Below are 60,991 nucleotides of genomic sequence, written 5' to 3'. Positions count from 1 at the left end.
AGTAACACGTGATGCCGAATGTCACATGATCACAACTGAGCCAATGGTTCTTGACGCATGCTTTGATATACAAGTGCTTTGGATTACAAGCACGTTTCTGGAACAAATAATGCTCACACACCAAGGTCTTACTGTATTTGGCTCTAAGCCCATAAAAAAGGAGTTACACATCCCTATTGAATATTTATGGTTGGTCTCACTGTTTTTGCAGGAACGGCATTCATGCTCTGGAACGCCTTTCCTCCAAATATGTAGCTGGTGATGGTCTATTGCATTGACCTCACAGATTGCAGAAAGGAAATGATTCAATAATTGAATTACTGTCCTTCTTCTATGTATGCTTCCCTGTCGATAACAACCTTCTCCTAAGTGACTGAGTTTTCCACGTAACTTCTTGTAAGAACCTTTCAGTATTGGGGTGCACTACAACCTGACCTGTTTGTATTTCTTGTGTTTTCATCTGATGGACATTTGTAAGGCGTGAAGCACGTAGGGCAATTTTCAATTTTCAACAGGGTGAGACTGTTCTGTGCAACGTGGGATGCCCAGCAAACCTGGCTCTTGCCCCCTAAATGTCGTTAGAGGCTCCCACTTGTAGAAATGGAGGAAACTACCCCCCCAAGAACTACTGATTTAAACCTGCTTTGTCTCCATCATGACCTCCTCACCCCAGACTCAATTGTTGGTGTTTGGGCCCAAGTACAGTGGCAGATATTCACTCTCAATAGATTTTTGTGTTCTTATAACCAGCCCATTGGTCTTGCAGGTCAAAGACTTTGGACATCCTGGTTCTGACGTCCAATGTCTTCTTTCCTCCCCAACCACACTGTAATGGACCACCTTCCCGTCTTGAAGTGATCAATGGACCTGTTGAACAGAACGGGGCTGGGCACCAAAGCCAGTGACATTTCACCCTAGACCTTTCCTCAGCTCAGCAGTGAGCTTATATTTGACATCTTCTGGCTCCTGGTTATTTTTCGACCTCATAGAACGCAGCCCACGTTTCATCAGCTTGTTGTTTGAATGCTTATGTGTTAGACCCCCTTGGGGTGGAAAGTGCGCAATTCAGAACAGGGAAGTGACTTGCCCAGGGTCACTTGGCAAATAAGAATAAAAGCCAGGGTACAGCGGGCTGCCCCAGGGCTGACCCGCTTCAGGTCCTGGGGGATTGAAATTCCTCTGGTGGCGAATCAGCAGCCCAGAGTGGACCATGCACTGCTCTGATCTGGCCTAAAAAGGGGTGGAATCCAGGGGCCTGTCCCAGCCAAGCACCCAGTGTCTTACAAGCCTATTTCGAAATCTGGCTTGTCTCTGGAGAATGGGCAGGGAGCCAGTGCTCTGTGGAGAGGGTAGGGTGAGCAGCCCATCAGATTAGAGATACCAGCAGCTGCCTGCTCAAGCATCTGGGACAGAGGGGTGGACAGAGCCTCCAAATGGGTGACCTGTGCTTCAGATACACGCATGTAATCTCTAGGCCTCTGTTTCCCTGTCTATAAAGCGGGGCCACTCCTTCCTCCCTTGCTTACCTCCCAGAGGTATTATAAGGAGCCAACAAAGAAAACTAGACTGTTTAGGCCTTCTAGAACATTCCAAAGACATTATTTTTTACTCGCGGCGAGATGGGAGCCCTTGAAGGAGTTTGAGCAGAGGAGACAAACCATCCGATTTAGGTTCCAATAGGATGTTAACAGGATGCTGTGTGGGGTAATAGATCGCCCTGGAGAGATGGTCTGAAGCAGAAGGTCGAGTGAAGGGCTACTGCAATAATCCAGGCAAGAGAGGGTGGGGGCCGTGGGGCAGGTGGTAAGAAACAGTCAGGTTCTGGGCATATCTTGATGGGAGAGCCCGTAGGATCTGCTGACAGATCGAGCACGAGAGACAGACACCGAAGATGATTCCAGGGGTTCTGACCAAAGGAAGGAGGCAGTCGCCAGTGTCTGGGATGGGACGGCTGGTTTGGTGGGCGAGAAAGGGAGCTCAGTCCAGGACATGTGAGGTTTGAGTTGCCTCCAACAGCTGAGCGGGAATGTCGATCATCACGAGACACGTAAGCCCTGCTGTCTTTTGCCACGGGACACATGACTGCAACAACATGCACTTGACCTTCTGATGGTAGCTTGGTCCCACTAAATGGTAGCTGCTTTCTCCCCGAGATGCTCTGGCTAGACCTGGGAGCACCAAGGCGAGCTCTATAACCAGAGGCGGCCTATATTTAAGCTCAGGTCACCCCAAACATGACCCCATCGTGCGTAAACATACACTCCGTTGTTCTTTAGAGACACACAGTTTATTTAAGTGGCTCAGAGTGTGATGGGCTGGGTCCAACCATCGACTGTGCTGGAAGCAACCCCCTGAGACCAGACGGTTCGGGCATCCAAGAAATCAAAGGCCTCCAAATGGGCAATGCCTCTCTTGTGTCACACAGCAATGCAGGTCTGAGCCAAGGCTGGGACCCAGCCCGGGGCGTGGCTCCCACCCCCTGCTCTGTCTCTTCTGAGTGCACACACCCTGGGGATCTCTGGACATAAAGCAGTCCATCCTCCCAGTCAAAGAAAAATTCCCTCTTCCCACTCCATGTTCTCCTTTCCCCGAGAGTCTCCTCTCCTCCTTCCTCGCTCCCTGGACACTGTCCCCGTCTGTCCTGCTGCCCATCTTCTTGGGATTACTCAGGCCTCCGGGGACCAGACGTTCAGAGAAGGGTCTGAACGTGCGGTGGCCCACACATCCACGGAGCTAAGCACAAACTTATTACAGAGCGTTGACTGGGTGCCATACGCTGCTACGAGCCAACAAACAATCACTTAGCCAACCCTCCCAGCTACCCCAAGAGGTACACAGACTCTATTATTAGTTCCATTTTACAGATAAGTAGACCGGGGCCCAGAAAAGTTAAAAGACAGAGCCGGGATTCAAAAAGGCGGTCACCATGGGGCGCCTGGGTGGCTCAGTCGGTTAGGCGTCTGACTCTTGGGTTTCGGCTCGGGTCACCATCTCGTGGTTCATGAGTTTGAGCCCCGCGTCGGGCTCCTCGCAGACAGTGCCGAGCCTGCTTGGAATTCTCTCTCTCCCTCTCTTTCCCTCTCTCTCTGCCCTTCCCCCGCTCACTCTCTCTGTCTCTCTCGGAATGAAGAAGTAAAACTAAAAAAAAAAAAAAAAAAAAAAAAAAAACCCGCATCACCACCACCAACATCGGGGTGGGGGGGTGGGGGTGGCCTCCAGGGAATGTATGCCCAGGCTAAAAATCAGGGAAGGCCAAAGTGGGACCAGGTCAGAGTCAGAGCAGGAGACTGGGACCAGGCCAGGGTCACCCATTAGTATCTCCCACCTCCAGCTGTGGCCTGGCTGTGCCAGGGGCTGGGGCAAGCCCTGCAGGCCAAGAAAGGGCTTCCCCCAGGGAAGCCTCCTCCTTCTGCCGACTCAGCCTGCCCCGCCCTGCTAGAGACCTCAGTGGCACAGCTGTTCTCCTCAGAGCTAAGGTTGGGCTAGTCAGGATGTTCAGCCCTAAGAGCGTGAGGCCCCCCAGGCCTGCCCCAAGCTCCAGCCCTCTCTCCTGAGACGAGATCTTCGTTCTGTCCCTGAACACGTGTTTTGGCCCTTTATTTCCCCCAGGAGCAAGAGACAGGCAGAGGAACCTCAGAATGCCTGCAGGGACTTTTAAGCTGTTCACTTAACAGCTGGGGAGACCGAGGCAGTGAGCGAGGAAGGGAGTTACCCAAGGTCCGTCAGCTAGTGAGGGGACGGCACGACTCTTAGGTCCAGCTCTCTCCACAACGCTGCAGGGGCTCGGGAGAAGGTGGGGCAGGCTGGGGGCGAGCCGGTGTCAGTGGTTCCCCAGCCCCTGCTGGATGCCCCTGTGATGTCAGAGCCCACACTTCCCTGATAAAGAGATGGTTAAGAAAGGGCCTCTCCAGACTGAAGCCATTTCTTAAAAACAGAAAAAAAACACAATGAAATGAAACCAAAACCAGACAAAGTCACAAGGAATTGTACCCACCCCCACCTTGGACTCTGTCTTCATTCATTCATTCATTCATGCACCGCACATTTGACGACCTACTGTGTTCCAGGCTCTATGCTGGCTGTTTGGGATTCAGTTATAAGCATACCTGTCCCGATTCTCATGGAGACAAGTCCAGAGGCAGTTACAAAAATGTATAAATACGGCCAGCTCTGTGGTGGTCCAGGAACAGGAGATGGGCGTACCCAGAAGAGGTGCTAAACCCAACCTGGGGAAGAGCATGATCAGGGAGGGCTTCCAGGAGGAGGTGATGTCGGAGGTGGGCTTTGAATGGTATGTAGGAGTTAGCCCAGATCTTCCACTGGCCACCCAAGTCCTGATGCTGATGTTTCTGAGCTCCCTGAGGACCTGCTGTGACCTAGACTAGGGTCAGGAGATGCTGCAGGGGTGCTGGGGACGGCGCCAAGGACAATCAGCAAAGACAGGGAAGCTGAAGGCCTGGCACTTTCTCTGGAACTTTCTAGAACAGACCCCTGAGCTCTTGGCACATGCGTATTCGGGGGCAGGGCAGCTGCCTTCCTGAGTCTGTATTTCCCATCTGAGGCTTCCAACAGGTGGGAGGATGTTCAGAGTTAGAATCTAACTCATCACTGCTGGTGATAGCGATGAGCACGCGTCCTTCACTGAGCCCACCCCCCTTCTCTGCCCTGTGGGCCTGGCACCTCTTAAATACCGTTTCTGATTCTTGCCACACTGTGTCACAGCGATGGCCAGAGAGGTCGATGAAGTCACCCAGGGCTGCACGGCCGGTCAGAAGCTGAGTGGAGGTTGGGCCGAGGTGTGTCTGACTCCTACTTCAGCCAGCTGGGCAAGGGCTCCTGAGTGGGATGGACTGTCTAGGTGGCGCCTCTGAAGCAGACCCTGAGAGAGGGTTTGTGCAAATGTGGTTCATCGGGGCGTGTCTCCAGGAGCACCAGAAACCCAGTGGGGGAGCGGGACAAGGCAGGGCAGGCGGTCAAGCAAAGGTGTGCCAGGTAAGTCCCCCTGCCGGGCAGATGGTGCAAAGAGCTGGGGTCTCTATTACCTCGTCCGGGCAGGCCCCGAGTGGGCAGGGGGCATCAAAGCCCAGGCACTTCCAGCGCCCCCTGGCCACAGGCAAAGGGGCTCCCGATGGCCTGAGGCCGCCCACGACAGAGACGCAGGTGCAGGCTGCTGGGAGTGTGTGCACATCCAGAGTTGGTGTGTGGAAAATGGGAAAGAGAGCTAAGGGTCTGGGCCGAGTAAAGCCCACGAGCTTCTGCTACCCATGCTTAGAGGAGCTGAGCACCATCCATGTCCCCGGGCCAGTGCCTGTGGCCGCCTTGTCATCTGCAAAATGCTTCCGCACTGTCCCGCCTCCACACGTTTGCTCCTGCTGTGCATAGCCACTCCACCCGTAGTCACCAAGACCCGCAACGCACACGCCGTGTGCTAGGCTCTCGGGACAGGGAGGTGACCGAAACAGCTTTGCATGGTCCCTGCCCGCCTCGAGCTTAGAGCCTGGCTGGGGACACGGGTGCCAGATTAGCCAGATGGTCACTGCAAAGAGATGTGGGCTCTGAAGGGAAAGAATGCGATTCTTGGAGAGCAAAGAAACTTGAGCTAAGTCAGGGGTATCAGGTAGGGCTTCCCTGAGGAAGTGACATCTGAGCCGAGACCTGGAGGAGTGAGAGGTACAGCACAGGTAGAGGGAACAGATGCCCGATGCTTCTCTGACCGGGGCTTCTCAGCCTGGGACGTCCTGGGTGAGGCGGGTCCTTTTCGGGACACTTGAACAAGCAGATCCTCCGGGCCGAGCCTCGGTTTCCTCACGTGTACAATGAAGTTTGGACTTCCACCTGACTGCTGCCTCACAATATCCACCAACAAGTGGCAACGGCAGCCATCTAAGGGCTCTCAGTGACCTCTGTCCCTGTGACCCACAGATGCCTCCTTTGTGTCCTCCCGTGGTCAGATAACGAGTGACCTCCGGGCTTATCAGCCTGACCTCCGATTACCCCCACAGATGATGTTGCATACGTGTTGCAAAAAACTGCCTACTTCCCCAGAAGACGACCTGTCCAGACCCGCTTGGCCCAGACCGCTGTTCTTGCCTGCCTGGGAAATGTCAGCCCCCAGGGGAAACTGACCTGGGGTCAGTGCTTTGAGGGCCCTTGCAGAAAACAGCTCCATTTCTGGAGAAAGTCTGCCTTCGGTGGCAGCAAAGCTGGGTCCTGGGCTCACAGAGCCACGAGTGCCTCGGCGTATGTTCTTGGGCCATCCATGACTGCATAGTTATCACATCGTATCCTGGGGGGGGGGGGGGGGTCTTTGAGCTTCCAATGGGTGTCCATTATTGACAAATATTTACTGACTTTCTACTACGTGCCGGGCACTCTCCTGGGCGCTAAGAGAGATCGTAGCCGACAAAAAACAAGCAGAGCAAAACCAAATCAAGAACCCTGTCCTCGCGGAGCTTCCGTTCAACAAAGGGGGTGAACGAGGGACAAACAGACAAACGTACCACAGTGCCAGCGGTGACAAGCGCTTTGCGGAAAAATCCAGGCTAGGAGCCAGCAAACAAGACAGGGGTGTCAAGGTAGTAATCTTCTCTGAAGAAGTGATGTTTGAGGATAGACCTGAAGGAGGTAAGAGAGGGGACTACGTGGAGAAAAGATACACCAGGCGATGCAGGATTTTTTACCTTAATACCCGGGGTTCGTTGTCCCACCGCTTCCAAGAATGAAGAGGTGGGACACAAAATGAGCAGCGGGGGGAAGTTGATCAGAAGATCAGAAAGTAAGAATAGCAGGAGAGCTCTCTTTACAGAGAGGTGGCTTTCAAATGTGAATGCCCCCTGGCATTCAAGGGTCAAGGGTCAAGGACAAGGGTCCTTGTTTTATAAGGTTCTGGTCAGCACCACCACCCCCCCCCTCCTTTCCCTTCCCCCTTGTTCCTTCTCAGGCCCTGTCCTTACTGGCTGGATCACTGGGTGCTGGGTGGTCCATTCCTGATTGGCTCTGCTCCATTGCGTGAGGCGTCAGACTGGTCATACGGTCCCTTGTATGACACAAGTTTTATGGTTTACCTTTTTTAGTTAGGTATTTGGATTGTCAAACTCCTGAGAGGAAACTGAGGGGGAGTAGGTGATGTCTGTCACATTCCGAAGAGGGCCCTTGCACCCTATGGGGTTTGCTGTGGTCAACCGCTAACAGCATTGTTCCAAAACATGTATTTTTCCCCACCCAGGGCCCTCAGGTCCTAACCTTTGCCTCTCTGCCTATTTATCCTACCTTTCCTTATCATACAAGCAGGAAAAAGGGGGGGGGCGGGGAAGACAGTGCAAAGGTCCTGAGGCAGCCACGTGCTTAATGTGTGAGGAATGCCAAAAGACCTGTGTGGCTTGACTGGAGTCCAGTGAGGGAGAGGGAGAGTGTGTTAAACATCGGAGTTGCATTCAGGAGTGTGTTTTGTCAGTGTGTGTGTGTGTGTGTGTGTCTGTGTGTATGTGAGAGAGAGAGAGAGAGAGTCAGAGACAGAGAGACAGAGAGAAACCTAGAGACTGTCTCCTCTCTTTCTTCTTCCTCCCCCTCCCCCTCTTGGCCTCATCAAGATTAAGAGGGGAAAAACACAGATGATTAAATGATTTAAATGTGCAAGTAAAATAACTCCTCAGTGAGCACATTATGCAAATCTATGCGATTAACATCACAAATGAGGTGAAGCCACCCAGGCCAAGGAACTAATTTCTCTGGGGGTTCCAGCTCCATTCTTGCCCCTCCCTGCATGCCAGAAACTTCTCTGGGTAGAAGGGAAGAGAAGTGAAGTCTTGCCACGTGCCTGGGCACAGTGTGGTTTTACCTTCATCACTTCTTCAGCGCATCTAGCACCTGTCAGAAGCAGCGAATTATTGCCATATTTCACAGAAGAGGAAATCGAGGCCTGGAGAGAAGGAGGTTAGAACCCAGGCCTCCTGGGGACAAACTTAGAGGTTTTTGTTTTTTTTTTTTGCCGAGAGGTTTCCAATGTGTCTCTGGGGAGGTTTGCACTTCTAGAAGGGGCTGCGGTTTCCCCGGGCCTTTAAGGAAGGCAAACTTTCTGGAAAGGGCCAGGAAATAAATGTTCTAGGCTTTGTGGGCCATCCTGGACTGTGCCCTCGTAGCATAAGCAGCCACGGGAGTTCTGTAAGAGAGCCGGTGTGGTTGTGTTACAATAAACCCGCTTACGAAAACAGGCGGTGGCCCAACCTGAAGGCTGTCCTGGGCCGAGTGCTCTAAGGCATCTGGTTTAATCAGAGCTTCCCCTGCTGCAGAGCGTTTAGCCGCCCAAGGCTGTGTGACCCCAGACCAGTCGCTGGTCCCTCTGAATCTGTTTCTTCACCCGAGCAGTGAGGGGATGTTCTAGGGGAGGCTGGGTAACGAGAGGGGAGAAGAGCAGCCATGGTGGGGAGACCTGAGAACCTCGGGTGGGAAACCCTCAGCAAGGCACGCTGTTCCAGTACTTTCTCTGCATCACAGACCACTCAACGCTCCATGGGGTAAAATGACCATTCCAGGACGCTCCTAGGTCCCGTGGGTCAGGAATTCAGACCCAGCCCGATTAGGGACAGTTTGTTCGGATCCATGATGTCAGCTGGGAACACTTGCATGATGATTCAATGGCGAGGGTCTGGAACTATCCAGAAGCGTCCTCACTTGCAGATCTGGCGACCAACGCTGGCTGTCAGCTGGGGGCTCGGGGAGGCTCTGGCCAGAACACCTCCATGGGACCCTTCCCAGTGGGGTCTCTCTGTGGGCTAGTGTGGGTTTCCTTGCAGCATCGTGGCTGGGTTCCAAGCGAGCAAAGTAGATGAGCGGTTTTAGGACTTAGCTTTGAGAGCCACATGGCGTCACTTTGGCCGGGCTCTTTTGGTCAGTCACAAAGGGGAGGGAATATAGACACCCCGCCCTCTCCCCCCCCACACTCTATGAAAGGAAAGTCAGGGTCACATCGTAAGAATAATGGAGGACATGGGAGATGTCATGCCCATCTTTGGGAAACACAGTCTGTCCCACATATACATGGTGGGAGAGCCCCCGAGAGGCGTCTGGGCCCGGGATCTCCTTTGCCGGTTCCAGGCAGCACCAGCGCTGTCGCTGGGAGCCCATTCTGCTCAGACCCCTCCCTCAGACCCAGTCAAGACTTTTCTGGTCCAACTCAGCCCATGCTCAATCCCAGGTCTCCACGCAGAGCTGATCCTGGGACCCTTCCTGCAGAGGGAAGAGTGGTGAAGTCTTTTTCTTACAAACAGTGAAGGAAACACAAGCAAACCCCACCCCACACACACACACATCAGCCCTGTGACCCCAGGATTTGCAGGAGGGCTGGCCAAACAGACGGGGAAATGTTGAGACAAAACCAACTGGGAAACGCCTCCTCAAGCCAGAGGATGCAATTGCGCGAGGGCTGGAGGGCGGAGCTGGGGTCCTGGCCTGGCCCAAAGTGGGGAGACTCTCAGAGAGCCGGTTGTCAAAATGGGGCCTCTGAAGGAGGCCAGGAGCACACGAGGGTCACCTGGCTGTGAGCAGATGTCTGAGTGGAAAGAGCCATTGAGATTGGGGTTGCTGAGGTTCTGGGGGCAGATGTGAGAGGCGGGCCAGCCCCCTAGTTAGGTTAACGACAGGTCCCTAGAATCACATCCAGCTGATTCCGGACTTCTACTCTCCCCAGCAGAGCGAGAAGAGCCTGGGGCTCAGAGGAGGGGAAGGGCTCACAGTAAACCAGTGGCCAGGCTGGGACTTGAACCCAGGGTTCTGCCTTCTTCTGCTGAGGTGGCCCGGCAGAGTCCTCTTAGGGTTCAAAGTCTCTTGTAAATGGATCCAAATGTTAATAACAATGTGACCTCCCATTCGTGGAGCCCCTACGCTGAGCGCTGAGCGTTACATGCCTTTCCTCACCCAGCCCTACGGTAGGGCGGAAGGGTGGGGGTTGTTACTGACACAGCAAACAGGTGGTTGAGCAGGGATGAGACCCTGAGCCTGGCACTCACTCACTCTGAGAGAGGGAAGCGTCGTGCTCTGAGAGGGCTGGGCATGCTGGCATATTCCCAGTCCTTGGTCAAGCGTGTTGGCACTTCCTGCCCTGGATCCCTGGCAACTAGAACTCCCAAGAACCCCAGCCAGATGTGGCTATGTCAACAGGAGTTCCTCGGGGTGGGGGTGGGGGGGGTGTGGAAACAGGTGGTCCCTACAGACATCCCACTCCCAGCCATTGTATCCCTGCCTCCCGGCAACCAGAGTCAGGATGATTGTCCCCATTTTAACAGATAGGCAAACTGAGGCCCAAAGGAAAAATCAGATCATTCCTCTTCTGGAGGAGTTGAGTTGGGGGGGGGGGGAGGGAGGGCGGGGAGCACAAGCCACAGCTGGATCCCAGCTAATATCTTGCCCACACTGCTGTTTCCCCAGGGTGACTAGGATGTGTAGGAATGATGGAATAACAGGAATGAGCCAGAAGCTCCTTCCCTGCAGACATCAACTGATCAGATAGTCCCCATGACTCATCCCCACATCCCCATTGCCCCGAGGCTGCTCTAGCTTCAGCCTCCTTACCCCAGCCTCCTTCCACAGCAGTGAGGAAGGCACCAGACCTTCCCCTTTCCTGGGGAAGCGTTGTCCTCCAATGAAAGGCACCAGATGGGTAGGGTGACCATGTAATTTACTGTCCAAAACAGAATGCTTTGGGGAGCTATTAATAATTATGTGGGGACAGGAGGCATTAACCTAGGCTTTCTAAGGCAAACAGGGAAGTCTGATCACTCTACTGCTGGGCTAATTGCTCAGCTCAAAGTGCTGAAAGCCCAAATGTCTGACACCAAGGCTCCGGCCACAAACTAGGGCAAAAGAGTTCTTTGGAAGATATATTTTTGAGAACCCCTCAAGTCCTAGGACATGCCTAGGGGGATTCAAATCTATGTGCAGAGCTTCAGAAACATATACTCTGAAATGAGACTGTCTGGGTTCACCTCCTGATTCTACTTCTTGAGGGCTGTGTGAGCTCAGGTCTCTTACCTAACCTCTCTGACCCTCAGTTTTCTCATCCATAAAACCGACCTACCCGCAAAGGACTGCTGTGAAGGTGAGCTGAGATAATGCAGGGGAATCATCACAACAGTTTTGGCACAGATTAAAGGCTCAGAGAATAAGAGGCCATTGTTATTTTGTATTAATTTTATTGTTATTAATGAATGATTCCAGGCACTGAAAGGGGCAGACCTCTGAGGTCTCAGATAGGGCCCTGTCCTCCCGTATGCACACTCTGGTGGGAATGAAGTCTTGAAAGACCCAGGGCTGTGGAGTTCAGAGATGTAGGAGGGCCAGAGTTGGCTGGGAGCATCAGGGTGGGCTTCCTGAAAGAGGTAGCCCCTGGGCAGGGTTCTGGTCCAGGCCCTTCTGTAAGAGTAAGGTCATAGTCAGAAACTGCCTGGCATCGCCGATTCCCAAATTCAAATCCTGGGGAAAGAATCTTACTGGCGAACTTGGGTCACATGTCTCCTCCTCATCCAACCGGCTGCAGCGACCCTGGACCTGGGATTCACAGAGGACTCCTGGCTGAGGGTGCTGGACCGCCACTCTCAGAAAAGGGAGGTCGCTTTTGCAGGAGGGGGGCGCCGCTGGGGCAAAAACATAGAGGTGGGGAAGCGGAGGCTTTGCGTGAAGGGCACCCAATGGCTGAGTTCGTGTCAACCCCGCTGTGGCTGCTTGAAGGGTGGTTGCTGCAGCCACAGCCCTGCCTCTGTGCCCAGTGGCCCACACGTGGGTGAGAAAAGGGAAGTCGAAAGTGAATTAGCAGCCGAACCAGCGCTCAAAGGCGGGTCCTTCTCCCAGCCCTGCTGGCTTGAGTGTCTGAGGGGTGGGAGGAGTGGGGGTAGAGAAGCAGGGAGAAGGAAATCAAGAAATAACAGGCTTCACAGGAGCCATAATGACATTTTAACTTGAAAATTGCAAGGAGACGGGGCTGTGGAGGCGTATGCAAATGTCCATGCAGATGAGATGCAAATGAACCTGCCTGCTCTTGCCTGGCGCACCTGGATGTGGTCGGTGACAAATCCTAACGGGCACCGCATGGCTGTGTGATTGATTATCAAGGCCAGCTGGGATGACAACTGCACTCCCCTCCTGGGAGCTGGGCGGAGATGAGATTTTTTTCTAGAGCGCCCTCTGATGGGGGACCCTGAGGCATGGCCCTATCTAGCTCAGGGATATGGCAAATTTGGGACACATCTATTACTTCTGTCTATACTGGCATCCATGGCAGACATCATTAATCAATCATAGACTTCTTTTTACTGAGCCCAACGTGCACTCTAGGCAGTCCCTACTAATTGATCAAAGTTGGCCTTCATTCATCCACTCCTCTGATGAATTTGGTTGAGTTTCTTCCCCGGTTGCCAAGGATATATTGAACAGAGACTTTCAGTTCCGGCTCTCACGAAACTCACAGTTTAGAAGAGGGCGTGAGCATTAATGAAATATTCCAAAACGGCAGGTGGGATAAGTGCTGTGATGGAGAAGCCCTTGGTTCTAACACAAAGGGGTTTGACCTGTCCACAGTGGCCAGGAAAGGCTGATGTTGCTGATATCTGAAGCATGAGAAGGGCTTAACTAATTGAAAAGGTGGGGGAAGAACGTTCCAGGCCTTGAGACAAGGAAGAGCTTGTAAGCAGACATCGTCACTGCTACACCCACATTCCCTATGATCACTTTTTGTTTCTCTGCATCCTTCTGGTGGCTTTAAAAAAAGAACAAACAAAATAAATAAATAAATAAATAAATAAATAAATAAATAAATATTTAAAAAGAACAAACACCTTTATTGAGGTAGAGTTCACATACCATACAATTCATGCAAAGTGTATGATTTAATAGTATTTCAGTGTATTCACAGATACATATAACGACCACAGTCAATTTTCATGACCTCCAAAAGAAACCCTTTACCCTTTAAGGATTCATACTCTCCCACCCCACACCCCCAGCCCTAAGCAACCACTAATTTACTTTCTGTCTCTACAGATTTACCTTTCTGGACATTTCATGTAAATGGAATCATATGATATATAATCTCTTATTATATATTGACATACATGAGACTGGCTTCTTTTACTTAACCTAAACTTTATAAGGTTCATGCATGTTGTAGCATTTATCAGTACTTTTTCCTTAAAAAATTTGTATTTTGATAAAATATATATAACATAAAATTTGCCATTTTAACTATTTTTAAGTGTGCAGCTCAGTGGCCTTCATTTACATTTGAAGTGTGCAATCATCACCACGATTTCCAAAATATTTTCGTCACCTTAACAGAAACGCTGTGCCCATCAAACAATAATTCCCCATTCCTTCCTCCTCCCGAGCCCTGGTGACTTCTAACTTGCCTTATGTTTCTATGAATTTGCCTATGCTAGATATTTCGTATAACAGAATCATACGCTGTTGTTCCTTTTTGCCCGGCTTGTGTCACTCAGCATATTGTTTTCAAGGATCACCTATATCGTGGCACGCACCAGAACATTCCTTTTTGTGGATGGATAATTTCCCATTTCATGTACATTCCACATTTTGTTTGCCCATTTATCTGTTGATGGACGCCTCAGTTGCCTCCACCGTTGAGCCGTCGTGAATAATGCTGCAATGAGCATTGGCGCACAAATGTCTGTTTGAGTCCCCATTTTCAATTCCTTGGGGTATGCGTCTAGGAGTGGAATTGCTGGATCGTTTTATGTTGATCTTTCGGAGGAATCCTCACATTTTTCCACAGTAGCTGCATCATTTTACGTTTCTGTCGGCAAGGCAAGAGTTTCAACGTCGCTGCCCTCTTACCAATATTTGTGATTCTCTGCCTTTTTGATTACAGCCCTCGTTGCAGGTATGCAGTGGTATCTCACTGTGGTTTTGATTTACATTTCCCTAATGACTAAGTATGTTGAGCATCTTTTCACGTGCTTGTTGGCCATTCGTGTATCTTTGGAGAAATACCTGTTCTTTACCCATTTTTACATTGCGTTGCGTCCTTTTGTTGACTTATAGGCGTTCTTTATAGATTTTAACTATTAAACTCTTAATATATATATGATTTCAACATATTTTCTCCCATACTGTAGGTTGTCTTTTTCACTTTCCTGAATAAGGTCCTTTGATGCACAAAAGGTTTCATGTTGATAAAGTCAAATGTATCAACTTTTTCTAATGTTTATTTATTTTTGATAGAGAGAGAGAGACAGAGCACGAGAGGGGGAGGAGCAGAGAGGGAGACACAGAATCCGAAGCAGGCTCCAGGCTCTGAGTTGTCAGCACAGAGCCCGACGTGGAGCTCGAACTCATGAGCTGCAAGATCATGACCTGAGCCAAAGTCGGGCGCCCCACGGACTGAGCCACCCAGGCACCCCTCAAATGTATCAATTTTTCCTTTTGTTGCTCATGCTTTTGGCGTCATATCTGAGAGTCCACTGCCAAATCCAAGGTCATGAAGATTTAGTTCTATATTTTCTGCTGAGAGTTTTATAGTTTCAGCTCTTACATCTAGGTTGTTGATCCATTTTGAGTTAATTTTGTATATGGTGTGAGTCCGGCTTCCTTCTCTGACATGTGGAAACCCAGCTGCCTCAGCATGGTTTGTTGAATGGACCTGGCACCCTTGTTGAAAATCAATTGGCTGTAGATATATGGGTTTATTTCTGGACTCTCATCTGTCTGGATGTCTGTCTTTATGGCAATGCCACACTATTTGGATTACTGTAATCTCGTAGTAAGTTTTGAAACTGGGAACTGTGCGTCTTCCAATTTTGTCCTTCTTTTTCAAGTTGTTCTGGCTGTTTGGGGCCTCTTGAAATTCTATGGGAATTTGAAGATTGGCTTTTCCATATCTGCAAAAAAGGCTGTTGGAATTTTGATATGGGTTACATTGAATTTGTTGATCGCTTTGGGGTAGTATTGATATTTTAATAATGTTAAGTCTTCCTATCTATGTGCCTAAGATGTCTTCCCATTTTTTTAGGGCTTCTTTCATTTTTTCCAGCAATTTTTTTCAAGTTTATTTACTCTTGAGAGAGAGAGAGAGAGAACACAAACAGGGGAGAGGCAGAGAGAGAGGGAGACAGAGAATCCCAAACAGGTTCCGCACCGATAGTGGGGATGCAGGGCTCGAACCCACCAACAATGAGATCACGACCTGAGCCGAAATCAAGAGTGGGTCCCTTAACTGAGCCACCCAGGTGCCCTTCCAGCAATGTTTTAAAGTTTGCAGCGTATAAATCTTTCACCTCCTTGGTTAAATTTATTCCTAGCTTTTATTCTTTTAGGTGCTATTGTAAATGGAGCTGATTTCTTCATTTTCTTTTCAGATTATCCATTGTTGGTGTATAAAAACACAACTATTTTTGTGTGTTGATCTTGTACCCTGCAACTGTTAGCTCTAGTAGCTTTCTTGCGGGTTACTTGGGATTTCCTATACACAGGGTTATGTCATCTGTGAATAGAGGCAGTTTTACTGTTCATGCTTTTTATTTGTTTTTCTTGTCTAATTGCTCTGGCTAGAACTTCCAGTACAATGTTGAATGGCAAGGGTGAAAGCAGGCCTCCTTGCCTTTTTCCTGATCTTAGGGGGAAAGCTTCGGGGGAAAGATCATAGGTCTTGCACCTATGAGTGTGATGTTAGTTGTGGGTTTTTCTTAAGTGTCCTTTAGAATGTTGAATAAGTTCCTCTCTATGCCTAGTTTTCTGACTTTTTTTTTTTTTATCACAAAGAGGTGTTGGATTTTGACAAATGTCTTTTCTGCATCAAGATGGTCACGTGGGTTTTTGAACCATTCTTTCTACTACTATGGTATGTTACATTGATGGATTTTCATATGCTTAACTACCCTTGCGTTCCTGGGATAAATCTCAATTGGTTACACTGTATAATCTCTTTAATATGCTGTTATATTTACTTTGCTAGTATTTTGTTGAGGATTTTGGTATGTATATTCATTCATAAGGTATGTCGGTCTATAATTTTCTTTTCTTGCAATATCTTTATCTGGCTCTGGCGTTAGGATAATGGTGCCTTTGTGGAGTAAGTGAGGGAGTGACTTCATTCCTTTTAATGGCTGAATAATGTCCCATTGTTTGAATATGACACATTTTGTTTATCCATTCATTAGTTGATCAATATTTGGGTTGCTTTTACTTTTTGGTTACTATAAATAATTCTGCTGTAAACATCCACGCACAAATTTTTGTGTGGGCACACGTTTTCTCTTGGGTATATTCTTCATACTGGAATTGCTGGGTCATATGGTAACCACTTAAGGACCTGGAAAACTGCTTTCCAACATTGGCATGTTGTGTCTCTTCTTCGGAGAAAGGCCTATTCAGATCCTTTGCCCATTTTTATTTTTTTTATTTTTATTTATTTTTTTAATTTTTTTTTAACGTTTATTTATTTTTGAGACAGAGAGAGACAGAGCATGAACGGGGGAGGGTCAGAGAGAGGGAGACACAGAATCTGAAACAGGCTCCAGGCTCTGAGCTGTCAGCACAGAGCCCGACGCGGGGCTCGAACTCACGGACCGCGAGATCATGACCTGAGCCGAAGTCGGCCACTTAACCGACTGAGCCACCCAGGTGCCCCCCTTTGCCCATTTTTAAATTGTTCACTATTATGTAGTTGCGAGAGCTTCCCGCATATTCTTTATACAGAATAGTATCTTCTACGGATGGACCCACACCTGCAAAGACTTCCAAAGACTGCCCTCGGGCTCCTGGACCCTGCTTAGCGCGGCATATTTTGCACACAGCCTGTGTGCCTTGCGGGTGTAAAATGCCCTCCAGCGTCTCCATGTTACCAGCCAGAGGCTGACACTGCTCTGCAATTACACCTTGGCCTCCTTGCCTTTCTGTCTTGATCGCCTTTTCGACAAATCACCCACACCAGAGCCTCATCTCCAGGTTCTGCTTTTAGGGGAACTTGACCTCAGAAAGAGCTTGGAGTGGCTGAGGAACTCAAAGGACGTCAGTGTTGCCACAATTCAGAGAGAATGTGGAGATTGGGGCACATGGCGAGGCTAGAGTGATAGGCAGAAGCCTGACCACACACAGCTTCGTGCAGCACAGCGAGGGCTGGGTTTACACCCGGAGAGCCATGGGATGCCACTGGGTGGTGACATCGATGTTATCTTACGTTTTGTAAAGGTTCCTCTAGATTCTGTGGCTCGGGAGGACCGCAGAGGCTACGGTTACAGCCGTCCAGGGGAGAGAGGATGGAGGCTGGGAGGACGGTGGGGATGCGGAGGGAGAGAGAAATGGAACATCAGAGGATAGGCAGGCGGATTTCAGGGCTGTGGGGAAGTTCAAGGACAAGCTGCAGATTTCCAGCCTGAGCACCTGAATGCGTGGGCAGTGCACAGAGGAGGAGGTGGGGTTGGGACGGTAGAGCAGAGTTCCACATGCAAGACGACCCCAGCTTGCCATCCGTTTCGGGCCCGACCCTTCGTTTCACAGATGGAGGAAGTGAGGCCTATGGGGTGCAGTGGTTCCCCCGGGGCCCCCACAATGCCCCAAACAGAAGGGACAGGACTTCAGGAATCCTGTTGCCCAGACAGAAGACTCACTCTCTGGGGGACCCACTGGCTCCAGCCTCAGAAAGCTAATTTGTCAGCTAGGAGAGGGCGGGGGTTTGAGCCAGACGGGTTTGTCCCGGGCTGGAAGCCAGTTCACAGCCCCCAGAGAACAGAATATCTCTGTTTTATGACGGCTGCCTGTGCCCTGACTCCAACCGGCTGCCCTGTCTGGGTCTGGTGTGGGTAACTTGACGGCAGGAGGGTGCGGGGCACCCCCTTCCAAGTGGCTGACAACTGGAGGCTTATCTGCGCCCCCAGATTTGGCATTGACCAGAAGCGGGACAAGATTCTGGGCTTTCCCCTTCTTGCCCTGTGACCCCTTTCCTTGCAGTTTGACCTTGGGGACGTCACCTCCCCTCTCCGGTCTTCATTGCGTCTTCTCAAATGCAACACGGGGACATCCCAGAGTATGACTTTGGTGCCCTCGGGGTTGCAGTGACTCTCAGAGGAAAAAACAGACGGACAAAAAAAAAAATACTTTGTAAACTGTGAAGTGCCTCAACTTCAATCTGGGCTCATCCTGCTTCTTGCCACGGCCCAGTGGATTCCTAAGGCTTTGCTCCTTGACACGACAGTCACCCCTCTGGAGAAGAAAAACGCTTGGTATGGAGCTCAGGGATCCGGAGATCTTATCGTGCTGGCCCGGGAGGCTTGATAAACCCATTGGAAGGTGGGGAAAACTGAGAGGCTGCCCTGCTCACAGCCGCCAGGCAGTCAAGCCTGGATTCAAAGGCAGGGCTCTCTGAGTCCAAAGACAAGAAAAATCCTTATCCATTTAGTGATCTGATGGGACGGATAGGGCAAACTGAGGGCCAGAGGGGAAAGCAACCCGCCTGGGGTCCTGCAGGCCGTCTGCAACATGGTGCGTCACCTGAGGCCCCTGCCTCCCAGGCCGTGCTCCTCCTGCAACCCCTCAAGCACGAAAAAGGGGCTCCTGTCACCGTCATGTCACTGGCGGACTCGGGGTTCCTTAACGGTCCACCTTCCTCCCACCGGCACAGAGGAACTGCACCTTCGCCTCTGCACAGCAGCCTCTTGGGGCTGAGGCTTTGCTGACACAAAACTCTGTTGTCACTAGAGCGACATCTCTAGGGGGAGGCCACGCCACGCCCCTTCCACGGGTGGGTCAGGGCAGAAGTCAGTTAATCAGAAATTAATTAAGAGATCCACACGATTCAAAGACCAAAAAATTCTTTGGGAATCTACTGGTGGCCTCTGGAGAAATGTCTCCCTTGGCTTGGTAGATAATGAAAGCAGGGGCCGGCCGGGCCGGTGCTAAAATATAATATAAGATACCCATTTAATGGGCACTTACTATGCTCCAGGCACCTTTCTAAGGACTTTCCACGTACTAACTCATGTAACGCAGCAAGCCTCTGAGATCTGATTATTCTCTCGAGAAAGGAAACCATGGCACAGAAAGACCACACAACTTGGCCAAGGACTCACAGTTCATGAGCCGCGGAGCCTGGGCAGAAATCCAGTCTGTCCAACTCCAGAGCCACGTGACTGACCACACTGCCACACTGGCTCGCGCACTACTGGAGACCAGGTGTGAAGGGCCCAAAGGACCAAGACTGGTCCAGCCTAGGCACACAGCTGGGCACACAGCAGCGGCCAAGCTCCGCAGGACTTCCGAGGGGACAAAGCTGCGACCACCGCAGAACCAGCGATCGGCCCGGGCTTGTCCCGAGGTGAGTCCAAAGCATCAGCGTGTTATCAGGTCCTGGCTCTGCCACTCTCTGCGTGGCACTTCTCGGAGTCTGTTTCCTCCTCAGTAAAACGGAGTGAAATTGGTATTGGCCTCACATGACTGTCGTGAAAGATTCAGTGAGCCCTGTACAGCTTTTCAGGTGTTTAGCACCGAGCTAGGCAGGAAGAAAATGCAGAGTAAACGTCAGCTATTACATTATGTATTATTTTATTCATTATTATATTTCGTTTCGGCATCCCCTCTCCATGGGCTACTGTGATGGGATTTGGCTCTTTTTAGAGAGCAGAGGGATGCGCAAGATGGCTTTGGGGAGCCCTCCCTTCCAAGAATTCCAGGACCATCCGTCCCCTTCCTCAGCCCCCCTCAACCCTCACAGTGTCTGTATTCTCTCAGAAGTTAGTTTCCATCCTTGCACCCCAGGTGCCCTGGCTCCCTGCCTGTGGTCCCCACTGGTTGGATGCTGTTGCTATAGCAACAGCATTTTAAGAGCCTTCGGCCCCCTGTCTGAGGCGACAGGCATGGATGGAGGGAGGTGGGCTTATCAAATGCCTCCTGTATCCTCAGGCCCGTCTGGACTGCAAGGCAGGAGAGTGGAATGCAAGAAACAGAGCTAGCCTGGGGTGGGGGGCCAGCTCAGACCCCAGCCCCAAGTGTTGCCCAGCAGCACCCCACCTCGCTGTGTCACATGGGAAACACCTGAGCGGTTGATTATAAATGCAGATTCCAGCCATGCCCTGGCCCCAAGGGCCTGATTTTAATTATCTGGGCGGGACCCCCTAGGAAGCTGCCTTTGATCAGCTCTGCTCGTGGTCCTGAGGCAGGCAGGCCACAGACCACACTTGCCAAAATCTTAAGTCCTAGAAGATTCCTGAAAGCCAACTTGGGCACTGAGGTTTGTGTTGCTTTCCCTGCTGAGCTGTCTCTGGAAAAACTCGCCTTGTCCTCCACACCAGTCCCGCCTCCCTCTCCTTCCACAGATGAGCTAAGGGCCCCACCCTCTGTCTGGAGCCAGGAAAATTCCAGGGCCGGGCTGCCAGGGGCCACCTTGGTAACGCACCGGAGGTGGAGACAGGGGTTCACAGTTTCTCAGCATCAGGACATTCCGGGGAGGTGCTAGCAGGGGTTACTCTGGGCCATGTGAAAGGCCGGCTGTCTTCTAGATACTCTGAGAGCAGAGGTGCGAAGGCCTCCCCACCTTGACCCCCTGCTGCACGGGGATGTGGCTCCCCACTCTCACCCAGTCCCAACACCAGCAGAACCCCATGACGCTGTGCCTAAAGAGCGTCCTGGGGTCGGGGGAGTGGACCCCATAGAGTCTGAGAAGACATGTGGGGAGGGGAAGCGGGTTCTCTCTGGAGGGCCAGGACAAGTGGGGTTCCTGGAAGGTGAGACAGAGGGCCCTCGCCGGTGGGAGGAGCAGAGCAGAGAGTGCATTCTTACTCCTTTGGGGTGCGCTAACTGGCTTCTAGGAGATGATTCTCTTCGCGGAGGCCAACGGCCTAGAGAATAAACAGCCGGCTGTGCAGGGATTTGCCTGACAACAACACACCCTTTATTCCCTTCCCAGACTCCCCTCTACTCCTCCACCGGAGGATCCTGAGTTCACCGCCAGATAAACAGGCACTGGAATCCGTGTCTCAGATAAGAAGCCACTCCCGAGTCCCCCCGCTCATGACAAGGGTGCCCCGTGGGCCCCCCGGGGAAGCTTGTGCACCCCTGAACTCCAGGTGGTTGCCTCTGAGACTTCTGGAAGGGTCGGTACCAATTACACTTTCCACGACGGGACCGGGGGTTATGCGGTCGGTCCCGGGGTCCCGGGCTCTACTGTGTCCTGCCCTGCCCTCCATACTCCCCATTTCTATGTGAGTCGGGTCTTCCCGGAGTTTCCTGGAGCTCAGAGCGGGTTCAGGCTCCTGCCCTCTCCTGGCGACACATACAGCAAGCGTCAGGAGCCACGTCCAGAGGGGCTCAGCCAGGGCTCCCGAACTGCCTCTTGTCGCTGGGCCCCTCCCCAGCCACCCCCTGGAGCCTGGTGTGAGTGGTGGGGGTCCTAGCTAGAGAGATGCAGGGGACTTGTCTGGGGTGAGTCCTCCAGAGACGTCTGTGAGTCCGTCCCCTCTGAGGAGAAGCTGCCTCCAGCGGGGTGGGGGGGTGTGACTCTGCCTGGGGAGTCACTGCCAGGAGACAAGAGGGGCAAGGAGAGGCTCCGAGGCAGGATCAAAGGGCTCCCGGGGACCTTTGCCTTCATCAGCCTCTACAGCCTGGCCAGCTTCCTGGGCCAGAAGGCCTGCCTGGAAACTTCCATTCTGCCCCTCTCGGGGGGCCCGAGGCCAATAGGAATTTGGCGGTCGATCCAGGCCCAGGGAGTCCCGGAGGGGCAGGCCCCGCCTTCCCCTTCCCCTAGAAGCGACCGCTGCATTCAGACCCCGACCCTCGGCCGCTGCCTTTCTTAGTTCTGGGTGTGCCGAGTGGGCGGCGGGCCCCGCTGGGCACGGACACTGGGCCAGTGCCCTCTTCAGGAGGGTCTGGATCTCCTCGTGTCTCACCCGGGCCTCCTCCCACAGGGCCTGGCCGGGGCCCTCCTGGCTCAGAGAGGCCACCTGCAGCCCCATGGCCGTGAGCTTCTCGGCAGGGAACTCGGATGCCAGTCGCCGCAGGTAGCGGTGGAGGAGGCGCTGGTCTCCGGGGCTGGCCCTTTGCGTCTTGCCCAGCCTGAGCTGCCTCATCAGGTCCTGACAGTCCACGTGAAACCAGGTTATCTGGGGGCGAGAAGAGAGGGATGTGGGGTTCAGGCTGGGAGCGGGGCCGTGGGGCTCCATGAGGACGGGATGTGCATCTCCGAGCAGAAAACACCGACTGCCGGGTTGAATTCTTAAGACGTTGCCCAGTCGATGCCCCGGCCTCCTCTGTGGGGTCATGAGAGTCTCTGCCGCCAGCCAAGGCCGCGGTTTCGCTCTCGCCCCTGAGGTCAACACACCTGCGACCAGCAAACAGCCCCTGGCCCCCTGGGGATCCTCAGGCATGACCTGGGGGCCAGCCAAGCCTCACCCCTCTCGGGGGGCGATCCGGAGCGGGGCCTTCGGCTCCTCGGGTTGTCCTAATGACTGCATTCACCCCTCACGACTGGCGCAGAGGGAGGCGTCCTGCTGATGTTTACGGAGCACCTCCGGCTGGCCAGGCTCTGTGCATCTCACGCGCGATCCCACTGAACCGCACCCCGCAGCCCGTTTTACGGAGGACGAATCCGAGGCTCAGAGACAGGAAATCACTTGCCCCGGGTCACACTGCAGTTCAGTGTGGGATCTGAACTCAGATGTATCCAGTCTTTGACAGAGTATCTTGCAAGCACCTCCCTGCCCGGGCGACACCGGCCCAGGCAGGGCTGCGTCCCCGAGCAGTCGCTGGAGAGACCATCAGCCAACCGTCCCGGGGGGGAGGGGGGGAGGGGGGGAGGGGGGGCCCTCCTCCCTCAGCCCGGCCTCTGCCCCACTGTGGGATTCTGCGTGTCCCTATTTCACCCACAAAATGTCTACAGGCTGCAAAGGAGCCAACACGTTTCCCAGCAGCTCGTGAAAAACATAATCTTTCTCTCCATTAATTTAGAACCGACAGCGAGCTGTTAGCTGTGGGGACTGGAGAACCGTTTTCTCCAAGGAAACCATCTTTCCGCGGATTAAGGGAACTTGTCTTTAGATAAATGGCTTCATATTCGCGGAAGCACACGGAGCTCATGGCTGGGAAAGGGCTCCATAAATCTCTGTTAGCGGCGCGATTGTGTTATTATTATTTAGTGCCAAAGCCGCCGCACACGCGCTCTCTGCCCGGGGCTGGGCCCAGCACAGGGCTGTCCTGTCTGTCTGTCTGTCTGGCACTTGATCTTCCAGGCTGAGCTGGACAGGGATGGGGGCAGCCTGCTGAACCCTTCGTTGTGCGGATGAAGATCCGGGGCCGGAGAGGAACCGGGTCAAACAGCGAGAGGGCCACGCGCAGTGGGATTCAAGGTCAGGGTGCCACCTCCCGTAGGATTCCCAGGCCTGGGTGGGGCTCTATCTTCCCACATGCCCCCAACCTTCCTGCTCCCTCCTCCCTCCTCACTCTTCCTCCATCCACTTGGTCACTGACAACAGACAAGCAGGTGAGGAGGCAACAGGAAAATTCCAGATCATGGTGAGCACCGTGAAGTGAGAAAAACAGGGGGGGGGACGAGAGGGAATGGGGGCCAGGAGGGGCCTCGGCGGGGAGGGGACATGTGAGTTGAGCACTGAAGAAAGTTAAGAAACCAGCCGGTCTTAAGGAAAAGCGTTCCCAACTGAGGGAAGGGCAAGTGAGAAGGCCCAGAGGTGCAGCAAGTGTGTTTTATGGGGCTGAGATCAGCCGGAATCAGCACGTGAGGAGAGAAGGGGCCAGCTGCCCTTGACGCACAGGGCATTGCTACCACTCCTACTACTGCTAATGATAATAATATTGGCGTTTATAATAATCATCCCAAATTTGAGTAAAGCCTGGGGGGGTTACTTACATTGAGTTTAATTCTCTCACTACCCAGCAAGAGCCAGATGATCTGCGTTTGAATCTCAGCTCGGCCATTTCCCAGCTGTGTGACCCTGGATGAGTTATTTGACCTCTCTGTGTTTCCTTGTGTGTGACTTGGGCATAATAATAGCACCTGCCTCAGAGGATGGGTGTGGCAATAAAATGATATGTGAAATGACAGACAGGGCCTGCCACATAGTAAGAGCTACAGAAGCTTTGGTTATTATTACTATTTTGATCGTTATTGTTGACGAGGAGCTGAGGCCCAGGGCAGTGAAGACCGTGGCTGCGGTCACACAGCCTTGGGGGGGCAGGAGCCGCCCCTGGCTCTAAGCCTCAGGTTCTGCCACTGCCTGGCTCTCTTCTGTCAGCTGGGATCAGAGCTATTCCGTCCCTATTCCTTGCCCGCTGCGCCTCAGAGGCAGAGAAAATGACCTGTCCTCCCAGCGCCCCAGGGGGACTTGAGCAGAGTCCCTCTCGCTTCCCCTCTGAAGCATCCTGACTTCTCCATCCTTTGTGTGCTGAGCCAGCCTGACAGCTGGGAGGCTGGGGTCAGGCTCTTCACCCGCTCTGTCCTCAGGGGTGAGTCTGGGGGTGCTGGGCCTGGACCAGAGCTGTGGGTTCTTGTCCCATCCAGGGTACAGCTCTCCCAGGCTGCTGCTGGTCCCCCTAGGCCTCAGTGCCCCCAGGAGAAAAGTGAGAGATTTGCTCAAATGGATTTGGGGGTGGGGTCTCTTAAGTCAAATCCTGCTTGACCATCGGCCCTCTGGGGAACCTTGTGCAAGGCACATTCCTCAGTTTCCTCATCTGCAGAATGGAAACAATGTTCGCGCCCCTCCCCCATAAAGATATGGTGAGATTAGGGGAGCCTGGCTAGTTCAGTCAGTAGGGCATGTGACTCCTGATCTCAGGGTTGTGAGTTTGAGTTCCACAGTGGGCATAGAGCCTACTTAAAAAAAAAAGAATTGAAAAAAAGAGAAAGATATGGTGAGATCAAATCAGATAAGGTTTGTGAAGCACTTAGAAGAGTGTCCAACAGGGAGTTCACAGTCACGAATGCGGGCTACTCTCATAATAATCCTATCATCATCACACCTGATTGAACATGGGAACCTGTTACCATCCACACCCCCACCTTTGGAGAAGAACACAGAGCAGGAACGCATCTGTGTTCAAATTCCAGCTCTTCTTTTCTGCAGCTGTGTGGCCTTGGGCAAGGCCCTTCTCTTCTTAGGGCCTCAGCATCCTCATCTGTAAAATGGGACCACTCTGCCTTGCCACACTGGATTGCCCAGAGACGACGGATGCAAAGCAGCAGAGTTCGTCTTGCCTCCGACCCCAGCACTGCCCCCGATCCCCTCCCCCGGAGGAGCCCTGTCTTTTCCTCCCCACTACTGGCCAAACTCTGGGCTCCTGGCCAGGACTAAGGCCTCTGTTCTGGGGGTGCTCAGAAAAGACTCCGGGCCCACCCTCCGCCAACTGTCCCCTCCTTCCCCAGCTCCCACCCACTGTGTAAGGCAAGGCGAGGCATGGAAAAGAGCACTACGATGGTGCCATGGGCTTCCCGTGTGACACTGGCTAAGTGTCAGTCCTTCTCTGATCCTGTTTCCCCAACTCTGCAACGGAAGTTTCTTAGGCTGGTCTGACCGCCTGAAGTTGTCTGCGGAGAGCTATGCGTAGAGAGGAAGTCTATGGCTTTGACTGGATTCTCGGAAATACCAGGTCCCCTTCCCCTAATCCCAACGTTTAAGAGGCAGATGATATCTGAGTGTCCTTTGAGAGCTGACTTCGAGGCTGCTGGGAGGCTGCCTGGTGTAATGGGACAAGCTGGGGTCCGAGATCGGCTGGGACTGACTTAAGGGGGTCACCTATCCTCTCCAACCTTGCTTCTCTTCTGGAAAATGCAGGTAACAATAGAATGAATCCTCCAGAGAGCCTCGTGCTGTGTGTGGGCTGCTCCCTGCCCCCTCCCCCTTCACTTCCCAGCTGGACGGAGCCGGGAGGGTCTGTGCGGGCGGCCACAGGCTCACCTTCTTGCAGAAGTGGTATAGACGGAGCAGGGTCTCCAGGTCCGTGCGCTGCCGCTCGGCCGCCATGTAGAAGTGGGTCAGCTTGGCCTGGAAGGCCCGCTGGGTGGAGGTGAAGGCCACCAGTTCCGGGAGCTCTGCTCCTCCGGCCGCAGCTCCCAGCTGAGCTGCCTGCTTGGACAGCTCCAGGCCCCGGCGGTACTGGGCCTGAGCGGGAGAGGAGAGGTGTTCATTCGGGTGCCATCTTAGCTGAGGCCTCCCTCGGAGGCCAGGAACCTCTGCCGCCCCACTGCTGAGTTGTCGGGCTTCCCAGACCTCTGTTGTGTCATCTACAAAATGGGCACCGGGCCTCCGCCTCAGCAGTTCACTTGCCCAGCTGGGACTCCGCTCGCTGTCACCTCCTTCGGGGAAACTTCCCTGACCCAGGGTCTGGGTTAGGGACTCCTGCCATGTGTCCCCACATTTCTCCCTTTCTGTGTGTTGCCCTGTTTTTTCTGGCACCCCTAGCCCCCACTGGCCTGGGAGCTCCCTGAGGGCTGAGAGGGGCTGAATCACCCGTGTCCTAGGCTCCCGTACGTCAAGGGTGCAAATTCCTTGCCCCTGACCTGTGAGGCTGACTTAATAGGTCTCTGGTGGGACCCTGGAGTCTGCATTTTATAAAATCTTCCAGGGATTCTGAGATAGGTCTTCTTTTGGATGTGGTGATCCAGGAAGGCTTCCTGGAGGAGACAGCATCTAAGCGGAACCCTTTCCGATCCATGCTGGTCTCCTCACTGTCTCTGGACGTTTCTTTGCACTCTCCCACCTGCACACCTTTGCCCTAGCAGTGCCCCCCACCCCCGCCCCCCACGGCCCTCTCCATTTGCTCGGATCCTGCTCCTCAGTCTTTAGGAACGCACTGCGGCCTGGAGAAAGAAGTCCTCAAACTCCGCGTGGGCTTTCTCCACAGTCTCCAAGCTTCTGTCTTTGGGGGTCAGCATTTGCAGGCACCGGCTCCCCTCCTGCTCCATCCAGTTGCTGACCTGGGGCAGGGGAGGGAAGTGCGGACATGAGGGGTGCCTGGGAGACGTCCCTCGGCCAGCTCCCCGCTCCCTGGGAAGTGGGGATCGTGTCCTCACTGATTCGGTGGCGGGGCCTGCGCCCGTTGGCCTGGACCGAGACCCTCCCGGTTCTGGGCAGAAGGGACAGTTTGGGGAGGGTGGGTGCATTGTCATGTTCTTCAAGTAGCTGAAGGGGACAGGACTCTCCGAGTGGGACCCCAGGGGGCATCTGGCCCGGCCAGTGCCATGCACGAAGTAGGCCGTCCGTGCGTGCTTGTCTGAATGAAGTCTCACGGTGGCAAATTTGAGCTTACTCTAACCACCCAGCGCTGCTAATCAGAAAAGAGGCAGCCTGCAGAGTAATGAGCTCCTCATCCCCGGGGCTATGCAAACAGGAAATGCTGCCTTCTGTAGAGCAAGGTGCGTGGGCCCGCTGTGAACTAACTCACTGTGCGAACTGGGCAAGTCGCGTCCCCTTTCTGGGCCTTAGTTTATCCAGTGGCAAAATGGGGTAGGCGTGAGGATTCGATGAGGGACAGAGGGGATAAAACGGCCCTCGAACCCAGGAGCAGAAGTCCCCTTCTTACCCTGGGATGCCTTAAAGAGTATGTACTCACTCCCTTTACCCTCGAAAAGCCCATTCGTGCCAGGCACTCATATTATCCCCCCATCTGACAGATGAGGAGACTGAGGCAATGAATAGTTAAATAACTTGTCTGGGGTCCGGGTCAGTGCTGGAGCCAGGACTAGAACCCAGGCCGTCCGTGTGCCCCCCAGCCCCCAGCATGAAGGGCTGCACTGTTTCTAGACGCCGGCAGTCGGGTGAGGTGATGCCGGGGGTGGGCTCCAACATCAGATTCCCAGGTGTGTGACCACAGGCAGGTGACGTAATGTCTTCCGGCCTCAGTTTCCTCATCGATGAGTGGGAGCAATCCTAGCATCTTCCCCCATCCCTGGTAGGCGGTAAGGTTGGAAAATCATTGTATATGCAAAGGCTCTGGCCCGGGGCTCGGCAGGATGAGAACAGCTTTCGGGGTTATGTCTTCACCCGCGCGGCACTTCTGTAGTGCCGTGTCATACGCTGCGTCACAGGCCGCCCGCCTGGCTCTTGAAGAACGGCCAGCTTCGTGTCCTTACACCAGAGCAGAGTGCCTGGCTGGGGCAGGGCCTGGAGCAGGGCCTTCCCCCACCCAGAGGCCAGCCTCCCCTTTCACCTGGTGGATGGCAGCCTCCAGGCGGCCGAGGCGGACGCGGAGCTCCAGCGCCCCCAGGAGGTGGTTAGAGGCAGTGACCAGGACATGCAGCTGTTCATCCACGAGGCCGTACCAGGCGACAGCTTCGGCCAGATGGCTCCTGGGAGGTGGAAGAGGGTGCAAGAGGGCCCAAGATGCCCTCCCCACCAGTACGCCTGCCCCCCCGGCCCCCACCAGTTCCGTGGCTCCAGCCTGGGTATTCCAGCTGCCGACTTGCTGGGTGACCTTGGGCAGGTCCCTATACCTCTCTGGGTCTCAGACTCGGCCTTTCCTGGGACGGAGAAGGCCAGAGGACACAGTGGGAAACCGAAAGACCCTCCCCTTCCCTGGGAGATGCCCTGGGAATCCGAGTTGGACAGATCTGGGGTCAAATCTCAACACCCACCCTAAGCCAACTGAGTCAGGCTCTGAGTGCAGCCTGGACATTAGCACTTTCTAAAGCTTTTTAGATGGTTTCAGGGGGGCAGCAAGGGCTGAGAACCAGCCCTCACACATTCAAAACTCTTAACAGTATCCAACACCCACTGTTAGTGCTTATTATTCCTATTGTAATGATGGTGAGTGGCTGTAACCCGCCTTTCCACCACAGCCTCCATTTTACAGATGAGAAAACTGAGGTCCAGAGAGAGGAACTGACTCTCACGCATCGCATTCTGAATTGGAATCCAGTCTACAGCTTTTTTTGCACATAATTTAAAAAAATAGTCAAAGCCAGCAAGACATAAATGAAAGGGAGCAGACGGGAGTCAGGCACGGTGACACTCCGGTGAGGGGAGGACTCTCCGGAATCCCACCCCACCCTCCTCTGCCCTACAGGGTCTTATTTCAGATGGAAAAGGGAAAAAAGGACACGGAAGGAAAGCCTGCCATCTTTGCTCTGGGCCTCCCCCATCTGACTGCAGCTTCCCGCAGATCACTGCCTTTCCAGGAAGGGGTGAAGGCCCAGGGTCGGTGCATGGAAAATGCCAGCCAGCCTGGCGGACACCGGGAGGAAGGGGTGGGCAGGCGGGAGCTGCAGGGACCCCTCTGCAGAACAAGCGCCGCGGCTCATGTGGGACCACACCGCCCCCTGGTGGAGCTGCTGGTGGCCAACAGTCTGGGGAGGCCTATGGCCGACAGGGACAGTGAGGCGGGGTCACGCTGGGAAAGACAGTGCCAGGCTGTGTGACAAGCACCAGGACCCACATCAGTGCGAATCTGTCCGTGGACGCAGCTCAGGGCGGTGTGTTCGAGATTCTGGGCCAGGCTGCCTGGGTTAAGTCCTGACCCCCACACATCTCAGCTGTGTGACCCTGGGAAAGTCACTTAACCTCTCTCTGAGCCTCAGACCCCTCCACTGTAAAATGAGGATAATACGAGACTCCACCTAGTGGGAATTAGACATGTTAATATTTGCAAAGCCCTTAGCACAAGGCTATGCTCGTACTAAGCGCTATTTAGGTGTTAGTTAAATAAACAAGTTGTTCTTGGAAGCTTAGGCGAACTTAGTAATTTTGTTTGTTCTAACGGAGACAAAATATCTCCAATTACTGACTGATTCAATTACTGATTGGCACCCCCGCCCCTAAACTTAAGAAAACCCGTAATTTCCAGGAATGTGTATTTTTTTTGTTTTGTTTTGTGGCTCTGAGACCATGGCCACGGCTGACGGTTCTCTCCGCCAGGCTGAGAAGCCCACCAGGGAAGGCCGGGCGGTGCAGGGGTTACTGCTCAGATGTCCTGGCTCATCTATCATTTCGCTGAGCCTCGGTTACCCATCAGCAAAATGAGGACGATGTGGCCCTCACAAGGTTCTTTTGAGGAATCAACGAGATGGACCCTTGAAGGGATTCAGCCCAGTGTCTTAGAAAGTCAGAGAAAGTGCTTGAGGGTGACTGGAAACGAGCAGGGGCTGTCCTCTGATGCCCACTTTGGGCTGAAGATGGCCGGGGCTGAAGGAGGGGCAGCAGAGAAGGGACCTTACCAAAGCCTCAGCCCAGGATACGGACCCTGCAAATGCCCCCATGCTGGGCATCCTTAGGGACCACCCTATGCGCTCCCAGCTCCCAGGCCAGTGGACAAAGCTTGGGGAGGAAAAACCTGGCTGTTCATACCTGACATCAGGGTTGAAGTCCAGCCTACTGGCTTCCTGCCGTAGCCTGGCCAGAGTGGCTCCCCCTTCCCGCTGGAGGCCCAGCAGCCCTGGGTCCCTCAGCACGGTCTCCATCAGCTCCTTGGACTTGCTCAGACACTTGGAGGCTTCCTGCCAGTGTAGGGAGGTGGCCTGAGGCCCCATCCCCACTCTCCTTCTACAGCCTTCCAGGGCTCCCCACACCCGGATCATGCCTGACTCCCCCAGTTCGGCATTCAAGGTCCTGCATCATCAAGTGTATCCTTTCTATCGCTAAACCATCTCCTCGAGCCACGCCTCCTCTTGTCACCATGGCAACCTCACGGGAGCAACCCCCACCAATCCAGGGTCTACACCTCTTGTTAGGACACTCACCCCTGCCTCTTCACTGGTTTCCCTGCTGCTCTCTGGCTCCCCCTGCAGTCTGTTCCCCACATGACAGCTGGCAGGATCTCAAAGCGGCAATGTGTTCGCCCTGCTGCTTAAAATTCTCCAGGGCTTTTCCTGCTGGCTTAGAGTCGAATCCCAACCCAAGTCCTTGATACAACCTCTTCTGGTTTCTTCTCTTCTAGTTCTTCTCTTCTCTTGCCCCGCTCCCACCGCTCTGTTCTACATTGGCCTCCATGCTATTCTCGAACATACCAGAACAACCCCACCTCAGCACCCTGGTATGTATTTGTTCTCCAGGTGGAGCAGTCCCCCTCTGTTCCCATGGCCAGCTCCTTCTCATCTTCAACCGAAATGCCATCTCTTTAGGGAGGCCCTCCCTCCTTCCCCATTGTTCTCAATCTTATTTTCATGGCATTTGGCACAATTTGGAACTACGCACCCGTTTCTTTGCTCATTTTCTTAATGACTACTCCTACCTCTGCACCCTAAACCCTATGAGGGCAGGGACAGGACAGTGTGCCCCAGGCTGGGTCTCCAGGATATGACATATAGTGAGTGTCCAGTAAATATTAGTCAAGTGAGCAGATAAAAAAAAAACGGGATGATGACGCCCACCCCGGCTGCCCCCCTCCCTGAGCCCTTGGTCCACGGAATCTGGGGTATAGTGAGGCTTCCCCACCCCATGCTCCTGGCTCACCTGCACCCCTCCAGGGAGGTCGCTCTTCTCAAACTGCTTGATGGAAGCCTTTAGCAAGGAGGAGACCTGGTGCAGCTCAGCAAGGAAGGGGTCCAGCTTCTGCACGATGGAAAGCCAGAGTGGGAGTGTCAGCCCGGGCCAGTGAGGCCACCTGCCCACTCCAGGAGGACACAGGGAGGGCATTAGGCAGTGGTTCTCAGACTTCAGCTGCATCAGAATCACCTGGAGGTCTGGAGAAAATCCGGACTGCTGAGCCCCACTCCCGAGTCCCCGGTTTCATTCCTTTTGGGTGGGGCCCGAGAATGTGCACCTAACAAGTTCCCAAGTGATGCCGATGCTGCTGGTCCAGGGACCATACTTTGGGAACCACTGGTGCTGGGAATGAAAGAAGGAGGAGAAAGAAGGCCCCCAAGGGGATCCTTTGGGGAAGGGGAAGGAGCAGATGGGGGAGGGCAGAGTTAGGGGGCGTCTTCTGCTGGGTCCCACTTCGGCCCAGCTTCCCCGCCGACTAGCTGTGAGACCTTGGGCCAATCGCCTAACCTCTTTGTGCCTCGGCATGCTCCTCTGTAAAATGGGATCGCAGTCGTTCCTACCTTAGGGGCTAGCGTGAGGGTGAAACGTGTGCATTTGTGTGAGGTGCTCAGTGTATCCGATTAGCCAACATCATTATCAGTTTCACATTCTGGGTCTACAGGTTAGATGTCATTTCGAGGGAAGGTTTTAAAGTGAAAATACAGTTCAGAGGCCACTGGATTCACCAGAGGGGAACTGGGGGGGGGGGGCGCCTGTGGGATGAGTAGGAAAGGAGACCACTCAATATATACCCTTTAGTACCATTTGAAGTTTTCACATACTGCCTGTTCAAAAACAGACACATGATAAGCGGGAGAGCACCGGGGCCAAAAACAAATAAACAAAGCACCGCATTAGATTGTTAGTGGAGACGCGTGGTTCTCCCTGGGCGGGGGAGGGGTGATTTCGATCCCCAGGGGACAACAGGCAATGTCTGGAGATGTTTTTGCTTGTCATCATTTGTGAGGTGCTCCTGTCAGAGTGGGTAGTGGCCAGGGACGGTGCTAAGCACGCTGCAGTGCACAAGATCGCTCCCAACAACAAAGAAGCAGCCAGTCCCAAACGTGACTGGGGCCGAAGGTGAGCAGCCCTGGTCTAGGGAAAGTCCAGGGCAGCACTTACGGGCACTGCTTTCTGTGCGAGTTAAGCCAGGAATCTTTTGTGTGTTCTTGTGCCAGCCACCCCCGTCCTGTGTGTCCTCATGTACTAAAGTGGGCATGAAATGCCCCCTCCAGGGTTGTGCGGAGACGAGCCTGAGATCATAGGGAGAAGGAGTTTCCTTATTCCCTCCCGCTTTCAGGAGGGAACGAGTCTGCCTCCCTCACCAGACCCTGAGCTCTCCGAGCTGCGTGGGTCCACAGAACGAATGTCCGTCAATTTCATCGGCACTTAGCGTAGACACAGCTCTTAGCATGCGCCCGACACTCTTCTAAGCTCTTCGCCCACATGAACTCAATTAAACCTCACAACGGCCCCCTCGAGAGGTACTGCCATTACCGCCCATTTTGTAGTGGAGGAAAAGGGCTCAGAGAAGCTATGTGACTTACCCAAGGTCACACAGCAGAGCTGGGACTGGAACCCAGACAGTCTGGGTGCAGAGCTTGAGCTCCTCATTACTGGACTCTGCACCCTCATCATAAATGTATGTTGGATGACTGTCTCTGGACCTGACGGGGTCACTAGATCCAGGGGGCAGGAGAGTGAAGGGAGGAAGAGAAGGAGTTAGGGTGGGCGGTAAAGGCTTTGAGGGTAGGCACCTGGAAGAATTGCACCCACTCGCTGTGGCAGTAGGGGAAGGGGCCTTCCAGGGCTGTGGGCAGCTGCCCGGGGTCCACGTAGTGGCTGAGAGCTCTCAGTGAGGTCACCACCTCTATCTGCAGATGAAAGAAGACAGTCAAGATGACCAGGGGGCTCAGCGTGGCCACACCTGTTTGAGAAGGGCCTGCCAGATCCCTGCCCCAACACCACTCCATCTGCCACAGGTAAGGCTGGCCCTGGCGTTAAGAGTTGCTTTTCCGGGCAAGGATCTTCTCTGGAAAGTCTGACAAATCAAAATTCAGAATGAGCCCCTGGCTAAGGAATGGTAAATAAACAGCACTCCTACTGCCCCTTCCCCAGCACGTGCCCGAGGCAGACACCATTAATCAATCACCACACTGACTCCCTCTAAGCTGGGCTCTTTCCCAACACAGATCTCCAGGAAATCACACAAATGGATGAAAGCTGACCCTGGTCACGTAACTTGTTTGTTGTAATCCTTGTTCTGTTCTCCAGTGACCCACCAAGGTGCCGTCTCCCTCTTGGGGCTGAGAAAGGTCACCAAATCCTGACCATATCCTCTAAGACATGGAGGAGGGACGAGGTGGCTGTTTCTCCCGGACGGTGAAGTTGGAGGTTTATGCTAGGAACAGCTCCAGATACCTAAGCTTGGGATTGGGCAGATTCTGTTTGTTTGGGCCCATCTGTTATCCTCGGTACTCAAAGTGTGGTCCACGGACCAGCAGCATCAACATCACCTAGGAGCATGTTAGAGATGCAGGATCCCAGGCCCCATCCAGGGCTACTTCATTAGAACCAGCACTCTGACAAGGTCCCCAAGGGATTCATTGGCACATAAACCCTTAAAAAGCACAGAGCTTCTGGGATTGCCAGAGAGCGAGCACTAGATGATTGATTTGGCCACACCTGCCACGGCGGCAGGGCTGACAACTGTAACGCCCAGCCTCCACTAGGTCACTCCAGGCGGGTCCCAGCTGGTGAATTCTGCACCCCGGCTCAGCTCAGCCTCCCCCTCACCTGAACGTCAGGCAATGTTTCCAGCTGGAGGGCAGCCTCCTTCTCTCCCAGGTAGAACACAGCACGGATGGAGGCTGGGGCCAGGGCCTGTCAGAGAGAACCGTTTCAGAGGTGCTCTGTCTAGACCTTCACTGAGCCCCCTGCTAAGACTCAGGCAAACAGCTGGGGCCGGGGGCGGGGGGGGGGGGGGCTCAGCTGAGACATTTATGTGGTATGTTTGGAAGATGAATGGTTGGAAGTCAATAGAGCACCAGGTCCAAGCCGAGTTGCAAGCTTCCTAGATGACCAGTCCCCTCTGAGCCTCAGTTTCCCCATCTATAAAGTGAGGAGGGGAAGGAAGAGGAGGGGATCAGACCATAAAGTAAGTGTATGCCAACCTTCCACTTTCTCGCTGCCTAAGCCAGCAACTTACGAACCTCTTCCTTGCTCCTCTGTTCATGAGGCTCATGGGACCTAAGTCTAAGCCCATCGGGGTGGCCACAGAGATCGGTTGGTGGATGAACACCTGAGCTAAGGAGACAGAAAGAAACCTCCTGGGACCTCTGGGAAGCGAATCTCTCACTCTTTCCTACTGGATGGGCTTCAGTGAAAAACCATGGGAAGTGAGAACCAGACTGCCACCAGGGCGGGAAGCCTGGCTGAGAATAGCGCCCTCCCAGGAGAACTCGGCCGGAAATGGAGACAGGAACCAGGTCTTGGTGACAATATCTGAGCCCCTGAATCCAGGCATTTAACTTCTGGATTATCAAGTCACGTGGACCAATGAGCTCACTCTGTCTTCAAGACTGGGCTGGGATTTCTGTATCTGCAACGAAGAGTTCCTGCCTGGGGTTTCCGGTCCCAGGTCTGTGCCCCCTGGGGCCCATGAATGTCAAAAGTCACCTGGAGCTCCCAAGCTCCTTGCTAGGCTGAGGCTGTCCGCCTCCCACTCACCTGGGTGGCCTGCAGGGCACTGACCAGACCAGGGTGTGGAGGCTGTTTCCTGGAATCAATCATAACCGCCAGCCCCTTGGTTTTATCTTCAGGCCTGTGGGTGGTAAACGGAATCGGCAGTCTTGCTGGATGGATGGGACTTTCTTGGGGGAAGGACCTCGTGGAAGGGGAGGGGGCTGGCTGCCAGAAGCCTTGATTTACTGGTGAGCTCTTCATCTCGCAAGACGACTGCCCATGGCCACCCCACTCCAGGAAGCCCTCCGTGATCTTTCTCTAGGCAGAGCCCATTGCTTCTTCTTTGGTGTTCCCACAATACCTCACACAGCCCTCTCTCACACCCTAACAATCATAAGCTATCAGCCACCATCCCAGTTGCGGTGGGTGAGTCGCCCAGCATTTACCCCACCCCCTTCCCATGGGCAGAATTCTGGTTTCGTTCAAGAATCCAATTCCCTCCATAGAACAGGTCCCCCAGGCGCTGGTTTCTGATTGGTTGAGGCCGAGAGTAGCGAGCTAATTCCTCTGGCCAATGGTTGCTTTACATAGGGGTCATGTGACATGTTTCTGTCCAATGAGGAGTGAGGGGACGTTTGCCGGGGGACTTCTGGGAAAGAGGCTCTCCTTGAAGAGGCTCTTACTAAGAGCTCTAAAGCAGAGACCAAGAGAAATAAATTTCCTCATGAGTAAAGACATTTCGAATTGGAACTTGTTACTTGCAGCCGAAACGCTGTCACTGGTTCACTCTGTACTTGTCAGCGATTACGTTAGGATTTCCCAAACTGGCTCAATGGTCAGGAGTTGTTAAAAATATCGATTCCTCACCTCCGCCCCTACCCCGAGCCCCCAGACGTCTGGCTCAGCACGTACAGGGTGGGGCAGGGCGTCTGTGTGGTTCCAAGTGCCCTTGGCCATCCTGATGATCAGGCAGGTTGGGAAAATAACCCCCAGTGCCTTCCAGCCTTATGTCCAGCCAGTTCATAGATAAAACCAGAGATCGCCAGTGTGGAGGTGGGGTTTCGGCAGTATCTGGTCACCCCGGTAAGTTGTTTCATCTTGCCGAGAGCCAATTTTCCCATCTGTAAATGGGGAGAATGGTAGTTTCGGCCCTGCGGGGCTGCGGTGAGGACCGATGAATTCATGAGCGTAAGGCACTCAGTGACTGCTGTAGAGTAAGAGGAATATAAATGTCTTCCGTTGCTATTCCCCTAGAAGGGAAACTGAGGCACACAGCAGCAACGTAGCAGACAGTGAGAAGAGATGAAGCCCCTGTGTTCATGTCCCACACCTCACCTGCCTCTGGCTGTGTTCGTGCTGGGAGAGCGGTCTGTTTCCACACCTGCCTTGCCACCAGCCTGGAGGCCCCTGGAGGGCAGCGGCAGATGTGAGGAGTCAGAGGCTCTGGCATGTCCCAGTGTGAAGCTGGGCCCAGTACCCCACAGTTTACACTGGCCATCGGAGTCCACTTGGTGTTTCCTTTTGATCGGGTGAGTCTCAGAGGGGGAGGTTACCGCCCCAAGGTCACACGGCAAGTTGGTGGGATTCCAGGGCTCTGTTTACCACACTGGCCACTTCTCAGCACGGAAGAGGGGGTCCCATCTCCCCCCTCAGGCCAGAAAAGCCACACCACTTTGGAGAAGAGGAAGAAAAATCTCAATGGCCAGCAGGTGGCAGTGATAGCTCCCATGAGATGGAGCACGGGGAGAAGGTTCCAAAGGGTTCCACGAGTCCCTCCACCCCCTACCCCTAGCTGCACAACCTCTAGATTGGGTTGGGGTCTATCGCCACGGTCCTGAGCAGACACCACTTCTGAGACCCTCCTAGCCGGGGGCTGGGACTCGCAAGGAAAAATGGTGACTTTCCCCAGCCGGTCCAATGTGACGTCTGAACGGTGGGGGAGGAGAGGTATTAGCATCAGCCTGGATCGCCCATTACTCACAACTTCTTTCTTTCACTCTCTTACTCATCCACGCATACACACCCATTCGCCCCTTATTTGTTCAATATTATTTATGATTATCACCTGCCAGCTCAGTTATGACCTCTTCGGAGATGCCCTCCTTGATTTATTTCCCAATTGAAATTAGTCACCCACCCTTCCCACTCTACAACCGTGGTTCTCCAAATGGGTCCCTGGCCAAGCAGCATGAGTAGAATCAGGACATTTGTTAGAAATGCAAATTCTCAGGCCCAAGACCTAGCGGCTCAGAAACTTGGGGTGTGAGCCGGTGATGTGTTTTTAACAGCGCTCAGGGTGACTCATGCATGCTCGGGTTTGCGAGCCACTGATCTACAACATCCCCCCGTTTTCTTCACCACACAGACCCCCCTGAGCGCTTCTTTTCCATGCTGTTTCTTGCACTCCATCCACCTCCCCATCAACCTGGGAACCCCCTGATGGCAGGGACTAAGTTTGTCCTGCTTTACCCCACCCCCCTGTCACCCCAGCATCTGGCTTGGGACTGGCTCTGGGAACAGAAGTTCCTGGGGTCTCTCCCTTCAGTCCCCGGTCCTGGGCTCTGGGCCAAGAAATTGACGGGGGACAGAGCGACCAGCTGGCCCGACCCCTTACCTGGGGACAGTGCACAGGTAGGAGAGCAGCTTGGTGACTTCCGAGGCCGTGCACCACGGTGCCTCCCAGGCCCCCTCGGTGGTTGACACCAGAAGCAGGCGCCTCCCGGCCCTGTCCCGACCACCTGGAGGAGAGAGGACACACGTGAGCAGCGAGAACTTTGGTGGAGCCCTCACTCCAGGAATCTGCTCTGGGGCCTCCGGGTCTCTCCACCTGGGATACCCTTTCTCTCGTCCCCCATGAAGTCTGACCTCTTAGTCAGCCTTTAAGACCCAGCTTGAACGCCACTTCATCAGAAAATCTGTCCCTGAATGCCCCCCCCCCCGCATGCAGAATTAGCCTCCCCCTCTGTGGACCCTGCACAGGGCACCCTGGGAGGCACAGCTCGCGGAACAGACTGCAGCCACGTGGATGGGTTCAAGTCTCAGCTCTGCACTGACTCACTGTGTCCTTGGGCTCGTCAATGTGCCTCTGAGCCTGTTTCCCCATCTGCTAAATGGGGAGAATAAAATGCTGAGCTTATTAGGTGATTTCGAGGACTAAAGGAGACAGCTCCTGAGAAGGATGCTGAGCCGAGGGCTCGGTGACAGCGGTTGTTATAAGGATTATCATCCTGTCCTCGTCTCTGCCCCCCGCATGGTTGGTATGCAGCCACGGCCGCCAGCTCACTATTTACTGTTGCAGACTTTTACCCACGGCTTGTCCACAGACTATTTCCTGTTCCGGGAATCGGGGCTGTGTGACCCACTCTCCCCACGGGGGTTGAGGGTCCAGGGTCCGGGGAATCAGCACGGCCCGGTCGCACCGGGGCGAGGGAGAAGGACGATGGGAATAAGAGGCTCAGACCCGTGGAAACGGGGCCTGTCTCACACTCAGGGCTCAGAGCCCTGCCCCCCCCCCCAGAGTCGCCTCACACAGAACTTTCCTGCACTGGTCACCCCCACTCCACGTGGGCACAGCCCTCTACAGTGTGTAAGTGTGTAAGACCCTTTGTGGCTCATGAAGTCTCAGACATAGACTTAACTACCTTCACAAGTGCTGTCATACACGGGGTGCAGACCTCGAACTTTGCACCCCAAACTTTGAGGGGTGCCTCTCAAACTTCCATGTGCCTGAGGATCCTGCTAGAACGCAGATTCTGACTCACCGGGCCTGGGAGTCTGCATCTCTCCGTAGCTCCAAGGAAATGCCGACATAGTTGGTCCCCAGACCACACTTTGAGTAGCAGAGGGCTCAAGTACTCGGAACATTACCCACGGGGACACGGCTATCTGTTCATGTGTCTGGTCCCCCACGAAGCCCTGCCTGGGGTAGGGCCTGCACACCACCAGGGCTAACTGAGCACCCAGATGCTGGCTGGGTCTACTTGAGCCATGGGCAGCTGTCCCCCAATCTGCTTAAGATTCTCTCCCTCCCTCTCCCTCTGCTCCTCGCCGGCTTGAGCTCTCTCTCTCTCTCTCGCTCAAGTGAAAAAAAAAAAAATGCTGGGGTGCCTGGGTGGCTCAGTCAGTTAAGCATCCGACTCTTGATTTCAGCTCGGGTTGTGATCTCATGGTTCATGAGTTTGAGCCCCGTGTTGGGCTCTATGCTGACAGTGCAGAGCCTGCTTCGGAGCCTCTGTCTCCTCCTTTCTGCCCCTCTCCTGCTCGTGCGCTCGCTCTCTCTCTCTCTCTCGCTCTCTCTCAAAAATAAATAAACGTTAAGAAAAAACTGTTTCACTTTTCTGCAGCATTATTCACTCCCAGTTCGGGGGGAAATGGTACGTGATCTAACTGGCAAGCAATTTAGAGCATTTTTTTCTAATACTGAAACACATACGAATGTATTCTTAAGTCGCATACAAAATGGACAGAAATTTTAAAGACGGAAAAGATTTCAAAGATATGTGCAGAGCAACTGAGAGCTGGGGGTGAGGTCTCAACCCCTGGGACCCTGTTCACTTTCTTCTGCATCCGGGGTTTCTCTGCAACAACTCTGAGAAGCCCTCTCCAAAGGCCTGGGCCTGCGGTCGGCAGAGTTATGGCTCCAGAGATGCCCACGTCCTAATCCCACAGCCTGTGAGTAACGCCAGCTTACCGGACAAAGAGACTCTGCAGATATGATTAAAGCAGGACCTCCAATTAGCCTGGGTCATGCACTCTAGTCACATACTCTAATCTAATCATGGGATCCTTAAAAGCCGAACACCTTCCCTGGCTTCAGGCGGTCAGAGAAAGGTAGGAAGACAGATGGGTAATGTACCAGCACATCTTATGCTGGTGTGACTGGTCCGGGAGAGAAGAGGAAGGTGAACATGTAGGGAGGAGAGAAGAATCTTGCTGGAGGGATGTCTCTAAGTAGGTGAGTAGCAGCGGAGCACCGGCGAGGGCTCACCTGTTCTAGAACGCTGGCTGTGCAGAGGCCAAAAGGTAGCTACGTGGGGCAGCAGGAGTTTGTAGCCTCTTTTGGGTTGCTTCTCCTTGATCATTGAGAGATAGAGGAAGGTTCTGGGCTGAGAGGAAAGCTGAGGGAGGCAGTGGGGAAGGTCAGAGAAGTGGAGTGCAAAGTCATCGATGAGGCCGGTGGGGGAATTCACTTAGGACTCGGGAGGTGAGGGGATCCACAGCACCACAGGGCCCCATGGCCGGTCAGCGGTCACTAGTCTGACGGGCCACCGGTCAGCGCTGTTGTGTGAATCCCAGGCTTTGTCCAGCTATGAGGGTGCGGGTCGGGAACAGGCAGGGAGCTGGACTTAATGGAGGGCCGGGATGTATCCAGGGAAGCTGGCAGGTGGCAGGGAGAGGCTAAGGGCCTGTGAGTGAAAGGGAGAGATTGTAATGAGCCTGGGATCTACACTGGGAAGGAGTGAGCACAGGGTGGAGGTGAGGAGGGACAATGAGAAGGCAGTCAGACCGACAGGTTGAGGGCCTGCGGGACCAAAAGATGGTTAAAATTGGGCCAGTGGGGGAGCAGGGAAGAGGGGCAGTATGGTGTAATTACAGAGGTGGCTGTGGCACGAGTCGCTGGGGGAGCGAGGACAAGATCACCGAAGACGAGGGGGTCAAGGGAGGAACTGGAAGGAGCATCTACATGGAAAATATTCATTCACTCAGCATATGCCTTTTGAGCACCTACTATGTACCAGACCCTGCTCCAGGCACTTGGGACCCATCAGTGTATGTTGCAAGTCCCAAAATTACAACAAGAGTCATTGTGGAAAGAGTGACGGTGAGCCAGGTCCTGTCTGCTGCTTCTCCTTTTACACAAGGAGGAGCCTGAGGCTCAGAGAGGGCAAGTGACCCTTCCAAGGTCACACAGGAAGCTGACAGATCTGAAATTAGAATGGTCTCCCACCTCCCAGAGCAGGGCCCTTCGAGGGATAAAATCTGAGCGCTTGGAACGTGACAGCCCTAAAAGGACTGTGAGATCCTTTGTGTGCAATTAATATGGGGAAAAAACAGCATGAGCTTCAACAAAGATGACCAGGAAGAAGACAGACAGTGCTCCCCTAGGAGCTTCGAAAAGACACAGCACTGTCCCGGATCCTGCAGAGATGCTGAAGTCTATAAGGTAAAATAGAATTTCAAGACAGTAGGTCCCAAAGACCACTGTGGTCTCTCTTAACCCTAGGCATTTGCACATCCTGCTCCTTTTGTCTGAACACTGTTCCCACCCCTTCACCTGGATAACACCTACTCATACCACAGGACTGAGCTCTATATTGCTTCCTCCTTCCTCCCTGACCTCTCCTCCACCCCAAGCCTGGGCCACGGTGCACATCTGTCCTCCCACAGAGCCCTGTACTGCCCCACAGCTGCGATATGTTTACACGGGGTTGTAATAACCTGCTGTAAAAACCTGTCGAATTTTCTCTACCACTAGAATATAGCCTTCTTGAGAGCAGAGCCCACATCAGACGTGTTCCCTGCTGAGTCCTCAGTGCTAAGCCCAGAGCCTAGCTGTACACGGCAGGTACTAAAAAAATATTTATTGCAAAGATGCATAAATATTAAACAGGAGTGATAACACCGTCTGTATTGGATGCGGGTAACACCCCACTCCGATCCCTTTGCCAGACCAGACTACCCATCCCCCAGAGGCGGTTGGCCGTTGGCTGTACTGGCTCACAGATGTTCCCTTCTCTGGAGAATTGCCCCCAACTGAACTGGATCATGGGCTCAGGCAGCATTCATGCATCCTGGATCATGCACCCCCATCCCAGGATCAGCCTGGGGTGATGACCAACGGACCCAAGCCTACAAAAGCCCAGCCCCCTACACCTTAAAATGGAACCGGCTCCGTGGTATGAGTTGATGCTCCTCATGGGGTCAGGCCACATCCTTGCTTAGCTCCTCCCCTGCCCTGTCCTGCTTCGCCCACTCCCCTTCTCCTGAGAGCAACCTTCAACAAATCGTTTTCCCAAGGAGCTCTGTCTCAGGCCCTGCTTCTACGGAACTGGCCTAAGACACCTGGCTGCCTCACTGAAAGTAGGATGGCTGGCTGGCTGGCTGGATGGATGGACGGGTATCTAGAAATTGCTTCATAGAATCCAACTCCTTCGCTGGAAAAATGAAGAACCTGAGTCTCAGAGAGGCTTGGCCCCGAACACAAGCCTCTAGGACTTTCCCTGTCTCTTCCACACCCACCAGCACCAGGATGCTCAGAGGCCACCCTAGCCCCCCCCCACCCCCCCCCCACCAGCACCCTCCCCTTCACCTCCAGCTGCCCTGCGACCCCCAAGACCTGGCAGGCAAGCCATCCTCGACTGGAGGATCTCCACACTCAGGGCCCCAATCCTAGGCTCAGGCCCTGGGGACTCCTCATCCAGAGGGACTTCTGGGAAGCCGGCCTTTTCCCCAGTCCGTGGGCCTGAGTCAGCAGCCGGGCCAGATGTTTCGGTCTGAGTCTTTCCAGCTGGGGATGAACGACAACAAAGAAAAGGGTATTAATCCTCTGGGTTTTCCCAAAGGAAATGTCTTCTCTTTCACCTTCTGACTGATGATGAAGCTTCCGGCTGTTGATCTCCTACTGGGTGGCCGGCGTTGTGCTAAGCTCCTTACCTCTGGCGTGTCTTTGAACCTCAAAACGACTCTGGGAGGCAGGTGAGGCCCCCACTGCACAGAGAAGGAGCCCTTGATCAAGGTCACCCAGACCCAGCTGGGTGCGGACTCAGGCCGACTCAACCCAAGCCAGTTCCAGACCCATGAGACCTCAAGCCTCTCGACATGCCACCTGTGCACCAAATCCCCGAGACTGAGCCAGTTCAGAGGGGCTCCGTCCCTGGCGACCGGCGCCACCTTGTCGCCTGGTCACATCCAGAGAACAGCACCCCTGTCCGGCTGAGCGAGCGGACACCTTACCTTTCCCCACGCGCTTGGCTCGGTTGGTCGTGGGAGACGAGGGTGAACGCAAAACTTTCCAGGGCCTGTCGGGCTGGAGGGAGGCTTTCTCTGGGGGCCCAGGGGCTTGCCTCTGCCCTTTCAAGAGGGAGAATCTGAGCCCAGAAGTAGGGGATGTAGAAGAGGAGGTATTCTGACTGGGGCCAGTCTCAGGCTTGGGAAGTCTCCCGTGCCCCTGTGTGGCCCTCTCTTCCAACTTGCTTTCAGGGGCTGGAGCCGCAGGAGGGGAAGCCGAGCACAGGTGCAGGGAGGACGCTCGTTCTGGTGCAGGCCTGAGTTGCGCCATGTTTTCTGGGCTTCCCAGAGGTTTCTGCATCTTGGAGGAACCACCTGCCTCAAGGCCAGAGGCACAGGGCGGTGGCTCCTCAAGGGCGCGGAGGTAGGGCTCCTGGGGCTGGGGTTCTGAGTCCTGGGTGGATGCGTTAACTTTATAGTTGACCTTTCTCCTCGAGCCCAACCTGCAGGGCTCCTCTTCTGAGCTTGCTGGCTTCTCACAAGCCCATTTTTCCAAGGAAGGTCCCCCCCTGGCCCCTGAGAGGGGCGGCATCCTTTGAGAGAGAAGGATTTCCTTAGTTCTGGATGGTTCCTCCAGTGCCCCCAAAGGACACCCACTGGACGTCTCCACTTCCCTACTGGGAGGCCCTCCTCTGCTCTCCAGGAGGGCCACATAGTCTCCTTCTAAGTCCTGGCTGGCCACATCGTCCATCCTAAAGGCCACCTCCCCCGGCCTGGCTTGTTCCACCTTGATGAGTCCTGGGTACTTGTTCCCATATGTCCTGCCCTTACCCTTGGCCAAGCTCCGGGCAAGCAGCCCCTGGCTGCCTGAGGGCCTGGGCTGATGAGGCTCTGGAGGGCTGCTCAAATCGAGGGCCTCTAACTCGAGGGACCCCCAGGCCCGGGAGAGGATGTTCACTGCTTGGGGTCTGTCATCCACAAACTCTGGGCTGGCTATCTTGGTCCAGGGCACAGGGGCGATCCCATCTTCGGAAGCTACCAGGCAGTTGTGCAGAGGGCTTCCGTCAAAGTCACTGTTGATGGCCTCCAGCCACGTTTGGGTGAAGAGTGTAGGGTAGGATGACGCGGGAACAGGCTTTGCGTCCACCGTGCGGAGGTCCAAGGAGAGGCACTTGACCATGATGCAGACGGACTGCTCCTCCTGGGGCTCCACTTGGAGGTAGAAGTCTCCCTGGCGCAATAAGAGGGGGTTGAGGGGGGCCAGGTGCACCACGACCTCATCTCGCAGGCACAGTGGCCAGCCCTCATGCAGGAAGAGGCAGTGTGAGTACGGGGCCTGTGGACAGAAGGGCGATGTCAGAGAGCCCCGCCCTGAAAGACCTTGCCCCTGCCCGAGGGTCTGCTCCCTTCCCTCTCCCAGATGGACTCGAGCAGGTCGGGCAAGAGAGGTGCCTGGCCTCTAAGAGGCGCAGCACCTAAGGACAGCCCGTCTCTTGCAAGTCACACAAACCTGAGAGTGGGTGCCTTCTCTTGCCTCGCCCTAGTCCCGGCCGTGACCTTGAAAAACGCTTGCTAGCCTACTAGCCCAAGGGAGAAAAGCTCTGCGTGGCAGGCACCCATTAGCAGGTGCCTTTCCCATGAAGACCGTTCTGCTCGGGTCACAGTCCCTTCTCCCCACCTATTTGAAACCTCTCTCAACCTCGCTCAAGTCTGAGACCTCCATTTGAGAGCCAGGAGACGTGCGTTCCAAGGTCTGAATCACTACTTTGTACAGATGATATAACTGCTTCCAGCCTCAACTTTCCTATCTGCAAATAGGAATAACAATATGTATCATATGATTGGGTTGGCAGGAGGATTAAGTGAGATTATATGTGTGTGTGTGTGTGTGTGTGTGTGTGTGTGTGTGTGTGTATGCCTGGCATACACTACTTAAGTGGATGTTCAACAAACATTAATTTCTTCTCCTCTCCACATTTGCCCTTTGAAAGATTGTGGGAGTTTTCAATTAAAAAATAAAACCGTCTGGGGGCGCCTGGGTGGCTCAGTCGGTTAAGCGTCCAACTTCAGCTCAGGTCATGATCTCATGGTTGATGAGTTCGAGCCCTGCGTCAGGCTCCGTGCTGACAGCTCAGAGCCTGGAGCCTGTTTCGGATTCTGTGTCTCCTTCTCTCTCTGCCCCTCCCCTGCTATGTTCTGTCTCTTTCTGTCTTAAAAATAAATAAAAAGATTAAAAAATTAAAAAAAAATAATAAAACAGTCTAAGGGCACCTGGGTGGCTCAGTCGGTGAAGCGTCCAACTCTCGACTTTGGCTCAGGTCATGATCTCATGGGTTGGTGGGTTCAAGTCCCACATCGGGCTCTGTGCTGACAGCTCAGAGCCTGGAGCCTGCCTCGGATTCTGTGTCTCCCTCCTTCTCTGCTCCTCCCCCCCCTTGGTCTCTCCCTCTCTCTCAAAAGTAAATTAAAAAATTTTTAGAAAATAAATAAAATAAAATAAAACAGTCCAGGGGCGCCCCGGTGGCTCAGTCAGTGAAGCGTCCAACTCTTCATTTTGGCTCAGGTTATGATCTCACAGTTCGTGAGATTGAGCCCCGTGTCAGGCTCTGTGCTGACAGCCCGGAGCTTGCTTGGGATTCTGTCTCTCCCTTGCCCTCTGCTCCTCCCCTACTCAAAAAAAAACTTGAAAAAAAAAAAAAAACATGGTCACTTACTGCATTTATACCATTCTATAATTTTTTTTAATGTTCTTTTCGAGAAAGAGAGATAGAGAGAGACAGAGCGTGCAAGTAGGGGAGGGGCAGAGAGAGAGGGGGACAGAGAATCCAAAGTGGGCTTTGCAATGACAGCAGAGAGCCAGATGCTGGGCTCAAACCCACGAACCGTGAGATCGTGACCTGAGCCAAAGTCAGACGCTTAACTGGCTGAGCCACCCAGGCGCTCCACACCCCCCCCCCATTCTCTAATTTTTAGGCAAAGAGATTACAGAGAGGTCAAAACGATACTGAGAGAAAGGTCAGGAAATCTGACACTGCCACTAACTTGCTGGATGACCGTGAAACAAATCATTCCATTATTCTGGGCCTGAATGTGTATTGTTTCCTGGTTTATGATCTACTTACTTCCTTGTTTATGTCCCTTTCCTGGGCAACAACGTGGCAGGTGAGGCGAAACTGAAAAAAAGCTTTGTTTACACAGAAGGTGCCAGCAATTCTCTGTAGAGACACGGCAGGGCATCCAGGAGCCCTTCTGAACACAACGATCCCTCTTGGTGGGACCGCTCCACTGGGTGGTGCGGGACCCGCGTCCAGCAGTGACCCCACGTGGCAACAACAGCCCCGCCAGACTGACAACAGGTCTCTCGCTACCCGGCTTTTGGAAAAGGGTCGGATTCCTGCGGATTGAGTAGAACCCGGATAATCTTATGTAATCTGGATGTGTCGGGGCGGGGAGACCTCCACACGACGACGCTGACGTTCCCGCTAATGAAGCAGGTGCTTCCTGGGACTATGAACTGGGGGAAATATCAAGAACCGAGTGTATTTGTACCCCAAGTTGATACGCCAGTTCACGTCAGTGACACTGTAAGTTCAGCTGCCTCGGGGAAACTTCACATCCATCGACCCCATGAGCCCGTGAGTTCCTCCACCACTTTCCTTTAGTGCTCTGTTGTTGACAACGTGCTGTCCCTCACCGTCTCATTGAACGAGGCCGGACAACCCGGCCGTAGTTTGCAAACGGCAACGCACCATAGAGATGATGGTTATGATCGTCTTATCTGAACGTCGCAGTAACTCAGTGGGGCAGGGAGTTCAGGCATCACCGTCCTCACTTTAGAGACGAGGAAACTGAGGCTCAGGGGGCGTGAGGCTCGGACACCTGTGTCTGTCCCTAATCCCCACGGGACTTCATCTGAGGGTGCTGGCTGCCTCTGGGTGCTGGCGGTTACAAGGACAGACTGAAGCTGACGCATTACTTCCAAGGGAGAGAGGCAAGAGTGTGATAGTAAACGGCCAACAGCTACTAAGCACTCACTGCCCGCCACGCTCCTTGCTAAGCTGCGCGCATCATCTCTGTGAGGTACGGGCTGTGTTATTAACATTCCCACTTTCCCATTAAGGAAAGTGAAGCTCAGACAGGCGACACGGACCCCCCCCCCCAGCTCCACAGTGACGGAGGCTGGATTTGAACCTGGGGCACCTGACTCCTGAAACCAAAGTATTGCTCCCACCCCTGGCTCGGAGGTGATAGGGAGTCACCTATAAGTATAATTAAAGTCGCCTGTCGTTGAAAATAGAGAAATTAAAACGTTGTGACCCTTGTTCCCGGGAGAAACAGGGAAGGAGATCGTGCAAATGCAGTTTTAATGACCAGAAAAGGGAAGCGGGAGTTTCTAAAGCTTGCCACGGGGAAGGCGTCAGGAGGGGAAGGACGTACGGGAAATAGTGTCGGGGTGGATATGTGGGAGTCGGCAGCACAAGCTCGGTGAGTCTTCCCTCTGCAGTAACCATGACTGTACGTCACTGTTTCTCTGTATCAGGAACCATCCTGAGCACGTGAGATGAATGGCCTCCATCTCCTTCCAGGTCCCACATCTCTAGTTCTGGCTCCAAAACCCGAGCTTTTAGCTACTGCCACATTCCATTTCTTTCTACCACTGCAATGATGCACACAGCCTCTGCTCTTACTTTTTGTGCCTGATGTATGGTGTCCCTGACGCACATCAGTCAGCAGGACCTTTTCGGACCCTCTTAGTGATTCCTGAGGCTGGAGCCGCAGGGGACCGAGCAATCCCGTGAAGGGTGTGCACAAGTTCCTGGGCGTGGTCTCCAACAGCCTGTCCCCACCCTTACAACAGTCACCACGTCTGGCCATAGATGTAGGGGTATGATTCAAGCCTGGCCAATCCTGCTATCCCATTTCTCTGGCTGCAGTGATTGGCCCAGGGATGGACATAGAACCCAAGCCTGGCCAATCAGGATCCTTCCTTGCAACTTTTCTATCTGCTGTTGTTGGGGAAAAGTTCTTTCTCCTCCCCAGGACAAGATTTGAACCCAGAGCTGCCCTGGGCTCCAGGCGTGTGGAGACAGCCTATAAGAATGATGTTGGCAAGGGCTGCCTGGGTGACTCAGTTAAGCGTCTGACTTCGGCTCAGGTCATGATCTCGCAGTTCGTGGGTTCGAGCCCCGCGTCGGACTCTGTGCTGACACCTCGGAGCCTGGAGCCTGCTTCGGATTCTGTGTCTCCCCCTCTCTCTGCCCCTCCCCTGCTTGTATGCTGTCTCTCTCTCTTCCTCTAAAAAATAAATAATAAACATTAAAAAAAAAAAAAGAATGATGTTGGCAAGCAAGGAGAAGCAGAGACAAGAGACAGAAACCCCTTAAGGCATTTGATTGGTGCATCAACTCGGGGCTGAGACCGATTACCTTGTCCCGGTCTGAGTAAAGAACGGGTTATTTGCAGCCAATGAGCCCTACCTAAAACACTTTTCTTTCCACTTTGCCTTAGAGAGGCCTCCCTGAGATCTGGGTTCAAAGGGGTCTGCTGGGAAGAAAGTGAGTCCTGAGGCCTCAAGGGCTCCAGGAAAGATCTGGAACATTCTCTATTTCCACTGAAGCTGACCCGCTTCGGCCAAGGCAGCCTGGTGTTGCCCACAATGCCAGCCCCAGGGCAGGCTCCGAGGGGCCATCACGCAGGGATGTCTTTTATCCAGGACTTCCTCCTGGATAAAAGCATAGGCGTGATGGGCTCCTAGAAGCCAGAGAGCAGAGGGTCAAATGAACCTCCCGTTCCACTGGGGGGCTGAAGTCTCCCTTGGGCGAGCAGTGGTACCCGGAGAACCACCCCGTGTCCTCGGTTCCTGCTCTGAGACAAGACACGCACCGACCCGCGTCCTTCTCTGCTCAGCGCCAGCCCCGCGGTTCTGGGAGAGCGTGTCCCCCGGCCCCACTGTCCCTTCCAACTTACACAGGCTGCTTCACGCACTTGTTCACACAGGCGCTTGGCAGGAATGAGGAAATCCAGGAGGAAGCTCAGCCCATCCCCCTGGAAGTCAGAATCCAGGAGACGGAATACCTGCCCCAGGATGGTGGGCGCTGTGGCCTCAAAAGGGGGATAGAGGCCCGCCAGGGCGTGCTGAATGGCTGTGTCCAGGGACGGGGGGTCCTGTAGGGGATAGGAGGAGAGTGTGAAAAGTGACAGTGGCAGCAATAATAAGGGTAGTGGCCACTTGCCATGGCCTTCCGGGCCCCATATGACCGAGGCCCCTGACCTCCCCTGCACCCCTCAATCATGCCCTCCAGCCACACTGGCCTTCTTTCCTGTTCCTCAAACACAGCGGGCACCGTTCCACCTCAGGGCCTTTGCACCGGCTGCTCCCCCTGCCTAGAATACTCTTCCTCGAGACATCCTCACTCCCTCACCTCTTGCAGGTCTTTGCTCAGATGTCACCCACGGGCTCAAGGCCGAGTGGAGGAAGAGTAAGGGGGGATTCAGGTCAGGGGCCGAAGGAAAGGGGAGCTCAGCGTCCATAAGTCCCACCACCTGACAGATCTGCAGACCTTGTCTGAAGCCGAGCGGTCAGTGAAGCCCAACCTGTAGTCGACACGCAGGTGCGTCAGCATGCGGGTGCGTGAGTGATAATAAATAATTGTTGCTTTTTACCACTGAGTGTCGGGGTGGTTTGTTACACAGCGGTAACTGATGAATGGAAGTTACTGTAGCTGCCTCGTGAGTTCCTATATCCAGACTCACATAACCAGGTGCCTCCTGGATGCCTCCCCTAGATGTCCATCGGGCACAGATCATCAACACGTCAAACCCAACTCAATACCTCCCTAAACCTACCCTTCCCCCGTGTCCCTACCTCAGTGATGGCCCCACGGTCCACTCAGACTCCCAGAACTCTGCTCATCATCCCGCCCCTCCTCTTGCCTCCTCTATTCACACACAATCCTCAGCCATGTCCTCCTATACCTGTCTCACCTCCAGAGTTCACCAACTTGCCCACTCAACCCTGTTGCCCTGTGCCCGCCCTGACTCAGGCCTCTGGCTCTCCCACTCAATCCCCTCCTCATTGCCGTCCAATCTCTAGGCTGCCTCACTTCCAACCATGCTAGACCAGGACCCCACAGTGACTTCCTCAAATGCAAAGCTGATCACGGATGTAACATGCTCAAAACCCTCAAAGGCTCCCTCCCCACGGCCTTCAGGAAAGCACTGGCCTCCAGGCATTCAGGTCCCCTGTGATCTTGGCATCCCATACTCAGCCTCCCCACCCCCTCCCCGCCCAGCCTCTCTGCCTCTCTCATGCTTCAGCCACGGTACATCCTCTCACTCACCTCTGGGCCTTTGCACATGCTGTACCTTCCTCCTGGGATGCCTTCCACTTCCACTCCCTCTCCACCTGGCTAACTCCCTCTCACCCGTCAAGATTTGGGTCAGCCCTCATCTGTTCCATGGGATTTTCTCTGACTTCCTTCTCCCACACCACCCGAGTCAGGCGCCCCCTTTCCTGGGCTTCGATGGTGCCCCTATCATAGCAGTTTCCACCCTGATTGTCATCCCCCTCAAGGACTCTAGACTCTCTGAGGACGGGAAAGGTAAGCCGCATAATGCCCCCCGCAAAGGCGCCCGTGACCTAATCTCCAAAACCTGTCCATATGCTACCTCACAAGGCAAAGAGGAATTGAAGCTTCAGATAAAATAATCATTGCCAATCAACTGGCCTTAAAATAGGGACGGTTTCCTGGATTTTCCAGGTGGGCCCCACGCAATCGCAAGGGTCCTCCAAAGCGGGAGAGGTACCGGAGAGGTGAGCGTCAGGGGGGAATGTGATGGAAGAAGGGTCCGAGAGATGTGATGTCTCTGGCCTTAAAAACGGAGGACGGGCCAAGGAATGCAGGCTGCCCCTAGATGCTGGCCCTCCTTTGGAGTCTCCTGGAAAGAATGCAGCTTGCCGACCCCTCCATTTAAGCCCAGCGAGCCCCGCGTTGGACTTCCGATCTACAGGACCGCGAGGCAACAACTGTGTGTTGCTTTAAGCTACCAAGCCTGTGACCACCCTCAGCAGCGACAGAAGCTACCAGAGCAGGCACTGGCTCCTCTTCATCTGGGGTCTCCCGTTCCTGGCAGGGGGCCTGGGCCAACCTAGGGGCTGAGTCGAGGTTGTGGGAGGACAAACAAAATGTCCCTCTCTGAACCACAACGTTTTCCATCTGTAAAAACAGCTTGGACAAGACCAGAGGCTTCTGACCAAGTGTAATAGAACCCATGGGTTAAGGTTTTCAACTCTTTTTTTTTTTTTTTTCTTTTTTAATTTTTTTTTTTTTCAACGTTTATTTATTTTTGGGACAGAGAGAGACAGAGCATGAACGGGGGAGGGACAGAGAGAGAGGGAGACACAGAATCGGAAACAGGCTCCAGGCTCCGAGCCATCAGCCCAGAGCCTGACGCGGGGCTCGAACTCACGGACCGTGAGATCGTGACCTGGCTGAAGTCGGACGCTTAACCGACTGCGCCACCCAGGCGCCCCAGGTTTTCAACTCTTAAAAAGCCTAATGGAAGCCAGGCTGGGTGGCCCAGACTCATTGCAAGCTCTGGGTCCATCTGTCACGGAGGGATGTAAGGGAAGCTGAGAACAAATAAGATTCCCGCGCAAAGGAGCTTATTTAAGACAGAAAAATCACTTTTTTTTTTTTTTTTTTTTTTTTTTTTACAAATGAGGTCCCTTGAATCGGGGAGATTAAACAGGGACTTTGAGGAGGAGGAACATGGCACTACTCTACCTCAGTAAGAGTCCAATGCCAGGAGGCTGTAAAACAGGGACGCTAGCCCATGGCGTTTGGACAAATGTCCCTGTCACCGTTCTGTCCCCAGCACCCACACGGCGTAGGGCCCCCATTACTCTCTGCAGGAGGAATGAATGAATGTCTGCAACCCCCATTCTGAAGGAAGGAGGGTCTTGCCCCCGACGTGGCAGAAACCCAACGGGGATGATGTATTGCAGGCAGGCACTTGATGACAAAACTGCGCGTGCCCAGGAAGGGCTATTTTCACGCTGAGGGGCCAGGTAAGGGGGGAGGGGGACGTCTTCGGTTTGGCAGAGTAAGGAAAGGCTCCTCTGGCCTGGCGACCTCTCCTAATGCTCTTCCCCTCCAAAGCAAGGCCAAACCCTAATAGTTACCCCCTCACCCACGCAATCATGAGGACGGCAGTGGGAATGGGGAACCAGAGTTAGAGGACCCCGTCTGACATCGGTGAACACACACACACACTAAGTCAGGTAAGCCCGGCCACATGCCCTCCCACTCCACCCAGCCTCTCTCGGGGCACTCCCTTTCCTGGGTTCCCCTTCACTGTGCCGCCTTGAGTAGATGCCTTCCCTCTCTGGGCCTCTTTTCTCCTGTGCACATTGCATTGGGCTAGGTTGGTTTCATCTTGGTTTTGGAAATTTAATCATTCACTGGCATCGTCATGAATTTTAGCATATCCAATGAGAACAAATAAATTTTCTAAATGAACTTCCAGGACATGTGGTCACCTCCTGAAGGCTCATTAAGGTTCTCTTTGCGTTAGAAAGGTGGTAATGGTAAAGACATCTTATCGTGAGAGGGGGGTTTTCGCTGGGGGTCCTCAGAAGATCAGAGGGAAGTTCAAAGAGACCGAGGCTCCCAGCACATGGTCCCCCGCGTTATTTCGCTCCAGTCCGTGACAGCGTGTGGCCCAACCATGGCCTGCATACCAACCTCTGGGCAACAGCAAACTAAACCATCTCTGCCATGACATGCCTCAGTTTCCCCACCTGTAAACGGGGATTCTAGAATTATCCTATCTTGCTCTGATGATTGTTCTGCAGATGCCGGGGCGATGACGGATGTAGGGGTCCCACGAAAAGGAAAAGGTACGACCACCTGTTTTTTATTTTTACTGCTCCTGTCACACCAGCCTAGAGTCCCCGCCTCTGTGTGAAGACAAGGCCCCCTCTTGATCCCTTCCTGAACCCACTACCGTTACCCCAAGAATAACAACAGCTTCCAAGCACCTGCTGGGCACCAGGCCCTGTGCTCACATTCTCTTGCTTCCCCACATGATCGGACTGGAGCAGGGAAGGAACATCCCACTTTGCAGATAAAGAAGCCAAAGCTGATCTTGTCCAAGGTCGCAGAGAGGAGGGGAAAGACAGAGCCAGCATCCAACGCAGCCTTGGGCAGTCCGGTGCGCTCTCTTCCCCTGCCCCCAGTGCCTTGCCTGTCTTGGGGCCACGAGCAGTCACCAGCCTTTGGGGCGGCCTTCCCAGCTGCCTGTCTTCCAGTGTTTCAAGCGGGGCCTGAAGAAGCTGTTTACTTCTCGCACACTAAAGCGCACAGATGGGACGCCTTTGGCTTTCGCAAATTGGCTCACTGGCCACACGCTGTAACCGTTTAAGGGGCAGCCAGTAAAAAACAAGAATGTTCCAAGTTAATGGGGCTCCAAGCTCTTGGCCAGAGCTTTACCTGCTACGGGCCCGCACCCCAGGGCGTCATAAGCTGTCCAAGTATGGGATAACGAGCCCAGGAGCCTGCACGAAGGAAAGCTGGCCACTCTCCCCTCAGAATCAATCGGGCAGCCCTGCCGGGACCGCAGGAACCCAAACACCGTTGGCCAGACGCGGGCCCCTCAAAATGATTTCCGTGAAACTTAATCGATGTGTTTCCATTCCTTCCCAGTGAGTGTAGCCAGGCTGGGCCTTTAACTGTTCCTCGGCAGAAGCCAGCGTGAAGCTGGAAAGGGAGAAGGTGAGACAAGCCAGAGCCGTCTGGCCTCAGCCCTCCAGCCCCTCCCAGGCAGGAGCCCCTCTGGGGAGGGGGGGGGCCTCAGAACTATGTGTGACGTGCAGGGGCCTTCTGGGTGGACTCGGGGAACCTGGTATGGAGCTCAAGGCCACATAGAAAAGTGTCTGTCCCCATTGGTTCCCTCTGGGTATGAGAGGAGCAGGGAGGAAAGGGGTTTCTAGAATTCTGTGTCAGCCTCTTGCAATGAGCCTCAATTATTATTTTACAGGAAAATAAACAAGGTCGATGCATCTTTACCTACGTGCATATCCCTGTGACCACTACCCAGGTCAACGCACAGGATCTCACCAGCCCAGAAAACGGCTCCCTCCCCGGCATGGCCCTCACCCCGAAGCTAACTACTCTTCCGACTGTTGGGAGTTTTTAAAAGAAAAATTCCCATGCAGTGTGATCTCCGTTGCGTAAAAACGCGTGTAAGCCAAGAGGCCATGAAATAAAGTGTTAACTGTTAGTCACCCCTGAGCGCTGTGAGGGGCAGGGGCCTCGTAAGGCACCGTTTTAATTTTCTTCATAGTTTGCTGGATTTTCCGAACGTTCTGTAACCAGCCTGGGTAGCTTTTATAATCAAGGGGGAAAAATAAAAGTGCGATTGCGTGTGTTTTTAAGGCCTGTTCCCTTTTTAAATGGTCTCACCAGATGTTGTTAGCTGGGCTTTCTGAGATGTGTGCTGAACTCTTCTTAAAGGCCCAGATTTACCCATCTACTGCAAGATTCAAAGCTTTTTCGCATCACTTAGCATCAGCACCTCCTAGCTTGGGAAGACAGAAGGCTGGGAAAAGCTGAGGCAGGCAGTGTCCCAGGGCTGCTGTCATCCCCTACTGTCCTCTGTGGCAGAAACATCTAGGGAAGGTGACATTCCACCCCTGATTCACGGGGTGACCATGGCCTCAATTTCCCCATCTGTAAAATGGGGGCATTGAGCTTATCTATCTCTAAGGGTCCTTCCAGTCGGGGCCATTCTAGAATTCAAGCTGTGATCGGACTCCAGAAGGTCTGGAGCTGGGACGTGGTTTCTAAATGGGACCCACGTAATCCTCAGTTGGTGGGAAAGTTCGAAAAGACCCTTCTCCATCTCTGTACTCAGCCCAGGAAGAGTCTATACCACCAGCCACAGACACAAATGCCCACAGGGGACCGACAGGTGACAGGGAAGACAGAAGTAGGCCAAGTGTGAGAAAATCACCCCTCCGGTCCCTCGGTGAGTGGCCCTTCACAGTCAACCTCCATGTCCGGGAAGCAGTAGGGAGCCATGGGGCTGGGACACATGCCCCACCTCATCAGCTCCTGCCCAGCCTTGCCTTGGCCCAGCGTTGCCGGATCTGCTGATATTTTAGTAAAGCCTCCCAATGTTTTAAAGCTTAGCCAAGCCAAATACGTCTGTGAGTCAGCTACAGCCCAGTGGGTATCAGCTTCTGGCCGCCAGGCTCAACGATCGGGGACTCTGCCCTTGAACTTCTCCAGGCTGGAGGTCCCAAAACCAGGGTTCTGCTGCCCTGGGTGCCAGGAAGTGGTTGATCATGTCCAACTAAAACTTCTCCTGCTTTAAATCCCTTGTATTTGTGTGTGGGTGGAGGTAGGGGTGAGAATTGGCTCCTCATTAAAAAAAAAAAAAAAAAAAAAAAAAAACCTTTCAGAAACTGGAAAAACAGCCCAAATGCAGTGAACTGAGAAGCAAGTAGGTGTTAGAAGACCCACATTCAGAAATCCGGTTCTGCCATGTGTCGTCTTGTGGGTAACCTTGAGCAAGTCCCTTCACCTGTCTGGGGCTTAGTGTTGTGTTTGTTCTTTTCGCTCCCCGTCCCCTTGGCCTTTGCTTTGGGGCTCACCGTCTGCCACCCAGAAAACATAATGATAATAGCACTTATAACTAGAGCTGCTTACTGAGCAAGCTTCTGTATCAGGTTTTATCCTAAGCGTTTTCCATTCTCTTATTAACATTAATTTTTTTTAATGTTTATTTCTTTTGAGACAGAGCCACACAGACTGAGAGCGGAGGAGGGGCAGAGAGAGAGGGAGACACAGAATCCCAAGCAGGCTCTGGGCTCCGAGCTGTCAGCACAGAGCCCGACTCGGGGCTTGAACTCACGGACCGTGAGAGCATGACCTGAGCCGAAGTCGGACGCTTCACCGACTGAGCCACGCAGGCGCCCCCTTTTATTAACATTATTTGATTTCCTCTTCCCAATAATCCTGTGGGAGAGGTATTATTATTCCCATTCCATAGGGTAAGAAACTGAGCCCAAGGCTCTCTACCACCAGCAAATGGTAGAGTTGGGGTATCGACACGTGCACATCACCACCAGCTCCTCTGCCCCTTCCCCTGCTCCCTCCCACCAGGCCAGGCTCTCCTTTGGCCACTACGATGGCCTTTTAACACAAGACCCGGTTGTGACCCTCACTGCTCAACAGTCTTGAGTGGCTCCCCACCGTCTTAACAACTCAGCCTGCCAATAGCGGCCATCGGTCTACACCAGCCCACCTTTCCCTCTTCTCCTAACACACCTGACACCCTGGCCCGGGGTTTCCCAGTCACCCGCGCGCCTCGCACAAGAGTTTTGCTTGTGGTTTATGTACCCCAATTTATTTTACTTGATATGGACTGTTGCTTACTTCACGTTTGTCTTTTCGGCCAATTTGTTTCCGACTTAAATCCACTGATTTTTATTTATTATCACATGTTTGCGCTGCTTAAATTACCTTCCTAACACTAAGCCGAAAAATTGTAGAACGATAAATGTGTAGCCAAAGTCTCCCCCTCCCCCTTCCCCCCGCCCTGGGACCCATGGCAGGTGCCCCACTTTGAAAGCACTGCCTGAACTCGCGTTGCGCCCCTCCCTGGATCGGGTGAGCTCCTTCCCACCCTTCAGAGACCCACACAACCCGCATCTCTCTTTTTTGACACTTAGGCTTCTAGGCAAAGAGAGGAACTCCCGCCGCCCATCACCCAGTCTGGAAATCTCAGTGAGTGGGCACTGTAACCCCAGGCCAGGGTCCAGGGCTTCGTCTTCTCTCATTCGGGTCCTTACACAGGGCCCGGCACCTCGGGGGATCGCCATGAGGTAAGTACTTTGGCAATGTTGAATGAATTCAATTGGATTCAACCGGCTTTTCTCAAAGCTTGGGATAGGACAGCAGGTAACCACAAGATGAGTTGGGGAGGACGTGAACTCTATGTGAAACCACAGAAAGAAAGTTACCCCAACTCTCATCCAGTCCTCACGGTAACACCAAAGAGACGGTCTCAGTTCGGTGCCGGTATATCTTAAAATACCTCCCAGACACTGAGCGATTATTCCTTTTAACAAAAAGAAAGCAGCCCCTGGCTTGGAATCATCCACAGCCGACCTCTTCCGGCCAGAATTGATGGATACAAATTCGCCTTCATGGTATACATTTTTATAGTGACTTTGTATTGATGACAATGGATACAGATTTTTCATGGTCTTGATATAAAATGTCTTGTTTAAATATATCTTTACGTTTATAAAGTAAGCCGATTCAGAGAGAAATAGTAAGCAAACAATAAGTAGTAGATTGTGTTATTTCTTTATAATACCTTATCCAGTAAGAGAAGATGCAAAAAATTTCGTGATGATACTAATATTTCGGGAACATGAACCTGGACAAGCCCGAAGCCCCTCTGCCATAAGGTGCTCTGACACTGGGCTGCTTCAGAACACTACATAGCCTTTAATCAAATCGTCCCATGAAAAGGACAACTGTGGTGGGGCCACGAAGGAAAGATACATGGCATGCTAGAGTGGGACTTGCCTGAGGACACGATATTGGGGTGGAGATTTATAGGAGGGATAAGAATTCTTTAGGTGAAGGGGTGACACCCAGCAGGCATGGCATATGCAAAGGCCCTGTGGCGGGAGGGAGCTTGAAACATACGAGGCTCTGAACCAATGTCAGAGCAGCTGAAGTACAGAGGTGAGAGCAGAGAGGTAGGTGGGGGGTGGGAGAAAAATCAGTCCGTCATTCCTATTCAGGAAGGAGTTGCTAAACCTTTTCAAGGATTCCCCCCAAGGCCTGACTCTTGATCTGAGAGTCTGGCGTTCAGCAAGGAATTTCTGGATTTTAAAAAAGTAATCACAGAGTTAGGTCCAAAACTAGGTAAAGCTTAGCAAACACTGCTTGGTGCAGGTGTGGCTCTGGGGTGGCCGTGACAGCTGAATGCACGTTCAGAATTCAGGCTATCCTACCTCCTGCTTTCTGGTTGGGTGACCTTGGGCAGTCACGGAAGCTCCCAGAGCTTCAGGTCCCCATCTGTGGGGGTGGAGATACCAGCAGGTGTATTCTTAGAGCTGGTGTGAGCTACGCGAGCTCCTGCACACAAATCCCACAGCACAGGACCTTGCCTGTGGTGAGAGGTGAATACCCATTAGCGTATGAAGGTTACCGTCAAACAGCTCCAAGAGCGATGTGTGAATCCACCTGTCCTGCGGGCGTGTGGAGTTAGCAGCCTGGTTTTGCAACAGGTCTGTGGCACGCACGCCGGTGTGTGCCCCTATTTCAGCGGTAGAGAGAGCAGGTAGGTAAGGCTTGTGTGTGCGAGAGGGCGCGTGGGTTCGGCCACGTAAGTCAGTGGCACGCGTTTTGGTGTGCTCAGCCTGGGTGCACACATGTCTCTAAATAGAAGTCTGCGTGTGAACGTGCACCCAGTGAAAGTCCACACCAATCTGACACGCTCGATCACAGCTAAGAGGTTAAAGCCTTGGCCTGTCTTCAGAGCACTTTTCCAAATCCCCACGGCTCCCATGAATCCGCCCGGGGCTCCGGGGCCTGTTCGGGGCGGGGCTGGGATTCCCTGAAAACAGACTTTTCTTTCATCCCCTGTTCCCAGATACTGGCATGCGTGAGGTGCACACACACACACACACACCTCCCAGAGCATCCCAACCTTTTCGAGGTGCCAGCTGAGGAAGCCGCAGTGTGGAGGTATTGCCCTCCCCCTGCCCTCCTCCTAGGCCTACCTCCCCACCCGATTCCCATGGGGCCACCTCATGTCAGGACTATGTGCACATCTGACTTTCCTGCCCTGACTCTCAAGTGGCAAGAGCACCCCAAATTTTGGTGAGCAGCTCCCTCCTCTCCCCTGGGCACCCTTAACCCACCTTGCCCAGCTCTGTGGGACTGGGAAGGGCCTTTAACCCCCCTCTCCATCCAAACCCTGTGCGGGGACACTGGGCATACCCGACCCTCCACCCCAAGTCTAAAATGCAACAGCCCCCCCTGTTTCGTCTAAGGCCCAAGGGCTGGAGTTCAGCTCTGATCTGTGCCTGCGATGGGGCGACATCAGAAGTTCCCAAGTCATCCAATCTTATCCATCCACTTCGCGCCTCGATCGATGAGGCCCAGAGAGGAGAGAGGACGTGGCCAGAAGGGGGGTACCCGGCACCGCCAGCCCACCTCCCTCCCAACCGCCCCCCCCCCCGCCCCGCCCCGCCCCGGGACCAGTTAACACGGACCGGTGGTGAGGTGCTGAGGGTCATAGTATAAAAGGTCGGGGTCTGCCCTGACACCCCCACCAAAAGGGGACAGCGCCAGGTGGTCCAGGCCTTGGCAGGCGTTACCATGATGACGGGCTTCTCCTGTAGCCGGTGCCGGGTCAGTCGGTCCGCGGGTCCGTCTATCCGGTGCGCAGCCCCAGCCCCCACCTAGCCCTGGAGCGAGCGGAGCGGACTGGCCGGGAGGGGAAGGGGAGGCCGGGGACCCAGGGAGAGAGCCAGAGAGAGGCGGCGGGCCAGAGGAGACTGGCGGCAGGGCGAGGCGAGCGGGGGCCGCCGGCGGCCGCAGGGGCGGGTCGGAGCGCTGCTCCCCGCGTGGGACGGGGCGGCGCGACCGCAGCCCTTTTGTGCCGGCGCCTCGCCCGCGCCCCGCCCGCCGCGCGGGATGACAGGCAGGCGCCCCCCTCCGGGCCAGGGCCTCGGCTGCCAAGAGGAGCTGGGCTGCCCGCCGCCTTTCCGACCGCTCCCCTGCTCCCCTCTGTCCTCCAACCCCTCAGCTCCCGCTGCACAGACGGGCCAGGCCCCCCGCCGGGTGAGGCGCGCACCCACCTGGGCATCAGCCCTGGGTTCGAGGCTCCTCCTCGTCTACTTCCCAGTTGGGCGATTTGGGCAAGTCACGAAGTGTGGTAAGCCTCAGTTTCCTCATCTGTAACATGGGGGTGATGCTGCTGGCAATAGTATGATGATGGTGATAGTATCTGCCTCTTAGGGTTGGTGGCGAGGAGTAGGCGTCTGTCCCAACGTCCTTCCCCTGTGAAGCCCATGTTGCACACCATCAAGATGGCTCAATTCAAGACTTAGAGGTGACAGTGGCTATTGGCGAGTTCCGGGCTTCCTTCTCCTAGAAAATGACAGCTTTGTGACCTTGGTCAAGCCATTGTTCCTCCGCTTTGGAGGGAGACTAGAAACTAAATGATTTCTGGTTGGCTGATCTGGGATTCATCCATATATTGACCAAACAGGGTCCAAGCCCTGAGCCAGAATAAGTCAGAGTCTCTGCCCTCAGGTAATGTATACCTGTTGGTTGGACAAGGAAACAGAGAAACAGGAAAAAATAATAATTGAGTGTGGTAGCTACCGAGGCAAAGGCAAATATTGGCTCTGGGAACTGTAGGGGACCATCCTGGAGCTGGTGGTCTAGGAAGGGACAGAGAAGCCGAGATCTGAAAGAGGGTAAGGAATTAGGTGAAGAGTGGAGGTAGGGTTGGGGGAAAGAAACAGAGTTCCGGGCAGAAAGAACAGCATGTGCAAAGGCCCTGAATACCATTAAGCTTCAGCCCAGAGAATCCCCCGATAGTCTGTATTAAGCAATCAAACAATCATCTCCAACCTTCAGGAGCCAGTCTGCTTTTGGTAACACTGCCCCAGACGTGAACTTGGGAGAGAACAGCCCTGTTGACGTCAGGTGCAGAATTTACTGGGAATTGGAGGGATCACAGCTTGGAGGCACCAGAGTCCCAGCTTTGCAGGGAGACAGATTTGACATGACATCTACATCTAGTGTTCTGGGGTCGCAGGCAACAGAGACTGACTCTGAGTTAGTTTATCAAGAAACAATGGATTA

The 60,991-nt window shown here is 53.7% G+C and overlaps 1 protein-coding gene across 1 annotated transcript; it reads right to left on the bottom strand.

Annotated features, from left to right (window-relative positions):
* Window positions 1-19,551: 19,551 nt before the first annotated feature.
* On the bottom strand, window positions 19,552-59,526 carry KIAA1755 (KIAA1755 ortholog). The gene is given in 15 exon segments (XM_042980423.1): window positions 19,552-21,481; window positions 21,483-22,091; window positions 25,896-26,099; window positions 26,792-26,914; window positions 28,147-28,285; window positions 30,279-30,427; window positions 31,383-31,481; window positions 33,212-33,328; window positions 34,251-34,337; window positions 35,184-35,277; window positions 37,753-37,876; window positions 42,475-42,645; window positions 43,092-44,421; window positions 49,053-49,250; window positions 59,494-59,526. Coding segments are annotated over 15 exon segments (3,546 nt in total). The 5' UTR covers window positions 59,497-59,526; the 3' UTR covers window positions 19,552-21,382.
* Window positions 59,527-60,991: the final 1,465 nt, after the last annotated feature.

This window comes from Panthera tigris, chromosome A3 (assembly GCF_018350195.1).
Source record: "Panthera tigris isolate Pti1 chromosome A3, P.tigris_Pti1_mat1.1, whole genome shotgun sequence".
Lineage (NCBI taxonomy): Eukaryota > Metazoa > Chordata > Mammalia > Carnivora > Felidae > Panthera > Panthera tigris.
Note: the sequence above shows the minus strand (reverse complement) of the source record. Positions and strands in the feature narration are given on the sequence as shown.